The sequence below is a fragment of the Camelus ferus genome, chromosome 27, assembly GCF_009834535.1.
Source record: "Camelus ferus isolate YT-003-E chromosome 27, BCGSAC_Cfer_1.0, whole genome shotgun sequence".
Classification (NCBI taxonomy): domain Eukaryota; kingdom Metazoa; phylum Chordata; class Mammalia; order Artiodactyla; family Camelidae; genus Camelus; species Camelus ferus.
The window spans coordinates 23,520,219-23,592,307 of record NC_045722.1 but is presented as its reverse complement, the minus strand read 5'-3'; the positions used below and the strand labels follow the sequence as shown (position 1 = coordinate 23,592,307).

General features: G+C 47.4%; 1 protein-coding gene across 1 annotated transcript; it reads left to right on the top strand.

The window, feature by feature from the left end:
* Window positions 1-40,246: 40,246 nt before the first annotated feature.
* On the top strand, window positions 40,247-62,662 carry LOC102518693 (eukaryotic translation initiation factor 1-like). Its single transcript, XM_032468864.1, has 2 exons — window positions 40,247-40,314; window positions 61,738-62,662. Exons 1-2 carry the CDS (start codon window positions 40,247-40,249, stop codon window positions 62,159-62,161), a joined length of 492 nt encoding a protein of 163 aa, XP_032324755.1. The 3' UTR covers window positions 62,162-62,662.
* Window positions 62,663-72,089: the final 9,427 nt, after the last annotated feature.

Here is a 72,089-nt window from a genome sequence, read left to right as displayed (position 1 = left end):
GACTTTTTCATCACCCCTAAAAAAACCTGTACCCATTATCAGTGACTCCCCATTCCCCCATACCCCAGTCTGTAGAAACCTCTAATTTCCTTTCTGTGGTCTCGATTTGCATTTCCCTGATGGCTAATGATGTTGAGCATCATTTCTTTTTCTTATTGATCATTTCTTCGTCTTTTGTATATTTGTATATTGGGAGAAATGGCTATTCAAATCTTTTGCCCACACTTTAAGTTTGTAACTTGTTGAGTTGTGTGTGTGTGTGTGTTTGTGTGTGTACAGGACTGGGTATGTGACACATCAAATATATGATGTACAAATTTTTCTCCTATTCTATGGGGCTGTCTTTTTACTTTGTGATCATGTTCTTTGAAACACAAAGGTCTTTAAATTTGATGAAGTCCATTTATCTATTTTTTTCTTTCATTACTTGTGCTTTAGGTACCGTATCTAAGAAACCATTGTCTAATCCAAGATGGTAAAGATTTATGTATATATTTCCTTCCAAGAGTTTTGTAGTTTTAGCTCTGACATCCACATGTCAGATCTACTTTTTGATACATTTTTAGTTAATTTTTTTAAATGGTATGAGATGGGGTACAAATTCATTCTAATGCATGTGAATATCCAGTTGTCTCAGCACAAAAACTATTATCTCCCCATTTAATTGTCTTGGCATCCTTGTTGAAAATGAATTACTCATAAGCTGTGGGTTTGTTTCTGGACTATCAATTCCATTAGCTTGATTTACACACCTACCCCTGTTCCAGCTCCTTACCATGTTGGTCACTATAGATTTAAAGTTTTGAAATTAGGATTTGTGAAGTCCCTCAGATTTGTTCTTCTTTATCAATTGTTTTGCCTATTTTGGGTCTCTTTTATTTTCCTATGAATTTTAGGACAGCCTGTCATTTTTTGCAGAAAATCCCATTGGGATTTTGATGGGGCTTGCGATGAATCTGCAGATCAATTTGGAGAGTATTGCCATCTTAATAATATTGTCTTTCAGTCAATGAAGTATATGTTTCCATATGTTTGTAAATTTGTCATATTTTCTTCCAAATGATTTTTGGAAAATGTGCAAAGGTAATTCAATGAAAAAAGGGTAGATTTTTGAACAAATAATGATGTAACAACTGGACATTCATATACACAAAAATAAACCTCAATCTAACCTTTGCCATCATAAAAAAATGTATTCAAAGTTGATCATAGATCTAAATGCAAAATGCAAAACTTTAAGCTTTATAGAAGCAAACACAGGAGAAAATCTCCATGACCTGTGGTTTAGACAGAGTTCTTAACATGACATCAAAAGCATTATCCATGTTAAAAATGTAAATTGGAGTTCACCAAAATTTAAAACTATCACTCTACAAAAGTTACTATTAAAAGAATGAAAAGACAAACTACAGATTTGAGATAATATTTGCAAATGAGATATCTGACATATATCCAGATTATAGAATGAACCCTCAAACTCAACATTAAGAAACAACTCACTTTTTAAACGGACAATACCAAATGTTGGTAAGGAAGCATTCGTTGCTGGTGGGAGTATGAAGTTGTTCAGCCACCGTGGAAGCAGTCTAGCAGGTTCATATAAATTCAAGTATTTACACTTACAATATGACCCAGCAATCCCACTCCTATTTTCCCTAGAGAAGTAGAAAATTAGGTTTACGATTGTACACAAATGTCTACACCAGCTCCTTTCATAGTCACCAAAAACTGGAAACAACCAAATGTCCTTCAATGGGTGAGTAGATAAGTATTCATACAATGGCATACTTCCCGGCAATAGAAAGACTGAATTACTGATACATGAAACAACATTGATGAACCTCAAAGGTGTTAATCTGGGTGAAAGAAGCCAGTGTCAAAAAGTTACAAACTGTGCGATTTTATTTATATGACATTCTAGAAATCACAAAACTATGGAGAAATAGAACAGACCAGGGGTTCTCTAGGGTTAGGTGTGGGGAGAGATTCTGACTATGAAAGATAGCACACACAAAAAGATAGACTTACCATACGATCCAGCAATCCCACTCCTGGGCATATATCCAGAGAGAACTTTAATTCAAAAAGATACATGCACCTCAGTGTTCATAGCAGCACTATTTACAATAACCAAGACATGGAAACAACCTAAATGTCCATCAACAAGTGATTGGATAAAGAAGCTGTGGTATATTTATACAATAGAATACTATTCAGCCATAACAAATAATAAAATAATGCCATTTGCAGCTACATAGATGGACCTAGAAATTGTTAATCTAAGTGAAGTAAGATGGAAAGAGAAAGAAAAATACCATATGATATCATTTATGTGTAGAATCTTAAAAAAAAAAAAAAGACACAAATGAACTTATTTACAAAACAGAAACAGACTCACAGACACACAGACATAGAAAATGAACTTATGGTTACCAGCAGAGGAAGGGGGTGGGAAGGGATAAATTGAGAGTTTGAGATTTGCAGATACTAACTACTATAAATAAACTAATAAACGACAAGTTTATACTGTATCACACAGGGAACTATATTCAATATCTTGTAGTAACCTACAATGAAAAATAATATGAAAAGGAATATATGTATGTATATGTATGACTGAACTATCATGCTGTACACCCAAAACTGACACAACATTGTAAACTGACTATACTTCAATTAAAAAAAAAAAAAAAAAAGAACAAGGGAATTTGGGAGGAGATAAAACTGTTCTGTATCCCCATCAAAGTGGCAGTTAAGTTAATCTATACAAGTATTAACATTCATAGGATTGTACACCAAAAAAAGAAAAGCCCATCTTACTGTATATTAATGTTTAAAAATACATAAATCTGAAAAACAGAGTCACAAAAACTAAATAAAATCCATGATAACACAAAGGAAAATTACCAAACCACAAAAGGAAGAAGAAAGGAACAAAGAGGAAATACCAAACCAACTGCAAAAATAAGTTCAAAATGGCAATAAACACATATCTATCATTAATTACTGTAAATGTTAATGGACTAAATGCTTCAGTCAAAAGACATAGGGTGGCACACTGGATAATAAAGCAAGCTGCATACAAGAGACCCACTTTAGGGAGAAGGACATGTATAGAATGAGAGTTAAAGATTGGAAAAGGATATTCCATGCAAATGGAAAAGCCAAAAAAGCAGGTGTTGCAGTACTGATTTCAGACAAAATAGACTTTAAAACAAAGGCCATAAAGAAAGATAAAGAAGGACATTTTATAATGATTAAAGGAGTAATACAAGATGAGGATATTATACTTATTAATATATACGCACCCAATATAGGAGCACCTAAGTACATAAAACAATTACTAACAGAGATAAAGGGGGATATTGATGGGAATACAATCATAGTCACAGATTTTAACACTGCATTAACAGCACTAGACAGATCTTCCAGACAGAAAATAAATAAGGCAATAGAGAAATTAAATAATACAATAGGAAAATTAGATTTGGTGGATATTTTCAGAGCACTACACACCCCAAAAATAGGATATACATTCTTTTCAAGTGCACATGGAACATTTTCCAGGATCGATCATGTACTTGAGCACAAAAGAAACCTCAGCAATTTTAAGAAGATAGAAATTATCTCAAGCATCTTTACTGACCACAATGTCATGAAACTAGAAATCAACAACAGAGAAACAAAGGAGAAAAAAAGGAAAGCATGGAGATTAAACAATATGTTATTAAAAAACCAGTGGGTCAATGAGGAAATCAAAGCTGAAATTAAAAAGTACCTTGAGACAAATGAAAATGAAAACACAACCACACAAAATTAATGGGACACAGCAAAGGCAGTGCTAAGAGGGAAGTTTAAAGGATACAGGCCTTCCTCAAAAAAGAAGAACAATCTCAAATAAACAACCCAACCCACCAGCTAGAAGAATTAGAAAAAGAAGAGCAAAAAACCCCAAAAGGCAGCAGAAGGAAGGAAATAATAAAGATCAGGGAGGAAATAAATAAAATAGAGATTTAAAAAACCATAGAAAAAAGTCAACCAAACCAAAAGCTGGTTTTTTGAAAAAGTAAATAAAATTGACAAACTTCTGGCCAAACTTACAAAGAAGATAAAAGAGAAAGAGTACAAATAAGCAAAATAAGAAAGGAAAATGGAGAAATTACAACAAATAAAATAGAAATACAGAATATCATACGAGAATACTATGAAAAACTATATGGAACCAAAATGGATAACCTAGAGGACATGGACAAATTTCTGGAAACATACAGTCCAACAAGACTGAATCAACAAGAAACCGACCACTTGAACAAACCGATCACTAGAAATGAAATAGAATTAGCAAATGAAAGTCCAGGACCAGACAGCTTCACCGGGGAATTCTACCAAACATACAAAGAAGAGCTCATACCAGTCCTTCTCAAACTCTTCCAGAAGACTGAAAAGGAGGGAATGCTCCCAAACTCATTCTATGAAGCCACCATCACCCTGATACCAAAACCAGGCAAAGACACTACCAAAAAAGAGAATTATAGGCCAATATCACTGATGAACATAGGTGCAAAAATCCTCACCAAACCATTAGCAAATAGAATCCAACAGCACATAAAAAAGATTATACATCATGACCAAGTGGGGTTCATCCCAGGGACACAAGGGTGGTTCAGCATATGCAAATCAATCAATGTAATACATCACATCAACAAGAGAAAGGACAAAAACCACATGATCATCTCAATAGATGCAGAAAAAGCATTCAACACCCATTTATGATAAAAACTCTCACCAAAGTGGGTATAGAGGGAACATATCTCAAGATAATAAAAGCTATATATGACAAACCTACAGCCAGCATAGTACTCAACGGTGAAAAACTCAAAAGCTTCCCACTAAAATCTGGGACAAGATAAGGATGCCCACTATCACCACTCCTATTCAACATAGTCTTGGAAATCCTAGCCACAGCAATCAGGCAAGAGAGAAATAAAACGGATCCAAACTGGAAAAGAAGAGGTAAAAGAGTCACCATATACCGATGACATGTTACTATATATAGAAAACCCTAAAAGGTCCACACAAAAACTACTAGAGTTGATCGAAGAATTCAGCAAGGTAGCAGGTTACAAAATTAACGTTCAAAAATCAGTTGCATTTATTTACACTAACGATGAATCAACAGGAAAAGAAAGTAAAGAAACAATCCCTTTTAAAATAGCACCCAAAGTAATAAAATACCTAGGAATAAATCTAACCAAGGAGGTGAAAGAATTATACACAGAAAACTATAAACCACTGATGAAGGAAATTAAAGAAGACTTTAAAAAATGGAAAGATATCCCATGCTCTTGGATTGGAAGAATCAATATTGTTAAAATGGTCACACTGCCCAATGTAATCTACAGATTGAATGCAATCCCTATCAAATTACCCAGGATATATTTCACAGAACTAGAACAAATCATAATAAAATTTATATGGAACCATCAAAGACCTAGAATTGCCAAAGCATTACTGAAGAAGAAGAAAGAGGCTGGAGGAATAAATCTCCCAGACTTCAGACAATATTATAGAGCTTTAGTCATCAAGACAGCATGGTATTGGTACAAAAACAGACATACAGACCAATGGAACAGAATAGAGAGCCCAGAAATGAACCCACAAACTTTAAGTCAACTAATCTTCGACAAAGGAGGCAAGAATATACAATGGAATAAAGACAGTCTCTTCAGCAAATGGTGTTGGGAAAACTGGACAGCAGCATGTAAATCAATGAGGCTAGAACACTCCCTTACACCATACACAAAAATAAACTCAAAATGGATCAAAGACTTAAACATAAGACAAGATGCAATAAACCTCCTAGAAGGAAATATAGGCAAAACATTATCTGACATACATCTCAAAAATGTTCTCCTAGAGCAGTCTACCCAAGCAATAGAAATAAAAGCAAGAATCAACAAATGGGACCTAATGAAACTTACAAGCTTCTGCACAGCAAAGGAAACCGTAAGTAAAACTAAAAGACAACCTATGGAATGGGAGAACATTTTTGCAAATGAAACCAACAAAGGCTTGATCTCCAGAATATATAAGCAGCTCATATGACTTAATAAGAAAAAAACGAACAACCCAATCCAAAAATGGGCAGAAGACCTAAACAAGCGATTCTCCAAGGAAGACATACAAATGAGCAATATGCACATGACAAAATTCTCAATATTACTAATTATCAGAGAAATGCAGATCAAAACTACAATGAGGTATCACTTCACACCAGTCAGAATGGCCATCATTCAAAAGTCCACAAATGACAAATGCTAGAGAGGCTGTGGAGAAAAGGAAACCCTCCTACACTGCTGGTGGGAATGCAGTTTGGTACAGTTACTGTGGAAAACAACATGGAGATTCCTCAAAAGACTAGGAATAGACTCACCATGACCCAGGAATCCCGCTCCTGGGCATATTTCCAGAAGGAACCCTACTTCAAAAAGACACCTGCACCCCAATATTCATAGCAGCACTATTTACAATAGCCAAGACATGGAAACAGCCTAAATGTCCATCAACAGATGACTGGATAAAGAAGAATTGGTATATTTATACAATGGAATACTACTCAGCCATAAAAACCGACAACATAATGCCATTTGCAGCAACATGGATGCTCCTGGAGAATGTCATTCTTAGTGAAGTAAGCCAGAAAGAGAAAGAAAAATACCGTATGAGATCTCTCGTATGTGGAATCTAAAAAACAAACAAACAAACAAAACATAAGTACAAAACATAAGTACAAAACAGAAACAGACTCATAGACATAGAATACAAACTTGTGGTTGCCAAGGGGGTGGGGGGTGGGAAGGGATAGACTGGGATTTCAAAATGTAGAATAAATAAACAAGATTATACTGTATAGCACAGGGAAATATATACAAGTTCTTATGGTAGCTCACAGAGAAAAAATGTGACAATGAATATATGTATATGTTCATGTATAACTGAAAAATTGTGCTCTACACTGGAATTTGACACAACATTGTAAAATGATTATAAATCAATAAAAAATGTTTTAAAAAATCTGAAAAACAAATACTGGATGGTCTTAACAGAAGATGAAACACGCAGAAGGAAAGGCTTGAAGACCAGCGACTAGAGCTATCTAAAGCATGGAGAGAAGAATGGCTGAAGGACATTAACATATTGACCTACGGGCAATATCCAGGGATGAAAGTTATCTCTAATCAGAATCCTCAAAGAGAGGGCATGGGCAGATAAAATATATGAAGAAATAGTGATGGAAAAAGTTCCCAATTTGATTAAAAAAAAAATATATATATATATATATATAAACACACGAATCTAAAGGATACAAGGAAACTTAAGAAGAATCAATACGAAGAAAATCACAGCAGAGATCACTTTACTCAAATCACTAAAAACCTGTGATGAGAAAAATCTTAAAATCAACCAGGAATGAAAGACAAATTACATATGGGGAACAAAGAAAATAATGACCATCAGAAATAACACAGGGCTGACAACAGTCAAATGAATAATTTTAAAGTGCTGGGGACAGTGGGTACTGTCAATGTTTCAACATCCAAAAAATTTCTTCAGAAGGAAGTTGACAGTTTACAACAATAATATCAATATCTTATCAATAGCAGTATCAGTATCTTACAGGATTATCTGATGTAGAAGATAACAAAGGATGGAAGGGGGGAGATGAAAGTCCATTATTTTAAGGTTTACTTCTTATTTGAGCAAGTATACTATTATTTGAAAAGTTAACAATGGATGTTATAAATCTAAAGCAACTAGTAAAAGGGTGAAGATAATAGGTAGACCAATAGAGGAGATTAAGTGGAATATTTAGAAACACAAATCTAAAAGAAGGAAAGAAAAAAAAAAGGAAGAAGGAACAGATGTACAAAAAGAAGACAAATAGCAAGATGGAAAATTTAAAGCCAGCCTTATCCATAATTAACAAAATTAATGAACTAAATTAAAAGACAGAGACCCTTGTACTGAATTTTTAAAAACACCCAAATAATATTATCTATAAGAGGTATACTTTTAATACAAATCCCCAAGATGTAAACAGTAAAAGGATGGAAAAATATGTATTGTGCAAACAATAATCCTAGATCATTTGAATTGCTTCCTTAATATTACATAAAGTAGATTTCAGAAAAATATTACTAGAAATAAGGAAGAGCATTTCATATTAATAAAAATATCCATTTACCAGAAAGACATAATCATCTACTAGGGCTGAACTGTGTCCCCCCTCAAAACATATGTTAAAGCCTTAACCCCCAATGTAACCATATCTGGAGATAGTCTTTAGGAGGCAATTAAGTTTCAATGAAGTTATAAGGGCGGGGTCCTAATCCATAGGACCTTATAAGAAGAGGAAAAGACGTCTGAGATCTCTCTCTCTTGCTCTCTCTTCAGGTGCACAGAGAGAAGACCATGTAAGACACAGTAAGAAGGCAGCCATCTGCAAAGCAAGGAGAGAGGCTTTGCTAGAAACTAAACCCTGCTGTGCCTCGGTCTTGGACTTTCCAGCCTCCAGAACACATTTCTGTTGTTAAAGCCGCCCAGTCTATGGTACTTGTGACGGCAGCCCAAGCTAAGGCACTGTCTTAAATGCATATGCCCATACTAAGATTGCCTCAAAATACACTAGGCAAAAGTAGATAGAACTGAAAAGAGAGAAATTTCTCATTACATGGGAGATTTCAACAGGAGATGCACAGGAAAGCATGGAGGATACAGAAGGCTTGAACAACACTACCGAGTGACTTGACCTGATTGACATTGAATCACATAATGGCAGAAGGCACATTATTTTCATGTGCGTATATCTGGGGCAACCAACCAAACAGGCCAAGTGCTGGATCGTAAAATGAATCTCATCACATTTAAAAGGGCTGGAAATTGTACAATACAATAGTACAGTAATCTGACCACAGTGGGATTAAACTAGAAATTAATAACAGAAACGTGTGTGGCTATTCCCCATATATGTGGAAGTTAAACAAAATAGTGCGGGGGGGCAGGCTATAGCTCAGCACTAGAGCACATGCTTAGCACACACGAGGTCTTCAATTCAATCCCCAGTATCTCTAAAAATAAGTAAGTAAGTAAGTAAGTAAGTAAGTAAATAAATAAATAAATAAATAAATAAATACCTCCGTACAAAAAAAAAAATTTAAAAAAAAGAAAAAAAAGATGCTCCTAAAAATTCCTTGGGTCAAAGAAGAAATAACAGGGAGAATTAGAAATTCTGAAAGTCTTTTGAATGGTGTGATAGTGGAAACACAACTTACCAAAAACCTCAAGATACAGTTATATAGTGTTTCAAGGGAAACTTAGGGCTTTAAATACTTTTGGGGAGCGTTGTGGAGGACGTAATTAGGTTTATTTATTCATTTTCAATGGAGGGACTGGGGATTGAACCTAAGACCTCGTATGCACATGCTCTACCACTGAGCTATACTTTTATTAGAAAGGAGAAAGGTGGATGGTGATGGTGTATTCAAGTGGTCCTTGGGGAGAGGCACAAGGACAGCACGTGTGGGGCAGTGCAGCAGAACAAGGGGTCAGGCCCGGGGTCCTGGGCAGATGGGAGCCAGAGAGATGAGTCAGTGCCTGGTGGGAGGGTGGGGGTTGGGGGCCAGAGAATTCTCTGGACTGTACTTTCTGCCTGAAAATAGAGTAATGCTTTCTGGTGTTCACCACCCCCTAAATGCCCAGAAAAGCCCAACTGACCGGCATTTTTCCGGTGCTGGTTAGAGAGATGGTGGGGGTGCAGCTGAGACCCGGGGGTGCAGCCCCGGTGGGTCTGAATCCCCACAACCTCCGTCCTGGAACTGACTGCCTCCACTCTCCCATCTCATCTCTCAGAGTGGGGGCAGGACGGGGCTGCTGTTCTGACCTCGCGGGGAAATCTGAATAATTGATGCCGCACTCTAATGTTTCGGGCAATTGTCATCAGGCAAGAAACACAAGCCCAGTGTGCAGAGAAAGAGGTCCAGGACAAAGGGCTGTTGTCATCGCCCCCTTCCCCCGGCCTCAGGTCTGTGTGGCTCTCTCCCCAGCACATGATCTGTGACAATCGTCCTGTGTTCTCCCACCTCCCCGGGGGAGCCGAGGGCGGGATGATCAGGGAGGCGGCTCCCCCAGGACTGCGGGGGAGGGCTGTCCCCTGCCCCCACCCCCCGGTCTGGACCATGCTCCCAGCTGTTGCTGGGTACCCGCTTGGCACTGCCTTCTCTGCTGAGAGCTGCTGCCCGACAAATACAGAGTTCTCACCCAAACAAACAGCACAGATGGGTCCCCAGGGGCCTGCGCGCCCAGTGTGCTGGGCGTGGCCTACATAGGGAATCGGGCGGGGGCGTCCTGAGGGCTCCCTGAGCTCCAGCCCAATGGCAGAGAGAGTCCAACCCTGTTTGGATTTCTGGCACTGGGGGCCGCGCCTCATTTGTCACACCCCGAGGGGGAAAAACAACCTATAGCAAATGAACTCCAAACACACAGCCCCCATGAGCAGAGAGCAGGTGACCATCAGACCTCTTCTGACCTAGCACCTACAGCCGTGACGGCATATCTGGGACAAGGTGGGAGTTGCATGAGGGTGTAGATGCCCATCTGGTCACGGTTGGAACTGTAGGGATGGGGCTGGTGTGGGGAGGGGGAGGGATGTGGCAGGCTTCCCTACAATGTTTCCCAAATCAGTCATCTGTGCCATCCTAGAAAAGCACAGAAATTCTCGGTCAGCTCCGGTGAAGTCCCGCCCTCCCCAAGTGAAGAGCGCTGGACCCTGGCATCATTTTTTTTTTTTTTTTTTTTTTTTTTTTTTTTTGTAGGATTGAGGCTCCGAGAAAAAGGTAGTCGTTACGTTTTCCAGATGAAGAAGGGAACACCTTGGGAAGGAGGTCCAGTTCGCTAGCCCGTGGTGGGGACCATCCCAGCTGCATCTGGATTTCAGGTCGGGAGAGAGGGTGTGCGGACCTCCAGACTGTGGAGCAGAGCTGAGAGCAAGGCCTGGGCAGAATCAAAATGCAGGGTCCTTTGTTCAAAAAGCATTTGAAGAGGGGAGGACATAGCTCAGTGGTAGAGCACATGCTTAGTATGAAGGAGGTCCCGGGTACCCCAGTACCTCCATTAAAAAATAAATGGGTAAACAATCCCCATTATCACCATTAAAAAATAAATAAGTAAATAAATAAAATAAACCCTAATTACCACTCCTAAAAGAAAAAAAAAATTGCAGCATTTGAAAACAGTGTTTTTCTTTCTTTCACGGTCTCTCTTTCAACCTGTTGTGGGTTTTTAATGTTTTTTATTTAATATTATACTCCTTTGGGCTCAGGGACACTTGCAAGGTAAATGCAGACCCTCACAGGCACTCAGGTTCTGCCCTGCAAATCTGTGGGGGGGGGGGCATGTGTGCCTGATCCTCCCTGTTTCCTGCCTGTCCCCCAGGAGTGGGAGAACCTTTACTGGGGCAGGAAGCTGGAGGCAGGATTCCTGCACCGGCTCTGTTGTCCTATTGACCTCCCTTACAAAATGTAAATTCAAGGATGAAACCATCAAGAATTTCCAGGTGGGGACTACAGAGCCTTGAACCCCAAGCAAAGCCCCTTCTGGATGGCACCCATCCAGCCAACTCTGGCTGCCAAGGCCTTTCTAAGACTAAGAAAGCTGGGCACCCTGCCTGGTGGCTGTGGCAGAACTGAAGTGTCTGGGGTCAAGCCTTCACCCCAGGCAGCCGCATCAGTGTGGAGAGTCAAGTTCAAGGCAGAGGGAAAGCCATGCTGAACTGGGAACTGGGATTGTGAGCAGACACCAGGGAAATCCGCCCACATCCTTTCTGAAGAGCCCCCATACTTGCCCACTCCCGGGAAAAAGGACCAACCCAAGTGATGCTCCTTGGGGACCAAAGACCTGCTGACACTGTAGGTACGAAGGCCGGTCCCCCTTCCTGTCTAGCGCAGCCCCAGAGGCCCCAGGGCTCTTGCAGGGCATCCTGGGTCCTTCTCCCCCTCCACCAGCCCCGCCCTCTTCCTTTCCTTACACTTTGGTTGTGCATCTCCCAGGAAGAAGGCTCTAAATGGGATCGGTTGCCAGCGCCTATACAGAGGGTCCTGGTATGCACACTACAGCAGAGGGGGCTGGGGCCATAGACCTTTCACCAGGGGTGAGCCCAGGGGCTTTCTAGGGAACAGGATCTCCGGCTGCCCTGGGAGAGGTGTGAGGGACACAGGAGCAGGGGACCAGGCTGCTATGAGACCACTGGCTGTGGAAGAGAGACCTGACAGTTCAGTTCAACCCCAAACTTGAAACCAGTGGGTCTACCTGGAGCACTTCAGGAACCCTGATCTCTGGCCGTCATAGGAGGTTGGGAGATAAAAGAGAGGATGGATGAGGCTCAGAAGTTTCTTCTGGGGAGGTGGAGCTCTGGGCCTGCCTCGGAGGGCGACTTCCACAAGATCAGGGACAAGATGGAGATGGGGTGAGACCCTGAGGCAGGGGGAGGTCTGGGTAGATCAGGTGAGAAGTGGAACTTCAGATCCTGGTGAAAACCCAGATCTGCCTAAGTGACCACCCCCTTGTAGGTGGCAGTGCCCCACCCCCATCCTGCTGGAGGATCACGCCATGACCTCCAGCATGGCAGGTGTCTAACAAGACAAGGGCTCCCTGGGGACCCACCTCCACACTCCATCCCACAGCCAGACCGTAGGATTAAATCCCAGCACAGCCCTACTGGGGACCTGCTGAAGGAGGGGAGATCTTTTAAATTTTGATCTTTTATGGTGGTAAAATACACATAACATCAAGTTACCATCTTAACCATCCGCAAGTGTATAATTCAGTCATGGCAAATACACTCCCACTGTTGTGAAACCATTGTCACCATCACCTCCAGAACCCTTTTCATCTTGCAAAACTGAAACTCTGCACCCCTTAGACACCGTCCCCTCCTCCCCCCACCCCTGGAAACCACCATTCTACTTTCTACTCTAAATTTGACTGTTCCTCAGGGGAACCTCATATGAGTGGAATCTCTGTGCGTCCTTTTGTGTCTGGCTTCTTTCCGCTTAGCATAATGTCTTCAAGCTTCATCCGTGTTGCAGCAGGTGTCAGAACGGTGGGCAGAGAGGGGGCGTCATGTCAAAGTGGCTGCAGGCTGAGGCCAGACCTGGAAGAACTGGTCCTGAGGATGTGGAAGAAAGGAGGGCAGAACAGGGATAAGGGGTGCATCCCTGCAGGCACAGTCTCTGGGGCTCACCCATCACGCCCTGGCAGGGACCCCCGGAGGAGGGGCTCCTTCTGTGCCCTAGGATGGTTCCTGGGAGGAGGGGCGACAGCCACAGGACCAAAGGCTCCAAGGGAGGCCAAAAAATTCAGGAAAGGCTGCCAGATCCCCCATTTACCACTTGACAAAGGGTGCTAATGAGGGGCACGGTGCAGTGTCGTGTGCTTCTTCCTGTGTGTGGGGACTGACAGCGGAGGCTGTTGCTGCAGGGACCCGACAGCAATGGAACAACAGGGTCTCAGTGGAACACAGGACAGATGGTGGTGTCAAAGGCAAGGGGAGTGCAGCGATGTCGATGAGTTCAAGATCGGAGCAGCAGCAGCTGGGGCCCTGCCGAGCAGACAACCAAAGAGGCGCTTCCTACAAGGCAGGCGAGTGGGACGGGCAGTCAAGGAGGGTACCGCTTAGTTGATACAATAAATGATACCAAGGAGGGACTGCCAGGGGGCTGGGAGCAGCCAAACCATGATGCCTGAGCTCAGATTCAGACCCAGAGCCCAGCCTGAAGGAGAGGCCGGCTCCGCGCAAGGGCTCTGCAACCCCATGGCAGGTGTGCACAGTGGTGACTTCCTCCCTGAAGGAGTCCCGGCCTTTAACTGGGTGACCATGCATGGTGGTGGGAGGGGAGCACGGGGAACTTTTCAGGACTGTCAGACACAGGCTCTGAATTGATACCAATGAATGGGGACCAAGGGGTCATCACGGCCCCCTGGGGGAGGAGCGGTCAGGATCAGGTTCAAGTCTAGCTTGGGATGGCCCACTGAGTCCTTTCTCCTCTTCTGAGTGCATCATCAAGATGGCGTTTCTTGGCTACTAGCTGAACCTCCACATGGGCTCCGTAACCTGTCGGGCAAGAGCTGTCAGAGTGGGAAGGGCAGCATGGAAGCCTCGGAAATTGCCCCCTCCCCTCACAGGGCTAGGAGATCAAACTAGTGCCACCTTCCAAGGGGGAAAGCAGAGATTCATCCCCCCCTCAAAAAAACACCTAGTAATTCTGGTATTCGGAGGGGGATGTGGTGGCCCCTGTCATATCCTCATTTCACTCACAGGTCTGAGCCTACAAAAACTAGATCTGTGATGACACATTATAGTGACATGATGGACTAAATTGTCCCCTCCCCTACCTCCACCCTTGCCCAACTTTGTATGTTGAAGCCCTAACTGCCAGACCCCCACCACCATGTGACTATGTTTGGAGATGGGGCCTTCAAGGAGGTTGTTAAGGTCAAAAGAGGACTGATATTTTTATAAGAAGAGGAAGAGACCCCAGAGTTTCCTCTCTGCATATGATCGGAGGATGGCCGCATGAGGACACAGTGAGGAGGCAGCATTTACAAAGAGGCCTCGCCAGAAATCACCCCTGACAGAACCTTGGCCTTGGACTTCCAGCCTCCAGAATGGGAGAAAACAGATTTCTCTTGTTTAAGCCAACATGTCTGTGATCTTCCATTGGGGCAGCCAGCAGCGTGGCCCAAGCAAACTTCTTCAGGGGGAGCCGGATCCCAGCAGCAGCATCAGAGGCCCTGTACAGAGCAGATCAACTGGTTCAAGTGTGTGATCAGCCACCCACCTGGGAATGTCTTCCTTTCCATCCCTGCCAGAATCAGTTTGTTTGGGATTAGCAGATAAAAGTACTGTATATAAAGTAGTTAAATAACAAGGACCTGCTGTATAGCTCAGGGACCTATACTCAACATCTTGTAGTAAACTATAAGATGCAAAAGAATATATCTATGTGTATGTGTAATGGAATCACTATGCTGTACACCAGAGACTAATACAACATTGTAAATCAACTATATTTCAATTTAAACAAAAAGGTTAAAAAAAAATAAAGAAACAGTTTGCATTTGTGTTGGGTGAACAACAGCACACACTGGGCTGGGCCGTCTGCACATTTCATAAATGGACAATTCGTGTACGTTCAGTTCTTCTCACAAACATCTTGTCCTCCAGGCTCACCACCAATGGAGTCAGTCATTTTTGGCTGACCTAAAAAATGGGCTAAAAATCACCCATGCCGCAGGGTTGGTGGGAGTTGGCAGAGTAGCGGGTCACACTGGGACTACATGAAGGGCAAAAGGGTCCAGGCGAGTCTGCACACTGGATGCGGTGACAGGAAGGCAGCCCCACAGTCGGGTGCTGGAAAGGATGCCCCTGCAGGGGTCTGAGGACGGGGCCCCATGGCGGGCGGGGTGGGACCCATGTCTGGCCAGGGAGCAGAGCAGGAACAGTCCCGGGCCTGGGTGGAGATGGGAACCCTTTGCAGATCCACCAGGCAGACCCCAGAGGGTCCCAGGACAGGTTTGGGTGGGGAAGAATCGCACATGCTACCTGGACAGAGCCCCACTGGCCTGTGCAGCAACTTGGTGCTGATAGAGATGGGACTCTGCCTCTGTGGGGCCCAGAGCTTGATCTCCGAGCACAGGTCCCATGGGCAGGGCAGCCAGTGGCACCCAGGACCTATGCCAGACACCCCAGGAGTGCGTGGCCTGGAGCTTGCTCCTGACCCTGAACCATGCGTGAAGTCCTGGGGCCTGTGTTCTGAGGGACCCCTTTGCCATCAGCCTAGGTTTGCATCTGCTGCTGATACATGTTCAGATGTGAGTGGCAGCCCCTCTCCTCCAGACTTTCACGTGATTTCCCCAAACAGAGTGGACGCTATGGATGGGCTGGGGCTGACCCACGCAGGGCTCCCAGCCTCTCAGCCCCACCTGTTTGTGTCCTGGGCCCGTCAGGGGGCGGGGGCGGGGACAACTCCTCCTTAACCCCGCCCCCCAGCTGTGCAGGTGGCTCAGAGCCAGCAGCAGCCTGGCCCCACCCCCTCCTTGCCCTCCGCAGCTCATCCAGCCACTGTGTCTTCCAGTGGGGAATTCCAGAGCCAGATATCAGGAAAATACAAGCGTATCCACCTCGTTCCTTCAGGAAGGAAGCAGGAGGTGGGAGTGAGCGTGTGGTCCAGTGAAGTGGACGGCCCTGTGGGGAGCCCACTGGCCAGGCAGCAACCCCAGGCCTCTTGTCTCTGAGAAGTGATGAGGCTGACCTGGGAGCAGTTCCCCCACCACCCCTCCTCCACCTGCTCTGGGACCTCTCCTTCCCCTTTCCTGGATCGGGCCCCCCACGGACAGGAGGTGACAAGGGAGGAAGGACTGGAGGGCATCACATCACCTGCGCCTGTGGAAGCTCCAGAGTGGACGTATCTGTTGGTCCCCTGCAGCTCTCCTGCTGATGCTCTGGGTGCGTCCCCCACCCCGCTTCCTGCCAGGCCTCTGGCTGGCACCCTACTTCATAGGGCGCGGTGAAGGTTAGGTGCAGAAAGTATCCAGCCCTCTTAACCCTGGCCACTGGGGGCCTTGGAGGGGCCTGGCCTCCCGTCTCAGGGCTGTAGTGGGACCTGTGAGGCCTCGCAGCCCTGGGAGCCAGCTAAGACCCAGTGGGGCAGACGGAGGGTGGTGCTGCCACCATTAGAGGCTCAGCAAGTGGAGGACTCCAGGCCCCAGTGTCCCTTGACCAGGTCCTGCACCCAAGACACCTTTCTGTTGTTTGTTTTAGAAGGAGATCTTTTGCAGTTTGGAGGAAACATTAAGAGGATGACCAGGAGCATCTTTCCTTAGTATCAGTGCTTGTTCTTTCACACGCTGGTGTCAAGTTCATTCGTGCAGAAAATTCAGGAGGCTGTACTGAGCATTTCCTCTGAGTGTCCAGGATGCGGAAGACTCAGAGTGGTCACATCCTGGGAGGGACATCCCAGCTCACTAGGGAAGGTGTGCCCACGTGGCCTGAGCAGCCCAGGGGACGGAGAGATGCCTCACACACCCCAGGTTTGCAGGGGAGCCCCTCTGGCCCAGGTGGCCCTGGGCACAGAATTAGGGTCTCCAGGGGGAGTTGCAGGCCCCTTGCTTCTGCATGAAGGGCTGAGAGCAGAGGGGGGTGACCCATTCGGGCCCTCAGCCCAGCAGTCAGCGTGTTGGGGAGGTCCTCTCCCCACCCATAGAGCACATGCTTTGGAGTTGGGAAGCCACCCCCCTCATTTCCCCTCGAAGGTATCCAGGATGTGATCAGGTCTGGGAAGCAGTTCCACCCCTGGAAACTCAGACAGCAGCCTGGTCTTCTGAGTGGTGTCTGGGGAGGGATGGCTTGGGTCCAAATGCCCATGCCTTGGCTGGCTATCAGCTGCGACGGTGGCGTAACTTCTGGAAACTGAAGCTTCCGGATTTAGAAAATGGGAACAGAATCCTCGTGCACACAGCCCAGGGTTTTGTGAGGAGGAGGCCAGATAGCCAAGACAAGGTGCTCAGCCGCTGTCCCCAGGGAGGGTGCTGTGTGAGTGGGGCTCCTGGACCTCGGGAGCCCAGCTGGAGGCCTGGTCAGAGACCAGCGGGCCCGGGCAGCCTCTGCAGGGCCGCCAGGGTCTGGGCTCTGAGATACCATTCGATGAGGTTCCAGCTGGTGGTGAGAAGGCTGGTCAGGCCTACATGGCTTCCCAGACCCAGTGGAGCTCCAGGGCGACCGGTAGAGACTCCTCCAGCGTGGGGAGCAGCCTTGAGACCACTCTGTGCACACACATGTTCCCAGACAGAGCAGGAGATCTGGCCGCCCCAGGCAGCTCTGAGCTCCTCCACCGGGGAGGGCAGGGCCACAGCAGTGGCCATGGGGTGCCTTGAAACTACCACAGTGAGCTGGGTGTGTCCAGAGCCGAGGAGGGAGGAGGCCCTGCGGGGGCCAGAGGCACAGGACTCCTGAGGCCTGGCCTCAGCCAGGCAGGTAGCCCTCACCGACTGGATCCTGCTTGGACTTCTACCAAAAAAGCCCCACCCTCCCTAGCACCGCTGTTTAATTTTTTCTTTCGACTGCCGGTAGCAGTCCACCCCTCTGGGGAGGCCTCCCAAAGGCTGCCCTTTATGGCTCCAGGTCCAAAGTCCCCAGCCTGGCAGCGAGGTCTCTTACTGCAACCAGGGCCTGCCTGGCTCTGCCAGACCTAGTGGGCTGCAGCTCCCGCGATGCAGAGGAACACCCCCCACCCAAACCCCTTCCCCTTGCCTCCGAGCCGGCCAGTCTCTGCCCCGGGAAGCCCACCTGCTCCCACCTGCTGCAGAGAATGATACCCAAGTCTCTCAAGCCACATCCACCACCACGGCGCCCCCAGCAGGGCCTAGAGGCCATTTCATCCTCCAAACCAGGCTTGGCATGATTATCCTTATTAGCTCCGTTTTGAGGTTTCTGAAGTCTAAGCAGAAAACTAGGAAGACTGGAGCTGGGCTGGAAACCTGGGCCGCCCAGGGCCTTCCTGCTGGGTGGAGCAGGTGAGCGGCCCATCACACCCTCGCTCCTGGGCCAGCCCGGCTGCACCCGGGCCTCCCCACCAAGCTTTATGAACTTGTTTGCTACTCCCGGCCAAGTACTGGGCCAGGGCTCAGGGAGCAGATGTGGGTGTGCCCTTCACCCTCACCAGGAGCTAACGGCCTCAACAGGGCGAAGACCAAGGGAGCCGGGGAAGGGCAGGGCAAGGTATTCCCGGGCAGGTGCCAGGGCCAGGCATGCAGTGGCACTTTAATATCCACAAATCAGATCATTACCAGGAGGAGCAGGTCCAGGCCCCCCGGACCTGTGCAGCCACAGAGGATGAAGCATCCCACCCAGTCTAGAACTTTCTCACCTGCCTCTTTTCCATGACCCCAAGGCTTGCGTCAGCACCAGCTCTGCCCAGGGAAACACCTCAGACACCCATCTGCTGTGTGCACTCTGGAGATAGCTTTGGCCTCCGTGCTGAACCGTCAGCCTGAGTGATGCCTTGGCCTCAGCTGGGTCATAAGTTCGTTTTCTCAGCCACCGGCCCTCCCAAGAATTAAGGACCTGGGAGTTCCTAAATATGGCTATATTCCTGAACATCAACTCTCGAGACTTAAATGGTTTTAATAGCTTCTGGAAGGGATTAATCAGCTTCCAGCCCCCACCAAGTTCGCATCCCAACATAAGACCCCTGTTCAGTGAGAAGTCCATTCATATCCACTGTGGGAGCTTTCCTCCACCGCCATGTGGGAACTCAGACTCACTTGGTGTTAGCAAAGCGCCTCCACCTTATTCGGACCATGCGAAGTCCACCACGCACAGCAGTGCAAGTGCACAGGTAATCCAGAGCACAGGAGGGGAGAACGTCCAGGCAAAACCAAGGGCCCAGGGCGGGGGTGGGGGTGCCCGCTGTGCTGCCTCTGTAGCTCCAGGGGGCTGAGGGGTGGGCATGACCATAGGGAAAGGTGCTAGTTCCCGGCTTCTTGGCTCACACTGCACTCTTGGGGGCCCACTGAACGCACGTGCCTGGGACGGCACTCTCTGAGCTTCCGATGGGCTCCTGTGCAACGTAACACGTCCTGACCAGGCTTCAACCTTGGACCATAAAAACCTCCGACTCTACGGGGGTGGGTGTAGCTCAGTGGTAGAGCACATGCTTAGCATGCATGAGGTCCTGGGTTTAATACCCAGTACCCCCATTAAAAAAAAGGCAGACTCTCAGCACAGAGAGTACAGTCCACTCTCCCCACCATCCACACACACGAAGAGACTTGAACAAACACCAGCATAGTTCCTAACTGCTCGGGGATGCACACCTGGGAGGCCAGCTCAGTCCCCTCAAGTTCCTGCTCAGGAAAACTCAATGCCCCTGGGGCAATCAGTTCCTCCAGGTCAAAAGCTGATGAAAGGTTGGTGGGCCCCTAAACCCACTCTGAGAATAGTCACTTCAGAACAATTGTAAGTCATTTCTCTGCCCTTTGAGATGTCAATCTTCCACCACCCAGAACTGTCCCTTCCAGGACCTGGGCATTGCCTCATTGTTCAGGAGGCCGGGACTGCAGTCTCTCTCCCACTGCGACCTGTATGTGTCCCATGTGTGTTCCCTGGTCCCATCTTTAAGGACTTCCTCAATGATTAGTGACACATAAGATAATGCTGCTTTGTACTTAAGGCGTGGCATTGAGGGGACATGCCTGTGGGATGGGGACTTTTCCGATGCCACCCAGGGAAACGCAGTGAGGCCCAAACTGGAGGACCCTGGTGCTTTTACAAAATGTTTCTGGAATCAAAATGAATTTTTCCTTTGACTTTTTTTTTTTTTTTCCTGAGAGAAAACTTTTTCAGGACCAGACACCATCCCTCCAGGTGCAAATCTGTCATGAAGCAGGCATTTGATAAAAGTCTCCTGACTTGGCCTGGTCCTGGCATAAGTTTAGATGAGGGCGACCTTCAGGCCCGGGAGGCAGCCAGACTCAGGGCTGAACTGCCTGTGGTCCTGGTGGACATGCCCCCTCCACACACTACCTGTCCCCCATCCCTTCCTCTGTCCCCCCAAGCCCTGGTCTTCATCCTGAAGGTGCCCAATGGAGAAGGGGACTGGAGGCAGAGGGCAGGGTGTTAATCTAATCACACCCAGCGGAAACCTCGGGGCCACCACACTCGCGGACACATCACAGGAGTCCATCATCCAACTGAGAAAAGAGACTATGAGCTTAAATAACTGTGGATGTCAGCCCTGCCACGGTGAGCTCATGTGAGGGGGAGGCACAGATAGCTCCAAGGGAGGGAAAGCCCCAGGGCGTGTGTATGTGTGAGTGTGTGTGCCCATGGGCACGTGTGTGCATGAGCATATCTGTTCATGCCGAGGCATGTGCCCAGTGCGCTCCTGCTTGGCAGGTGGTCAGCAGGTCTCAGGGATCAGGGCAGGGCTATGAAAGAAGAGGTCCAGGCAGACAGGCAGCAGCTATGGGAACAGGGACTGCTGGTCTACCGAGGAGGTTGGAGGAGGGTATGAGGAGCCCTTGAGTCTGGGGCCTTCCGGGGGCCTGGCTCCTCCCTGGGAGGCTGGGGTGGACCACCTAACCTGGCCCTCAGCATGCCTGCAGTACCCACCCCACCAGCAGCTGTGATCCCTGAAACGTTGCCTCCCTTGGAGAGCAGAGTGGGTCGGAACCTGGAATGGAGGGTGGTATTGGGCAGGGGGGCGGGCCAGAGTGGCTCCTTCTGGAAGGATGGGAACCAGAGCTGGGCCTGTGATTGACGGTGAAAACCTCGAGGTCCCCAGGATGAAAGGTGATGGGCCCACCACAAATGAGGAACAAGAGACACTGACTTCCAGAGTGCCCTTTGCAAATGCCTCGCAGGCTCAGCAGCAAGGTCTGTTCTGTCTCCCCCGGGGGCCCACTTCTGCTCTCAAGAGCGGTGGCCTCAGGTCCCCAGTGCAACCAGAGCCCTGGGGTGAAACAGCAGCATCCCAGTCTGAGGGGTGCTCTGCCCCCAACCCGGCTCCAGCCTCGGTGCAGATGTCCGGGTCAGGGAAGGAGCCCAGGTCCTGCTGGCTCCGTCGGAGGAGGGTCTCCGGGGACTGGAAACACTGTCCCAGCCCGCAAACCCTCTCTCTCCTGCCTTCCACATAAACAAGCCCGCCGTGCAGGCAGTGAGGTGAAGGCTGAACCTCGGGCCCAGCTGCAGCTAGAGAAGGCAGTGTTTTTCTCTTTTTGTGGTTTCTCCTCGGGGTTAAGCAACGTTTCATTTCTCGGCAATAACGACCGACCCAGGCCTCCCTCCGCAGTGTCGCAGTGTCGTGTCGCAGCCTGACCCGCGGGGGTGGGGGGTGGGGCGGGTCTGCGCCAGCCCTCGGGTCCTTGGGCTCCTCCCAAGCCTCTTTTTTTCCTCTATTTTTTCGTCTTAATTCATTTTTGGGGGTTGGGGTGGTAATTATGTTTATTTATTTTTTAATGGAGGTAGTAGGAGTTGAACCCAGGACTTACCTCTACCACGGAGCTATACCCTCCCCTCCGCCAAGGCTCTTAATAGTGAAGGAATGAAGGTGCTGGGTGGAGGGAGAGGCTGCCCAGGAGTGTTCTAGGAAGATTAGGACACTGTGAATGCCAAACACATTGGGCACCATTCCTGGGATAGACGTTTATCACCAACCATGCGGCACTGGCGTTTCTACTAGAAAAGGCCCCTGGCTCTGGACTGGGCTGCCTGGGGGCCCCCATCCCTATTTCCTGGAAGTCAGCCCTGCCCCTGCTCCTCTTCGCTCCTCTCACCACACCCCTCCCCCCAGAGCCACCAAGGAGTCCCTTCAGGGGCCAAGTGTTCCCCACCTGTTGACTCATTTTCGAGACCCTGCAGCACGGAGAGGGACCAGAGCCCAGGACTGAGGACCTTCCTGGCACCAGCTGCGGGCTGCCCTGCACTCCTGGGCTCCCACACCTAGAGAAGTGTTCCCTCAGCCCAGGAGGTGGCTCCTGATCTCGGCCCAGGTCTTCACACGGGTTCCCTGGGGCTGCCACCCTCACAGGCCCTTCAGGCTTCTCTAGATCCCCCAGCTCCACGACTGGACCCCACCCTGACTGGCTGTGCACCCCAGGGCCACACCAAGTCTGCCCCCAGCATCCCGGCCCACTGCCAGGCATTGTTGGGGTGGCCGTGCTCTGAGTGAGTCCAACAGCCCTGGTCTCCACTTTCCCAGCCTCCCTTCCAGTGTGGGTGGACCTGGGACCCCCAACCACAGTCTTGGGTGAGTCTTTTGCTCTCCAGATGGATGCAGCTAGCCAGCCCCTTCCCCTTCCTGATGGTCATGGGCCCTATTTGGAGCCATTGCAGGTTGGGAGAGGAAGGCCACTGCTGCCTGCTTCAACCTCCTGCTATGAAAAAAAGACAGCTTCTCTAAGCCTCTGACGGGTCACTGTCACCTGCAGGGGCTGCATCCCTGACTGCTGACCTTGGAGCCCCTGGAGTGCAGAGGAGGGAGGGTGGTGTCTTCTGACCTGCTTCCCTGCTCCCATTGCCTCAAGTGCAATTCCCCTCCTCCAGGGAGTGTGCACAGTCCACTGGCTGTGATCTGAGTGTGTCTTCCCAGAGCTCGTGCGGGCTCCCAAAAGCCCCTCCTCCGCCCTCTCCCTGTCATCCCCTCTGGCCCAAAGTCTGCAAAGGGGGAGAGGAAGGCCAGGCCTGGGCTCTCCAAGTGAGTCGGCAGCAGCTGTCAGCACTGCCTGAGTCTTCAAGACCAGTTTTTTGTAAGCGGCCAGGGTGCACAGCACTTCCTGAAATGTGCCTTCTCTCCCTGCACCTCCTGCCGTCCCCTCCCCCAGTGTCACATGAGGTCACCCACAGGCTTCTCTTCCCTGTGGGCTCAGAGGCCCCACCCCAGTGCTCAGGCCAGGATGGGCGCCCCTGCTGGAGGCCTGGGGACCAAGCTCTGGGCTCCCCTGAAGCTGCCACCACTCCTTCCCTAGATGGCCTCAAGCTCGGGACCTAACAGCCACCGTCTCCCTCCTCCTCAAAGCCAAAAGCTTCTGAATCCTACTCCTCACAGTTCTTCCTCTAGATCCTAAACCCATAACTAAATTTAAGCCTCAGGCTGTCAAGTGCACATTTTGGATAGATTCCCTGGGTGTTGGACAGGGCTGCCCGGGAAGACCCCACTGGCCACCACCCAGGGAGTCCAGACACCGATGGATCACCACCCAGCCCCCGCTCGTGGTGACTGGGAGTTGGAATGAGAAGAGAGACCAGCTCAGGAACCCACAACCACAGTTGGTTTCGGTTTAGCCGGCGTCTAGGGAACCCGGGCTCCGTGCCAGGGAGGCGCCAAGAGCCCCGGGAGACAGATGCAATGGGATGGATGCCCAGGCCCCCAGCCTGCCTGCTGGGTGGTGAGGGCAGAGGGAGGTTCTCAAGCCAGGGAATGCTGCTCCCACGGAGGGAGCTGTGCAGAGAGCATGGCAGGCCGTGGCTGCAGCCAGAAGGCCAGCAGGGTAGGCATCTGAGATTTTGTCTTATGTACAAAGGAACCTTTCAGGTCCCAAGGAGAGAGTGACAAGCTCAGGCAGGGGGTCCAGGAAGATGGTACCCAAGGTGGTGGCAGCATCTGAAGGCAGGATGGACGACCTTCTGGGGGGTTCTTATGGGCCTTTCTGGGTTGTGGAGTCAGCATGGAGTCAAGAGTTCTAAGATGGGTCTGGAAAGGACGTTCCCCTTAAAGGTAGAAATACAATCCCCAACTTTCGCGCTCATCAGATGACCAATACTTCTATACTGTGGGACACGTCACAGGCTAAAACATTTCTACCGTCCCCAGGGTCTCTGTGCTTAGATTTTTTTAGAGTAAGAGAAACTGCAAAAAAAAAAAAAAGGCTATGGCTGATCTAGGTCTTTTGCAAATAACCAGTTCTAGCTGGTTACACAGAAAAGAGGAGCGCAGGGCAAGAAAACCACACTGGAGTTTCTAAGAGCCCATGCGCAGGGTGTGGCAGCCTCTGGAACCAGGGCCTGGAAACTTGGCCACTGCTTTGCGGGACACCGGGTCCCCTAGCCTGCCTTCCAGTTCTCTCTGCGTTGGCGTGGCCTGCCCAGAGCCCACTGTGGACAATGACACCCCCAGATCTCCCTTAAGCTTCCACCTCTGCAAAATGAGCTGGGATCTCTTGGGGTCAGTTCCATCCTCCTGAGGAGGGGGCTCTGGTTGTCCTGGGTTGGGTCTGGCATTCATCCCCCAGGATCGACCAGTGTGGCTGGTGTTGAGGCAAAGTCACCCTGGAGATGGGACTTTCTTTACAGCAGAACTATTTTTACCCCCCAAACAAAATCCTACCTGAAACTAAATATGCCAGAGGCATCCCTGGAGCCAGCAGACAGATGGCACGGGGGAACTCAGCGTCCCCCGTGCGCACCTCCCTTCGTCGGTGAATCCGGAACCAGTTCCTGCTTCAAAGCCAGTTGGAGAAATAAACAGGTCTTCCCAACACAGAGCTCTTCCTCCTCCCCCAGGCTGCCGCCACCTCCTCCTTAACAGCACACACCTCCTGAGTCCTTGGGGCACCCCAGCCTCCCCAGGGTCTGTGAAGACCTTGGGTGCCAGGAGCAGGAGGGGGAAGTCACAGCTCTGGGCAATGCACGAATGGCACTGGCTCATGGTTCCTCCATCCCTGCCCCTTCCAGAAGCCTGGACCTTGCAGGCCAAGAGGCCTGGACCTTGCCCCCTCCCTGAGCTCGCTGCACAGACCACAATCAGGGGTCCCTCGGTTTCCCACGATCACTGGCCCAAGCAGGTCACACTTTACAGAGGGAACAACTCGCAGAGAAGCAAAAAGAAAATAAGGCAAACTCTTCTGGTGCTTCTGTTACATGTCAGGTCACTTACATGATCTTATGAATCCCTACGATAAACCACATCTTCAGGAACAAGTAGACCAGAGCCTGGAGCAGCTCAAGGCACCAAGGTCATACAGCTGGGAGATCGCTGAGCAGGAAGCTTAACCCAGTTGCCCAAGGCTCTGAAGGCCTCAATTTCTGCAGCACAACATCCAGAGCAGCATGAAGCATAAGTGACAGGCGTAGGACGGGACCATGGGTCACCAGGCTCACACACTGAGCATGGTCTATGGGGTGGCTGATTTTCAGCATGTCTCTCTCTGTTTAGAATCCCCAATAAGGTGCCAACATGCCACCTGCCCAGGCAAGGAGGCTGGGCCCCTGTCTGCCCTGTCTGGGCAGCCAGTCAAGAACTTTCCTCCAGCTTCACAGACAACTTAGATCTGAAGGGCCGCGCCCTTCTTTGCTCAGTGGCTTGAACTGTGCTGTTCCCTCCACGCCCCCTGACCCTGATGGATGAACCCCCCCACCCCAGGACTGTATTTCCTGGCATCTCCAAGTACCTGAAGCACCTTCTTCCCCAAGGACCCTCCCTCCTCTGCAACCCCAGCCGTGCCCACACCCCCTGGTAGTGGGACTTCTTAGAGGCCAAATGAGCTATTAGGGGCTAAATTGTGTCCACCCCCAGATTCATATGTTGAAGTCAAATCTCCAGTACCCCAGAATGTGATCATATTTAGAGATGGGGCCTTGAAAGAGGAAATTAAGGTTAAATGAGATGACTGCAGTGGGCCTTATCCAATCTGCAGGGTGTCCGTATGCAAAGGGGAGATTAGGACACAGACACATGGAGGACAAGGGGATAAGGCAGCATCTTCTCCCTAAGCCAAGGAGAGGCCTCAGGGGAAATCAACCCTGCTGACACCTCAGTCTTGGACTTCTGGCCTCCAAACTGGTGAGTAAATAAATTTCAGTTGTTAAAGCCACTCACCCTGGAGTGCTTTGTCATAGCAGCCTAGCAGACGGATATGCAGAAAGGTGTTGAGAAGGTCTGTGTCCTGGGCCCTGGGCTCACCGGGTGGGGAGGGGCTCTGGAGTGAGGCCCTGGTGAATGGGGTGGAGCCTGTTCCAGCACCAGGAACTCAGAATTCTTGGGGAAATTGTGCCATTGCTCTTGGCCTCCATACTGCTCATCTCACAGAGTCAGGTGACATCCAACAAGACAACGCCAGGGGAAGGCCCTAAAGAGACTGCAAATCACCCTTCAAATGTCCATTCCTCCCTCCTCTGTTAGGGAAGCCACCCAAGTTAGCAAAATGCACAGAATATGATAGTGAAGCCCAAGGTATGGATGGTCCTCTGCTTGGTGAGTCCTGCAAAAGACACATGGCGTGGCTGCCAGTCCCCAGGGTCAAGCCAGTCGGAGGAGGGGGCTCTCCTGACCTTTCAAATCCAGCAGCAGAGCTGACCTGTTCCACCTGCCTGCACTGGGCCAGGGCCAGAGCACACAGAGGGCACCATGATCTGGTCCTACCCCCAGAGGGACTCTGGTTTGGAAGGCATCTGCTGGGACTGTCCATCTGGTTTGCTGGGACCAAGAGGGTTCCTGGGCTCAGAGCTTCAGAAGGAAAGTGCCAGGCAGATGCATGGAAACTCCCAGAAGCAGCAGACCTGGAAAGAGAGGGAAAGGCTGGCTGAAGATGTGGTTTTGGCATCAGCAGGAGTACATGTCTCCATGGCTGTTGGTGTCTGAGTATGGCCAAAACATGGCCTCTATACCCCACTTACTAAATTGAGACTCGAGGACAGAGTTTTGGATGAAGTAGAAAAGGCAGCTTTGTTTCTTTGCAGGCAAAGGAGGTCACAGTGGGCTAATGACTCTAAGATTGTGAGTTTGCTGGGGAGAGAAGACAGGGGGATTTATAGTAAAATTTCAAGGGTTCAAGGGGCAGAGATAGTTTCCATCGAGATCAAATACAAGGTAACAAATTGTTGCAAAGTTGTCCTTGATTTTGCAGATGCAGTGGTCCCCTTCCCTTTGCTGGGTAAGAAGTTCACCTCTGGCTTTGGGACTCTTAATATTCTTGTACCTAGAACAAATGGATGCATAGGAAGGGGGTCCATGGAAAAGAGCTCTAAAGAAAAACTTGTGCAGTTTTAAGTCAGGTTGATAAATGCTTTTAGCATTTTAAGCAGGCTGAGACCTGTAGCTCAAACAACAAGATCCAAGGAAACCACGAGGGGTCAAGAGCTGGGCACTGGGATCAAGAACAGGGCACTGGGGGCAAGAGGAGGGCACTGAGCATCCTGAGGGGGTCAGACAGACCACCCAAGCCTCCCTCCTCTCCAGTCTCACCAAGAGCCAGCAAGAGCATGAGTAAAGCCCTTTAAACCATAATACAGTTAAGCAGTTACAAACAGCATTACAGATATCAGATGGTCACCAATGATGACCATAGGGTCCTGCTTGGTTACATGAGGGTGCGCTATAGGCTCTGAACCTATAGCCGATCTATGTTGCTGCTTCTCCCAGGAGTCCAGGGATCAAGGAGCAGATGTGGGAGGGGCTCCTCAAAGTAACACTAGACAGCCCCCTTGCCAAGTGTTTGCTTCCCACACCTGCAACTTACAGCACCTTTGGTTTGACAGTCTTAGTCCCCAGGGATCACTCCCATGGTGTGCAGGACCTGCTGAGTCAGAAGTTGAGATTGGTAACCGACCATGTTGGAATCCTCAGGCTCCTCAGCCAATGGGTGAGGAAAGGGGACCCTCTACTGTCTGGGGTTATCCATCTCAATGACCAAGGGGAGCTGCTACACACAGAGGCAGGGAGGAATGGTCTGGGAGCCACAGAGGCTCTGGGTCACCTCTAAGGTCCTTCTGTCCAACCAGAGTCAGCAAGAAGACCCAACAACAATCACAGCAGGAGACAACCCTTCCCAGATGAGGCTGAGAGAGACACCAGGCGAAGAGCCCCACCTGCTGCAGGACAGACCTGGTGTGGTCATGGAGCCCAGGGAGCTCCAATTACCAACAGAGCTTAGGACTAGTTATGGAAACAAAAACCCACCACCATGATACATACCTGCCCTTTATTTTAATTGCACATTTTAAAAATTGAAGTATATCAGTTTACAATGTTGTGTCAATTTCTGGTGTACAGCATAATGCCTCAGTCATACATATACTTACCTATATTCTTTTCATATTCTTTTTCACTATAGGCTACTACGAGATATGGAATATAGTTCCCCTGTGCTATACAGAAGAAAGTTGTTGTTAATCTATTTTATATACAATAATTAGTATCTGCAAATCTCAAACTCCCAATTTACCCTTTTCCATCCCCAGTTCCTCCTGGTAACCATAAGTTTGTTCTCTATGTCTGTGAGTCTGTTTCTATTTTGTAAATAAGTTCATTTGTGCCTTTTTTTTTTAGATTCCACATATAAATGATATCATATGGTATTTTTCTTTCCCTTTCTGGCTTACTTCACTTAGAATGACAATCTCCAGGTCCACCCATGTTGCTGCAAATGGCATTATTTTATTCTTTTTTATGGCTGAGTAGTATTCCATTTTATATACATACCAATCTTCTTTATCCATTTATCAATCGATGGACATTTAGGTTGCTTCCATGTCTTGGCTATTGTAAATAGTGCTGCTATGAACAGGGTACATGCATCTTTTTGAATTAGAGTTCCCTCTGGATATATGCCCAAGAGTGAGATTGCTGGAGCATATGGTAAGTCTACTTTTAGTTTTTTGAGGAATCTCCATTCTGTTTTCCATAATGGCTGCACCAAACTAAATTCCTACCAACTGTGTAGGAGGGTTCCCTTTCCTCCACACCCGCTCCAGCATTTAACGTTTGTTTGTTTGTTTGTTTGTTTGCTGTGTATAGATAATTTTTCCTCCTCCTTTTCCAATTTTTTAAAATTTTGGTAAACTTTTTGTTGAAGTAGAACAGAAATGCAGAAAAGGACACAAAATGCTAAGTGGACAACCAGGTGCACATGGGGAACACGTCTGTGCTACTGCACCCAGATCAAGACAGAACATGACCAGCACCCCAGACGCTTCCCCTAATGCCTACTCCCCCAAGAAGCCACTGCCGCTATCAAGGAGTTCTGCCGATTTTGAACTTCGTACACGTGGTCTTACACAGGCCATAATCTAATGTTGGAGCTGATGTCTTTCCCTCAACTCTCCATGTATGATGTTCATCTATGTCATGTGCAGTAAGTAGATGGCTCATGCTCATTGCTGTGAAGGTTCTTTTTGTGGAGATACAAACATTTTCTTGTCACTCTATCATTGATAGGAATTTGGGTAGTTCCCCAAGTTTGGTTATTACCAAGTGCTGCTTACACACCTTTTGGTGAAATACATACACGTCTCTGTTGGGTGTGTTCCCGGGAGTGGGACTGCTGTGTCGTCGCTATGCCTGTGCTCACCTTCGGTAACACGTTTCCAAAGGGATGATGCCAATGTCCACTCCCTGCCCCAGCAGTGTGTGACTTCTGCTTTCTGCACACCTTCAGCAATACTCAGGAATCTTTTTCATTTTAGCCTTTTTGGTGTGTGGATGGTGGTATTGCATTACAGTTTTCCTTTTTAAAAAAATTTATCTCTTCATAGCTTTATTAAGATGTAATGTATCCATTTAAAGTGTAAAATTCAGGGCAGGGGGAGGGTAGAGCTCAGTGGTAGAGCAGATGTTTAGCATACACGAGGTCCTGGGTTCAATCCCTAGTCCCTTAAAATAAATAAATTTATTAAATAAATAAATAAATAAATAAATAAATAAATAAATAAATAAATAAATAAACGAACATATTTACCACCCCTGCAAACAAACAAAACCAAAATAAAGTGTACAACTGATTTTAGAATATTTTCATCACCCACAAAAGGAAACCCCAGACCCTTTAGCTATCACCCCTTACACTCTATGCCTCCCAGCCCCTGGCAACCGCTAATCTATTTTGTCTCTACAGACTTGCCTATTCTGGACATTTCATATAAAAGGGATAACATAATATGTGGTCTTTTGTGACTAGCTTCTTTCAATTAGCTTGCTGTTTTCAAGGTTCATCCATGCCATATCATGAATTAGTATTTCATTCTTTTTTATGGCCAAGTAATATTCCATTGTATAAATATACCACATTTGGTTTATTCATTCATCAGTTGAAGAACATTTAATTTGTGCTCACTTTTTGCCTCTTACAGGTGCTGCTGCTGTGAACATTCAAATACAAATGGTTGTGCAGACATACACCTTCATTTCTTTTGGGTCTATACCTTGGAGCAGAATTGCTGGCTCAAATGGTAACTCTCTGTTTAACTTTTGAGGAACTTCCAGACTGTTTCCCAAAGTGTCTGCACCATTTGACATTCCCACCAGCAATGTCTAGGAGTTCTGATTTCTCTGCATTCTCACCATCATTGGTTATCATTTCTTTTTCTGATTACAGACATTCTCCTGTATGTGGTGGCATCTCATTTGGTTTTAATGCTCTGCAGTTTTAATTGGTGTTTCCTTGGTGACTAAGGAGGTTGAGCACTTTCTCGTATGTTTATTGGACACCAGGGCATACCCTCGTGAAGTGCCCACCCAGACCTTCAGCCACGGTTTTCCTGTTGGGCTCTCTGCCATCTTCTTGTTGACTTCTAGGGCTCCTTTATGTCTTCTGGATAGGAGTCCTTTGTCAATTATGTGTGTTGCCAACATCTTCTCCCAGTGTGGCTTGCTTTTTCACTCTGTAATGGAATCTTTTGAACATACGTTCTTTATTTTAATATAGTCAGTTCACTTTATCCATTTTCTTCTTCCTCTCTTTTCCTCCTTGTCGTCTTCATCTTCCTTTTTTTTTTTTTAATGGAGATATTGGGGATTGTACCCAGGACCTTGTGCATGCTAAGCATGCTTTCTACCACTTAGATTAAGTTATTACCTACATCCACCCCATCTTCTTCTTTTTTTCATCTCTTTAGGGAAGACAGAAGGCATCCCCACCATCTTGTAGAGGTCAGTTTGACCATGATGGCCAAGTTCAGTGGCAACTTCCTGTTCCAAGTTTATAACCTTCAATGTTGCTCCCTCACAGGCAAGCCTGGGTGAAAACTGAGTGATTGTGAGGCCAAGGCTACCACCAATATGGTACCAGTGAGTGTCCCATTGTCCACTGGCAGTGAGTTTGTCCCTTCATTCATGCTCAAACAGCTGAACAACCCCATCAGAGACCCTCCTTGGAGGGCTTGACTGAATCAGCCTGGGTCCAGTCCAAAAACCAGAAATCACTCTAGGTATTTGGCATACAGGGAAGTGAGACAGAGAACAGGTTACAAAGATGTGGACAGATGGAAGAGTGAAAGAGAGAAAGAGAGGGCCAGTAAACAGAAAGGAAGAGGGATGGGATCTGATGTAAGCAGCACTAATACCGCAGCCACAGCATTGTTTTTGGAACTGGACTTGACTCCTACAACTGACTCTCTCTAGTTCCTAGGTACCTGAAAATTTACTGAAAACTCCTGTGAATTCTTCCCACATTATGAGCATTCTTAATACGTGAACAAACTTGCAGCAGACATGCAGACAACTTTCCCTCTGAAGTTTCCCCGTATGCCAACGGGCTGATCATCCCCCAGCTCTGGCATCCTCCAGGTGACAACAAGAAGCAAAAATCATGCCTCACGATGGGACAGCTGGCATACATCACCTTCAAAAAGAGTTAAAGGTGACTGTCTAATTACAAAGGAGTGGATTTATGGGTAGTAAAAGGAGCCAACTTTGTTCAGCCTGAGCGGTGATGCTGAGTGTAAGGTTTGCTAGCTGTGTGCTACCATTTCCCAGTTTCAGAGTCATGTGCCAGGCACTTAGGTGTCTCAGGGTGACTCTGTGAACTCTTCTGTTTTGTTTTGTTTTGTTTTGTTTTGTTTTGTTTTGTTTTGTTTTGGGGTGGGGTGGGGGCAGGTAATTAGAGTTATTTTTTTAATAGAGGTACTGGGGATTGAACCCAAGACCTCATGAAAGCTAGGCATGCGCTCTGCCACTGAGCTCTACCCACCCCACCCCCACTTTTGAACAGCTCTTGACAAAGTGAATAGATTCAATGTTATCTCCAGCTCAGTTCACGAGTGTATAAGAGGGTAAAAGAGTGAGAGGAATGCACAATATGTCTAAAAGACATGTGTTAGGAAGCCATTTTCTTAACATGATCTATGGTTTCAGATCACTAAATATTATAAGCAGTGCATATGAGCCCTAGAGCAGGGCTCTGGGTCCTCAGAGCACAAGCACTTATGCCTGCAGGTTACACTCATGTTGCCCCGTGAAAGGAAGCTGTAAGGACTCAGTGTGTTAGAGACACTGTGATCTTGGGTCTGGAGCCAGAAATATGGCAAGCATACATGCTTGGAGAAATTCAAATTTTAAAACACATACTTGTCCTTGTTTGCTGAAAAAAAAAATTAAGATTAAAATAATTTTAAAGAAGCACTAATACTATAATAGGGAAGAGCAAACCTGACTCCATCTTAGATCTGTTGCTTTGGCTCTAACCCTGTGCTCTCTTTCCTGGGCTGAGTCAGGCTGGTTCTGCACCTTTTGTAAAAGAATGTTGCCTAGAGCCTGAAATAGACAGGAAAGCCCAGTCTCAAGGCTCTGACCTTTAAGGGTGTAACACTCTTCCATTCACAGAGATAAAAAGTTGCAGAACAGAGAATAACATTTGTCTTGTTGGAGGTTCACAGGAACATTGTGACCTGACCCACATGGTCAGCTGCAAGGACAAAGGATTCCAGCACCAAGAAGTCTGCAATGACCAACCACACCTCCTCCCCTTCTGACTTGGGTAGGGTGGTTCTCCAAGATGTTATTCCCCCATCTTCTCAGTCTGTTGGCTCTCCAAATAAAGTTGTTATTCTTCACAACACCTCATCTCCCAATTTCTTGGCCTGTTGTGCAGTGAACAGAACGAGTTTGGACTCAGTAACAATACCTTTGGGCTACAGCCCAGAGCTTGCACCCTCTGCTGCCCTATTGGAGAAGCCAGGGCTGTGGAAGAAAATGATGCTGTTGGCCCTGGATCTGGGAAGGGGCACCTTCTTGCCCAGGGCTGCGATTGCTGATGAAGGACTGTGATTGCCTCTGCTAGGGGTGCTGGGGTCTGGAATCACCCAGTCACTGCTGCTACCACTGTCATCCTGTCTGAGCAGATGCTGCTTCCTCCCGCCCACCCTCTGAGCTCCTCCAGGCCTCCCAGCAGGACCTGACAAGATGCAGCAGGCATGGAGCCTGGGACACGCTGTTCCCCTGGGACCCCAGAGCGGACCTCAGGGGGAAGGGGCCAGCACAGCTCACCTGGGTGGGGCACCATCCACATTCTTCCACCTGGAGCTGGGCTCTCCCCTCACGTGGGGTTCGCAGACCACTTTCTGTGTGAGGCTCTGCTGAGCCCATGACATGGCTCTGCCCTGGGGCTGCTGGTTTCTGCATATCTTCTTCACTCAGAGAGAGTTTCCTGAGGGCAGACACTGTGCCTGATTTGGGCCCACACCATAGCCCTGGTGTTTGTTGAATGAATAATTGAATCAGAAATGAAGGCACGAGAAGTCTGCCCTTGCAAAAATTGGGGAGTAGGTTGGGGGGCTTTTCTCTCTGGATATCTCTGTCCATGCTCCCAAGATCCTAGACTCGTGATCACCAGCAGGGCCCTCTCAGCCCCAGCATTCATGTCTGGACTCTGAGCCTGGTGTTTAGGATCGTGAGATTGGTACCATGTTGTCAAGGGCTTGCTCCCAAGCCTTGTGGCAGAGAACACAGCTGGCTATTTATAGCCAGGACTATTTATAGAGAGTTTATGGGAAAATAGTTATGGGTTTGAACAAATTTCGGAAATTTGGGTTTAAGCAGATTAAACATGTTTTTTTACTATCTGAGATAGTCAGTTTCTCAGATTTTTAATATGACAATATGATGCTCCAAGAAGGGCACACATTGAGCTGAATTCCCCAACCTATGTAATCAAAAAGGTCTTCTTTTCAGGAACACCTAGGCAGAATTTGGTAGTTGGTAAAATCTGACTTTAAATATATTTACTTTTTTTTTTATCTTTGAATACAGGGGCAACACGTGCACATAGTATGAAATTCAACAGACACAGACACAATAGTACTCAGCCATGAAAAAGAAGGAAATCTTGCCATTTTCAACAACATGCATGGAACTCAAGGGCATTATGCTAGTGAAATACATCAGACAGAGAGAGATAAATACTGTATGATCTCACTTATGTGTAGAATCTAAAAAAAAAATCCCAAACAAACCAAATCCTCCCCTACTTACTCTCTCTGAGCCTGAGTTTCCCCATCTGTATCATGACCTGCCACTCAGGCTGGTGGAGTGAACTGAAGCATGTACATGCAGAGCTGGGCTCTGAGCCTCCACTAAGCAAGTCTGGAGGCTTCTATCTGCTGGGGAAGCCAAGATGTGTCATCCAACCAATGAAAATCAGGCTGCAGGAGGCGGCTCCTCTCTCGCTCACCTTCAGGTGAGGGTCTGTGACCCACAGGAAGAGAGCTCTGTCTCCCCAGTTGCACTGCATTCTGGGGACGTGACCAAGATCTTGCACCTGGAGGAAGCATTCAGCTACTCCTGTGATTAAAACCATCACCCCTGCCCAGAGCACCCATCATTCACCATGGCCCCCAGTGCTTGGTGGGATATGTTATGTGGAAACATGGCCTGGCTCAAGCCCTGGTAGCTTGGGAACATCTCGGAAGTCACATCTCAGAGAGCACATGGAGACCTGCATCCCCCCTTGGGGAGATGCTCAGCTCAGGACCAGACGCTCCAGCCTAGAACGAACTCTCTGCAGCATTATGTGGAGTCTGAAAAACTTGCTAATAAAATACCAACTGGAATCAATTTTTAGCCTAGACTTTCCAGGCACCCAATTTTAGAAAGCCTTGTAATTCTTTCTGGAAGAGAAGCAAGAAGGTCTTGCCAGGGACTGGTTGGTCCTCTTGCTTTGACAGCCCACTCTGGGTCAGGGAGGCTTGCTGCAAAGCAGATTTTGGAAACCAAGGTGGGGTTCATTGCTGCTGGAGACTAGAAGTATGTGCAAGAATCTTCCTGCAATGATGGGCAATTGTGCTCACAGCATCTTGGGAGAATCCTTATCAGAGAGGCGGGTCCCTCTTTGAACCTGCCAGACCCTGATTGTGCCCCCTCATGGGGAGGAGTTGTCTGCTGCATGAAGCTGGGTACTCCACACTCTGTGTGCCCCTTCCCAGATCAGGCTGCACCCCTCTTGTGAGGGAAAAGGACATGAAACAGCCTGAGAATTCCTGAAACTTAAGGTTGTCTGTTGCCCTGGGGTCCAACCTCCACCCAAGGGAGCAGTGGGAGACAGGTCACTCCTCTCTCTCAGGATCCTGAGATGGGGCAGATGCAGATGGCCCCCCTGCCATCCAGCCCCAGGCTGCATGAGTGGCCTTGGTCCTGGGAAAGGGATGGATCTGAGGACTGGAGAATCCCACCTTCACCAGAAGGCAGGACAGTGAAGCTGGGATCTCAGAAGTACTGGGCATGCCAGTCATTACTGGAAAAGAAGGAAATGAAGGCCATTGGCTAATGCTGCCTTCTTGGCATCCTCTAAGCTCTGTCTCACTGGATGAATGCGCATGGAAGGAGCCCACTCTGATGTGTCAGACCCATGAGTCCCCGACCCCTGCTGGTTCAGGTTTGGCCAGAATCATGAGCAAAGACCACCAGCATCAAAATGAAGCCCATTGGGTCCAGCCTCCAGACCACAGAACCCCTACATGGGGCCGGAGAGGGTGATGAAAGCTGGGCTTTGCTGGATTTCACAACCACGTGCTGGTGGGCTGGGGGTGCCGGCCACACACAAGACCTTCCAGCAAGGAGCAGTAGAACAAAGCTGGAAGATGGGTGCACCTTGGGACCAAGTCCTTGTGGGACCAATTTAGGGCCAGGAAACTGCAAACATATTGGGTTGCAGGGCCTGATGGTGCTGTTGGAGAACAAATCACAGCTGGGAGGGAGAGAAAGGAGAGCCTGCCTGCCTGCCAGACCCTGGGACAAGACCGAATACAAGGGCTTGACAGATGACTAGATAAAGAAGATGTAGTGTATATACACACAATGGAATACTACTCAGCCATAAAAAAGAATAAAATAATGCCATTTGCAGCAACATGGATGGACCTGGAGATAGTGATTCTAAGCAAAGTAACCAGAAAGAGAAAAAGAATATGATATCACTTATATGTGGAATCTAAAAGAAAAAGGACACAAATGAATTTATCTACAAAACAGAAAGACTCACAGACATAGAGAACAAACTTATGGTTACCAGGGGGTAAAGGGGGTGGGAAGGGATAAATCAGGAGTTCAAAAATTGCACCACTTGGGGAGTGATGGAAATGTTAACTATCTTGATTATGGTGGTGGTTTCATGGGTGTATACATCTATCAAACTTCATCAAATTATACATCTGAAATATGTGTAGTTTACTATACAGTAATCATACCACAATAAAGGTGTTTAAAAAAAAAGAATTCAGGGGCCCAGCTCAGAGCTGGCAATGCCAGTTCGAGGTGGGAAGAAAGAGGATGTGGGTGTTCCTTGGTTACTTAACATCAGACCCCTCACACGGGAGGACAGGGGCCACACCCAGCCCAGGACTCCCGCCCTAATCTCCTTTCATCCTGGCCGGTGGATCACGGGGCGGAGAGCTGTAATTGCTTTACTTTCTGAGGAGTTTGGCAGATCCCAACACGAATGGGGAAATTTAAGGGATCGCCCTTGACCTGCCAAGATTTGAGGGAGGTGGTTTAGACAGCTGTGGCCATTGTATCATTTATTTCTTGCCACATAATAAACCACCCCAAAACAGCGGCATAAAATAAAAAATGTGAGTTCTCTGGCTGCTGGGTCTGGGAGTGAACCAGGCTCAGCCAGGCAGTTCCCGGGCTTCTGCCAATGGTTGCCTGTGGGAACGCCGAATCTTCCAGTTTTTCTAGATGTTGTAGAAAACCAATTTTCTTAAATATGGAAACATCTCATTTTTAGCTAACTTAAAACCTACAGGGGTAACACAAGAGCAGCCCAGGGGCAGCCAGCCTATCCCTCTGCCTGGCCTCGTGAGGTCAGTTTGGAAGGGCTCAGGGCCAGTAAGGGATTCCAGAAGCTTCTCTATTCAGCACACTGTTTGGTGTTCAGGCCAGTCACAGACGAAGGGTGGAGTGATAAAGGAGTGAGGAGTGTGGCGAGGCACCTGGGCCGCAGCTCAGGGGTTCCCACAGGGCAGAGAATCTTCCTGAACTCTGCTATTTCTCCTCTGAAGACCACTTTTTGCCAACTTCCCCAGCAAAGCACACCTTCCTGAAAGACCATGAGCCCAGCCACACTGGAGGGTAAGTGGCTACTGAACCATAACAGAATTCTGCCTCCCAGGGACAGTTGTCCTTTACCAGAAGCGGAAGACTGTGGAGTCAGAGTCCAAAGCTTTCATGGTAACATCTCGAACTAACAGGTGGGAGTCAAAAAAGGTGTCAGATGATTGTCTTCACCAAGCCTATGAATTTGTGTGTCATCACCATCATCATCATCACTGTTGTCATCATCACCACAACCATCATCACCATCGTTACCCCCACCAGCACCATCATCACCATCATCACAATCACTATTGTCATGATCACCACAACCATCATTGCTTTCATCACCATCGTCATCACTACCATTATCACCACCATTATCGTCACTACAGTCATCACCATCATCACCATTAGCATCCCACCACCATCATCACCACCACCGTCAGTATCATGATAATCACTATTGTCATCATCACCACAAACATCATCACTATCATCACCATCAACATCACTACCATTATCACTACTGTCATCATCACTACAATCATCACCATCACCACCACCATCATCACCATTACCATCCCACCATCATCATCACCACCACCGTTTGTATTACAATCGTAATCACTACCATCTCATCAGCAGCAGCAGCTTCATCCTCATCACATCATCGCTACCACCACCATCATCATCACTACCATCACCATCATCATCACTACCATCATTATCACTACCATCCCACCATCATCATCACCACTACCACCACCATCCCTACCATCATCACCATCATTATCAGCCCACAATAACAACATCCCATCTTAGCTTCAGGTAGAAGGACATTTCTTGCTTCTTCCATACCTATCATCCTCTCTGGCCCTGGACATTCATGTCCCACAGTGGCCTCTGTGGGGCCCACATCAGCCACATGCTAAAAGGCTCCAGAGAGAGACACCAGAGAGCAAGCCAAGCCTGTCCATGCTGGCCCCAAGTCACCGAGAATCTGCTGTGTGCCAGGTTGGGGCTGGGATCTGCACCTTCCTCCTTTAGCCCCTGGCTGAGTCCCCAAAGCCAACCTTCCTTCCTCCCCTTGTTGGCCTCCATCTGGAGGACTTGGCCCTCTGTATCCACCTTTCTCTGCCTGCTCCACCTGCCTGTCAGCTACTGCATGAGTAGGTGCCCAAAACACTTCTGTTAAACAAGCAAATGTCCATCCATGGATGTAGCTCCCACAAAGCAGGCATCAGGTGGCCATTTGGCCACCAGTCTTCCTTCTGACAGCCCAGTGATGCACCATTCAGTTCCCTTAGTTATGGAATTGGGTTGAGGGGACACCTGACATGGGCAAGGCAAATTTCATGGAAGTGTCTTACCATGACGCTCTTCAGAGGAGGCTCTGTCTTGAGGTCGTGTCACATGACACAGACTGTCAAGTTCAACAGGACTCAGACAGGCCTAGTGTGCTCAAGGCAGAACGGGTTGTTTGGATTATTAAATGCAGTTGTAAGTTTGAAATATATATATATATATTTACTTATACTTTACAAAGCGCTAGGCAGAGCGAAAGTCATGTTTTCTTTCTCAGCAGGGTGGAGAGGGACCCTGAGGCTCTGGAGGGAGTCAGGATGTATGCTCTTGTCCTATTTTCTCAGTGACTCACCCAGTGAGACCCTGGAGCAGCCCTGAGCCTCTGCAGAACATTGATCTGTCAGTTGTGCAATGAGGAGATTGCACGGAAAGCATCCAGTGTTCCTCCAAGATCCAGGGCTGCACCACCATCCTGTTGACATTTCCCAGCAAAGCCTGTAAGGCTGTGGGTTGGTGGCATCTTGAAGACTCAGCAATACAGACATTTCTGTACAGAATTGCCATGATGGCCACTCCCAAACTGAGCAGGCACCTGCAGGGGCCACCCTGGTACTCCCATAGGTGCCATGACAGTTTCAAGGCTGACCATAAAAGGTCAAAAAGTGGGTGATGACCCAATTCCTGGGAATCCCAGCCCCTTCCCCAAAGTAGTTGAAATAACCCTCCCACTTGTTAGAATATGAAGTTACCAAGCCCATAAAAACTAACAACCCCACACCTCGTGGCCACTCTCCCTTCTGAGTGAGATGGCCTGCACCCTGTCTATGGAGTGTGCATCTCTCTGAGTAAATCTACTTTTACTCAACTATGGCTCACTCTTGAATTCTTTCCTGCACGTAGCCAAGGAACCTCACTTGATGGGGCGTATCCCAAGGACTCGCCTGAGACCTGGGACATGGCCATCCTCTCATGCCCCATTTTTTCTGTATCAGTTTCACCTGGATGCCCTACATGGATGTATTCTTGGACCCCCTGCCACAGGAGCTCCCAGGGATGGTGTGTGTCCGTCCATATTCCAACCCAACAGCATGGCGTCCGGCAGGATCACCCTCAAGCTCAAAGACAGTGAGAAGTCCCCCACGCTGCCAACCACAGGGTGATTCTAGGGTGCTGAAAAGGGTTTGGTATCTTTCCCCATCCCTCTGCACCCACCGACTAGATTCCCACATCGTACTCCTCTGGAGGAAGTCTGGGTTGCTCTCATTGTGTAAAAAAACATCTCCCAAGGAAGGACCATATTCTAAAACAATGGGGTTGCCAACATGCATGTGCCCTGACGGCAGATCTGAGGGAAGAGTCCATCATCCCCGACCTGCATTCCCTCTCCCCTAACCACAGGTGAGGGGCATTTGTCTTTACATGGCCATCACCCAAATCTCCTCCTGCGTCGGCAGGGAATTTCCCCATGGTGGGAGTTGGGTGGGAGGTGACTTCTGAAGCCAAAGCAGCAAGACCATCCTTCCTTACCTGCCCATCCACCCAGCCGGGCTTGTGACCTGAGCTCTGGCACCGGGACGCCCCTGCATGGGGCTTGGGCTCACAGTGAGAAGTGATGTCGCACAGGGACGGCTAGAATCCAGACACGGGCAGGCAATGGGCTGCCCGAGCAGTTCAAGCACTAACAGCATCCTCTCTGGCCAGCTCCAGAGGTGCAGCCACACTCATGTGCCTGCTCCCATGCTCCCTTGGTTCCTGGGTGTTTTCCAAGCTTGGTTCTGCAGCCTTGCTTCCTGGGGTCCTTCTAGTAAAGGCCCTTTCTGCTGAGTCATCCCTTTGGTTCATGTTGCCTGCCACCAGGCTCTGGTTATTGGTCTGGTGCCCAGGAGGTGGGGTAGGGCTAGTCCCGGAGAAGAGCCAGCATGATCTTAAAAGGCATTTGCCTCCTGTGAGGCCTGTGCAGTCTTCAAGCAATGGATGAGCGCTCCTTCTTCAACAAGTGGGAGTGAAACCCACGGGAGCCCAGGAGGGGTACAGGGTAATCTGGGACTCAAGGGTCTCAAGTCCCAATATCTCCATCCCAGGTGTCGATCCCCAGCCCTTCCCTATTTGGGCCCTGACTTTTGCTGGCCTGCTCAGGAAAGAGAAGAATTACATACCAAAGTCGCCACTGAAACTGCCTGATGCAGACCTAAGGGTTGGTCCAAGGTGGGCAGAAGAGTAAGCAGGATAAGACAGATTTGTTGATATGAGGGCATTCGGCCATTACACAGAACCCAACATCTTGATTTATATGCATGACTGGGACATTGTGCTGTACACCAGAACTTGACATATTATAAATGATTATACTTCAATTAAAAAAAGAAAAAAAAAAAGAAAAAGAACTCAACATTCTGGAATGTGTCCTAGGATGATTCCTTCTGGGATGGCTCTTGGAAGCTTGAAAAAAGCAGCAAATGGCCTAGTTTTTAAAGAAATCGGCAGTGGAAAAGCAATGCCAGAACTTGCAGGGCAGACGGTGGAGGAAAGATCAAAGGCTCAGAGAGGTAGCCTGCAAGGCTCAGAGACATAGAAAACAAATTCATGGTCACCAAAGGGGATAGGGGAGGGATAAATAAGGAGCTTGGGATTAGGAGATACAAACTACTGTATATAAAGCAGATAAACAACAAAGACCTACTGCATAGCAGGGAGCTATATTCAGTATCTTATAATAATCTGTGATGAAAAAGAATCTGAAAAGAACTTATAAATATATATACATATATATACACATACACAAACATATATAACTAAATCACTTTGCTGTACACCTGAAATTAACACGTCAAATCAACTATACTTCAATAAAAAACAAAAACAAAAACAAAAGAATTGGTCTACTCTAAGAGATTGGAAAACCCAGCATCTGACTATGCTCCTTGGAAGGGCTGGAGGACACTTACCAAGATGATAAGGAATTCACTGGTGAGGGGAGTACTGGCATCGTTAAGAAGCTCAGTGGTGGCGTCCTCAGCAGGGCAGCCAGGCCTGGTGGTAGGAGATGTTATCACAGAATAGGGCTCCCAAGAGCAGTGGGGGTGAAGTTTTGCCCCCAAGGCTGTGTTGATTCTCCTGCTCTTTGTTCGAATACAATCTGCAGGACCGGGATCTGATTGTATGAACCTTCTGCAGAACAGCCAGCTGGTCTACTATCTTATGATGTCATGTCAACCAGACCCTAGGGGCAGGAAGGGACAGTACCCTTGATGCCATGGCAGGACACATGTTCTCTGGAGGGTGGGAGACCAGCCCTACAAAGACTTTGAGGCCTGGCCCACTTGCGGTGTTTTTAGGGACCCAGTAGTCCAGGGCATGATGGGTCACTCCTCCAAATAAAGGGAGAGTTATTGTACCTTAAACTTCCTACCTCTAAGGAAAAAGCACAATGCTTAGTAGGCCTTCTGGGGCCTTCACACTTTGGAACTGCTCTGACCCATTTATCAGCTAGTGCAGAAAGTTTCTGGTTTGGAGGAGTTTTAAGTGGCTCCCCAATATGGAGGGGCTGTACAGGAGCCAGACAGGGCAGCTTTGATCCTTGGGCTAGACGCACCACAAGCAGTGGTCCAGGTCCTATGTCATCTGCCTTTGCGCACTGACCCCTGTCCCTCACCTCCCACCATGATCTCATGGGGGTTTCCATGAGGAGTCAACTAAGGACAAAAAAGCCCAAGCTTGGTTCATGAACAGATCTGCTCCGTATGTCAAGGGGGACAAGGATGGACAGCATCTGCTCACAGCTCCGAGCCGGGGTGTGAGAATCCTCGTCAGGGACAGAGCATCACGCAGTGCACCTGGCCATCCACTTTGCGCATCCAGAAAAGCGCCCCAAGGTGAGGAGATACACGGATTCGTGCGCTGCAGGGACTTGCTTAGCTGGTCAGTCAGGAGCCTGGAAGGAGTGAACTGGAAGTTCAGGGATGAGGAGACCTGGGGAAGAGGCATGTGACTGGACTGGCCAGGAGTGAGCGGAGTGCGAGGGTCTTTGTATTCGCCCCAGTGAGGCATGAACAACCGAGTGGACAGGATGACTTGGCCAGCAGATGTCAGACCTCCTCAGCCCGCACTGCCTGGGTGCCTGAGCAACAGAGGATGGAGATGGGAAGGATGAGCCATTTGGGGGATCGTGCACTGCTGACCCTCAACTTTTTTTATTATTACTTGACTCTCTGCCACTAATAATGCTTCCACCAAAATATTCTCATATGATATTAATATAAGGACACCCCTCTCTTTGTAGCTACAGATATATGTATCTTTTTCAACCTTTCATTCTCTGCTGTTCCGTAATCTTATGTTTTAGAAGTCTCTCATTAAAAAGCAAATAGCTGTACTTTTAAAAACTAGACTGAGAATCTTTGCCTTTTAGCTAGAATATTTAAAATGTCTGTACATATATAGATTAAAAAGCATTTAAAAGTAAAGTATATATATTTTGATATATGTTTAATTAATATATATATAATTGATATATAAAATGTTGATATATTTGGGTGTGAATTTAGCATAAAAAATGGTTTCTTTTCCTCCCCTTTTTTAAGAATACTTTTTTTTTCATTCATACCCTTGCTCTAATCTTTTAGTGAATACCCTAGAAATTATGCCATGAATTCCTTTTTAAAAACTGAGATATAATTGAAGTATAACATATTAGTTTCAGGGTTGGAACATAATGATTCAATCTACGTATATATTATCAGATAATCACCACGGTAAGTCTAGTGAACATCCATCATCATCCATAGTTACCAGTTTTTTTCTTGTGATGAGAACTTTTAAGATCTTAGTCTTAGCGATTTTCAAACAGACCACACAGCATTATTAGCTATAGTCACCATGACATCCCCAGGACATCCCCAGTTATTTTATAACTGGAAGTTGGTACCTTTTCACCCCCTATTTCACCCTTCACCTGTGAATTCTTTTTTTTTTTTAATGGAGGTACTGGGGCTTGAACCCAGGACCTTGTGCATGCTAAGCACATGCTCTACCACTGAGCTACACCCTCCCCCCTCTCCCACCCATGAATTCTTAATCTATAAAAATCTGAATGCAATACCTTTACCTCTCACCCAGAAAGAACAAGGACCTTGGACATTTGAACTCCACGTAACTCCTCTTGACTTGGGTGTTATCCTGCCTAGAACTTTAATTCTGTTCTGATTTTCTCAACCCCACCAGACATTATTCATGCTGATTTGTACAATCCACGGTTGCATTTATTTGTACTTTTGTTGCTCTTCATTCCTTCTCCCACCTGGAGCCTTCAACTGTGATCACTTTCCAACTCCCTTCAATAAGAGCCATCTGGTCATAAAGTCCCTTGGTCCATATTTCACTGTCACTCTCAAAAGGCCTTTCCCCTGAGTAGAAAATATTAGTTTAGGCAGTTGTCCTGTGAAATTCTTTTTCCAAAATAAATTTTCCATAGTAGTCCAACAAGTAGGAAGAGAGAGAGAGCTCTCCTGATTGAAGCAGGGATGGAAGATCCAGAACCCTCATTACTCAACCTGCTCCCCAACTCAGTCAGCCTAGAGCACCCCCTGGAAATGCTAGAGAACCCCAAGATACAGTTTGCAAATGATACTTAAAAACTTACAAATCAACATAAACTCACCGTTGCCTAGACCCTAAGGAAGTCCAGTGGGCAGCACTGGTGATGTCCATCCTGCCCTGTTCAGGGAAAAGCCTCCCTGAGTCTGAGGCAGGGGCTCTTCTGGCCTGAAGAGGCCATTGGTACTATGGGGCATAAATGAATTCTTACACCCATGGCAACCACAGAGGACCATGGACAGCTGTGCAGGTCGTACACTATTCAAAGTTTCCTGGCCCAGGAGGCAAGTTGGATCTGAAGTCCGTCCGGTGCACGTTCTACTCTTCTGACTGGTCCCTGGGTTAGATCAGGTCCACCTTTTTTCTAATTCACATGCAGGTTCTACAGTACAGGCCAAGTGTGGGGCGATGACTAGGATGAAGTGCCACAATCAAGCCACCTGCCTTTCTGAGCTCAGTCTCCATGCTCACTGGGCTTCTTGGTGACCCTGTAGACTTACTGTAATTGTGAATCCAGGAAGGGGTGCCCTGGGGGACATGACCTAGAAGGGAACCTCTCCTTGGACAAGTGAATTGGTGTCTGACTTACAGCCCTTATGCGCATGTGGGGTCCACCTCCCTGGACCCAGCAGGATTCCAGGAACTGCGAATTGGCCTTAAGCCCTGAAACCCTTGGAAGGCCCTTGGGAGAGGCACTTAGCTCCCACCCACCCTGGTGTCTATGGGGCCTTCCACTGCTGGCTGGGATCCAGTCTTAACTTTCCATCCCCCCTCCCCCTATATTCCACTGCTCCAGTGACAAAAGCCTGGAACAACAATGACACCCAGCCAACCCAAGAACAGGGCTGTGAGCAGCGTCTAACGCCCTCCTCAGTTCCCGGGGGCCCGTGGGGAGCGGGCAGGCTGCAGTGATGGGAAAACACACATTGTCTGGGGGCGTTGCGGATACAGTACAGATTATTTTTAGCAAATTGTTCCGACTGAGTGAAAAACCTGAAAGATAGTGTTGATAATCATCCTTCTTTTAGCGCCGCAGATGGCGCTGCTATAATTAGACGCTTGTTTCTGGGTGATTCTGCTGTTCCGATGAGAAGACACCTTGCTGGTTGCAGAAACACATCACTGAAGGTTTATTGTTCAGTTTGGGTCTCGATCTTTTCCTCTTTACCCTTCAGGATTAACCACATTTGTGATAAAAAGTAAATTATTCACATGCCTCTCGAGCTAATATTAGCCTGAATGTAAATAAGAGGTTTGGGCTCTCTTTTGTCCTCCAATCCCGGTGACAACCAGGAATTATCCCCTGCTGCCTGCCCTCCTCCTCAGAGGTTCTTCCTGGGCCCCCAGCCAAGCCAGACTCTGGTATCTCATTCCATCCTGCACTTCCTTTCATATCCATGTTTGTCATTTGCAACTGTGAATTTATCTGTGACACACTCAGACTCATGTCTGTCCTGTTTGCTGGACCATAAACTCCACAGCTCCCAGATTCCTTACCTTCAGAAACTTGTGCAGTGATGCATGTTTGTTCTTTTAAGCTGTTCAGGTGGGTGGACATTTGTTACGCAGCAATGAGTAACTAGCTCATATCCCAACTGCATCTTGATCTCCTGGCTCTCTGAGTCAGAGAGGAGCTCCGTTCCCTCACAGCTTCCAGCAGTGTGCCCTCTGTTCTTCTCCCCACTTCTCTGTCCTCACCAGCCCCCCCCCATCCCCCTCCAGCCCTCTGGCCCTGGCTCAGGAAGAGACACCAACAGGGGCCAGCATAGACCATGATAGAGGGGAGGGCAAAGCCCCATTGACCAGGGTGCCAGGTAACCTGGAGAACCAGGGAATCTCATAGTCCATCAGGGACTGGGCTGAGAAGGAGACTTGACCTTGCTCCCCTCCCCCATGCTAGCTCAGCCTCATTTTCTAACTCTTCTCGATTCCTGAGCTCTTCTTCCATGCACCCTTCCGATCCCACCACAGGGGAGCCATGCTGCCACCTTCTCCAGTCTGCCTGAGGACCATCATTCTCTGAGTCCAGTCGTGAGCTCTTCCCTCCGTCCCAGTGCCACTGACTGGTAGTGTTTGGGAGGCTGTATCTTATCAACAAATCCAGTGGTTTTATCCTTGGACAAGACTTCCCGCAAAGAGAAGGGCTCCCACCCATTGCTCAGGCCCAGGACTTCTGCCCCCAGGGCCCCTACCAGACACAGATCACTTCCATTTGATAAATGCCTCTATCCCCCAGAGTCTCCTGCACCCTCCTGCTGCTTACCACCCCGACTCCGGTCCCTGCGTCTTGCTCTGTAACACACCAGCTGAGACAGTGGACAAACATGGGCACTTCCTTCTCCTTTTCTGATTAAGTTTTAATTTTTGCAAAAGTGATCCCCATGTGTAGGGTGCAATTCAAATATTTGAGGCTCATGGTGAAATGAGGCCATCCTCTGCCTCTCCCTCTCTTTTTTCCAAATGACTTTTTTTTTTTTAATTTTGGAGGGAGGTGATTAGATTGATTGATTGATTGGTTGGTTGATTGATTGATTTTTTAGTGGAGGCACTGGGGATTGAACCCAGGACCTTCTGCATGCTAAGCACACACTCTGCCACTGAACTATACCCTCCCTCCCTTCCCCCCTTCCCCACCACTTGTCTCTCTTATTCTGTTGTCCCACTCTGTAGGGGTTACATAGTTCATTTTTTATATTTTCTTCTGAAAAAATAAGGATATGTGCTTCTTAAATTTTTATTATCTTTTGATATTAGTTTTGACTTTATATTATAATTGTGGAGGATTTGACACTTGTAGTCCACTGTGCTCCCACCTTCCTCCCTCATCCATCATCCTAATGTATCTTTACATCACAACTTTGGGTTCAATTAATAGTCGGTGTTTATCATCAGAAACTGACACAACATTGTAAACTGACTATGCTTCCATAAAAAAGAATGCAAATGTAAAAAATATAGCATTTACATTACCAGGAATATTGAAGAACCGAACAGAATATATCCTTTCTCATAATCCACCCTTCTATGTAATAGGGAAAAACAAATCTGACTCCATATTGGATCTACTTCTTTAACTTTGTATTCTTTTGCTTTTGCTACAAGCTAATCACTAAAGGGATGTTGCCTATAAGCTTAAAATATACATAATGGCCCATCTCTGGGAACCCTGCCTCCCAGGTAATGAGTGTTAAGATAAAATACCTTTGTTTAGCTCACAGGGAACATCCTGACCAGACCCACCTGTGAATGGCTGCAGGAAGGAAGAAATAAACACAGCCCCTCTGAGGCTGATCGGAATGGGAAAGGTTTGACTTTACCCTGTCGCTCTCTGTAGAAACAGTTTTGTTATGTTTTTTTTAATGACTGGCTGATAATTTCATACTAGAGAACATGCCCTAATTGAGTTAATATTATCATGGTTAGTATTTCAGTTGTTCCCACCCTTTTGCAATCACAGGCGATGCTTCCATGAGCCTTGTGATAAAGGCCCTTGCACATGTGTGCAAGAACACTTCCAGGACAAAGTCTGACAGTGGGATCCCTAGATCGGAGGACACGTGTGTGTAGTTCTGATTCACGTGCCCTAACTGTCCCTCAAGGACAGTGGTTATCAAAGGTTGGGGCTTGGCCCATCTTGGTTTTTTCTCACTGATTTATAGCAGCCAGTGCCTGCAACATCAGATGAACAGATGATTATCCATAGGCTACTGTCTTCATATTATAGACACAAACACACCTTATTCTTTTAATGACTGTACGACAATTCCATTTTAGGGATATACCTTAATTTTATTCTCAGCTTATCGTTTGCCTTTTTCATTTATAAGGGAGGGGTAATTAGGTTTGTTTGTTTGTTTTAATGGGGGTACTGGGGATTGAACCCAGGACCTCATGCATGCTGAGCATGCACTCTACCACTGAGCTATTACCTCCCCCACCCACCCCCATCCCCTACCCCCGCTTTTTTACTTGAATCAGATGTTTTCTTCCAGGCGGAAATATTTGGCTCTTATCTGGTAGAATCAATCGATTATGTTATTCATGGCCTCCAGTTTTGTAATATCAAGCCTCCAATCCTGAGAGCCCCCTTTAAGGCATGGTGTCCAGTGCATCTCCAAGAAGCGATGTCCCACAGATGGGAAAGTTGCCACATAAAAAGGTGTCTGACAGCATCTCTGCACACCACGGTCAGCCATGGAGCTCTGCAAGGAACTGCCCCTATACACAGCCCCAACCGCTGGCATCGCAAGCGGACAGTCTCAGACCAGGGGCCTAAGCCAGCTTCAAGCACTCCAGCAGCTGGAGTGGAAGGTGGGAGGCCAGACAAGTAGGTGTCTCATACTCTCCTGCAAGGCTGGACGTGCTGGAGGCCACTCCAGCTCCCTGTCCCCCAGCCTCCTGCTCACCCCCCATTTCTGCTCAGCTTTCTCCATCCGGCCCCACGGTATACCACAAACTAGTGAGCAGCTACTTTGTGCCAGGACCTGCACTGGGGGCTGGGATGATGGTGAGCAGACATCCTCTGCGATGTGGAGGTCGGTGGTCCACGGAGGGCAGGCTCCCGGCTTAGTCCAGAGAAGGAACGCTTGCACTGAGCACTGATCCCAGTGGGAGCTGCCCAGACCCCACGGACAGGGAGACTGAGCCGCACATGCAAGGAGCTGGAGGTAGGAGGGAGCAGGTGAGGCGGGAACCAAGGGCCAGAGCCAGGGCTACTGCCCACCCGGGAGGCACTGCTGAGATCCTACGCCCAGGACAGCCCCAACCATGCATAACCCAGCGGGGAGAAGCACCCGGCCCTGCGCACACCCGGCGAGGCCAGCAGGGGGCGCCCCGCACACCGAGGGGCAGTGCTGGCTCAGGCCCAGAGTCACAGGACCTCCAGGGATGGCCAGGCTCTGGCAGCTGGCGGGCTGAGGCTCCTGTTTTGACTTAACTCAGATGCTCAGTTTTCTCATCTATAGAATGGGGGTCATGTCAGGGCACCCCCTGGCATTGGTGAGGAGTGACCCACCGCGAATCCTCGGGTCAGTGAGCCCTACTCAGTGAGTGTAGATGGAGGGCGGTGAGCCGAGTCCACCCATTAGCCAAGCCATGCATCGCAAGCACACACACTCATCCGGAATCGTATTTTCTAGGCATCTTACTAATTTCATCCTCACTGCAGTGCTTTGCAGACTTGTTCGTCTCCATCACAGATTTCAGCATGCCCTGCACCTCTGGGATTTCCCTGGACCACAGGGTCCCCATGCGCCCCTATCCTGGGGGATGCTCTAGGATTTGGGGTCAAAGGTCGAATGCACCTATTAGCCCCCTGAAAAGTGTGTCCCTCACCCCTCTCCCAGAGGTGGTGACAGGCATATACATCAGGTCCTGGACAAATGCTGCTCCCTTGGGATAGTCATAGCTTTCCCTGCGGGAGCGCCCACCTGCATAGTCCTCCTACAGAGGGACCACCCTGTGCACTGGGAGGCGGGCTGGTGCTTACCCTCAGGTGTCCACCACTCCCTCTGCGGCCCCAGCAAAGGGTTTGCATTTAGAAGGTCAGGAAGTGGTCCTTCTTACAGGGCGGCCTTAAATTATTTCAGCTGCACCGAGGTATTTCAAAGTCAGGCCAAATAAACATGTGCATCTAAAAAAGGCAAAACAGGGCCATTTGAAATAGAGAAGAAAGCCTTTCCCATATCCTGAGGGTGTGGCCAGACTCCCCCTACCCCCCCCCCAACCCCCCCCCCCCCCCAGGGTTTGCTTTGGTTTTGTGTGTTTGCCAAGACACAGAGCTGCTCTTGCTTCGGGATGAAAGCATTTTCTTTTCAATAAAACGTGAGGCAACCTAAGTTTCCTTCCCTGATTTGCTCTGGGGCCACCCCGGCCCCCTGCAGCTGTCGGGGCCACACCTTTAAAGGGTTTGCTTTTCTTGAGAAGGCAACCATGACCTACGCGATGTTATCAACCAATCAGGCTCAGGGTAGAGAGGAAGGGCGATGTTCCCCAGGCTCCCCCACACAGCATCCCCCACCCATGGTCAGATACCAGACACGCCCCTCTACTTCCCCAGATGCTTTCTTGCTCGCCCCCTCTTCACATCGGCCCAGTGCCCAGGAGATACAACCCCTTTTCCTGAAGAGTCTGGATTGAAACCAGTGTGGGAATCACCTTCTTTTCTTTTCTTCTTGCAATTATGCCTCCAGGCTTAAATCCATCATCTAAATGAAGCCCAAAGGGAGGGGACCATCTGCTACAATTTTCTGTGTGTTGTCCCCGCATTTCCACTCATCCTCAGCTCCTGGATCACGACAGGGACAGCCCATACCTGGCCCCACCTGAACCACATACAGATGCTCTGACACAAGTGGGTCTTCGTGTCTAAGCAGTCCGCCCTGGGACCCTCACTGCAACCCCATCTCAGTGGAGCATTGACACAAACAGAGGCCCCTCTCTTCCTGCTCCTCCATAAGCTCCTGCTCATTCATTCATTCATTCAACAACGTTGACACTGGGCTCAAGATGGCTCATTCAACACATCCTCGGAGCCTCTGAAATAGCAGAATATGTATAACAACAAATACTTAGGAGCCCTGCAAAACTAGAAAAAGTGCCACCAGCAGACCGGAACATGGGGGATTTCCAGAAGAGAGAGAAAGAGCAGATGAGGTCAGATTAGTGGTGAAACCCAATATCACAGAGGAGCCCAAGAGGCGGGACCCCCCCCCCCCGCCCCTGTCCAGAGGGGAGGCACATTGGCTGTGGGGGAAGGTGCAGGCCATCGGACATGGATGCAGAGAGTGGCTTGAAGGGCCATCCAAGCAGTTGAGCCAGTGCCCCATTTGCTCCCAGGGGACAGCCAGAGTGCTGCTTTAAAACTAGACAGAGAGCTGCAAGGTTCATCCCCAGGAGAGAAGCAGACGCCCCATCCCGCAACTGCATCCAAAATGAAAGGCCAGGTGTCCCCAGATCAGAGCTCCAAGAAGGCACTCTCCCTTTGCTCCTCCCTGCCTGTCTCCACGTGCCCGGGCGCAGAGGTGCAGCGTGGCTGTGACTGGAGTGGACAGTCCCTGACAGAAGGGAGGTTTACTTGTGCCACAGAGCAAGAGTGATCAGTCAAGACTACAGACAGTTCCCAAGCAGGCTTGGCTCAGGACACCCTGAACATGTTCAGATTGCTCCAGGGCCCCAGAGAACTTTTATTTCTACGGAGAAAACCTATCATAACAGAAGTTAAAACTCAGGAGCATTTTAAATATTTACTAATTTCTTTAAAAATGATCACAGAGCCATCACACATTGACACAAATAACAGAACATTTATGAAAATAGCTATCTTCTAAAAACAGTTTATTCAGTGAGAAGAGTGACATTGTTTTATATTTTTCCAAATCTTGACAACATCTGGCTTAATGGACAGCTGGATTGTCATATCTGCTTCTGATTTCAATCTGTCAGGATGTCACACATCACGTAGACTCTGGGAAACTCTGCTGAACACTCAGGAGAGAAAAATGTCTTTGTATTCCTATTAAATAACTTTGAGTTTGTGGCCTCCAGAAAAAGTCTCAGGAACCCCCCAGGGGTCCACGGACCTCACATCGAGAACCACTGTCCTGACACTCATTTACACATGGGACCAGACAACCAAGAATCCCCATTCATTTGAAGGAAATCAACAGTTTGCTAAAGAAGAACCAGACAGATCCTGAAGAAAACAGGATAACATAGGAATCAGCAGAGGACATTAAAGTAAGTATAATTAATATCCTTTAAGAGGTTCAACAGGATATTAGAACCAGTCAGATGGTGAGTAGACAAAAAGAAAACACAGAAAAATCAGTACTTTTCCTATATATCATGAAGAACTAGATACCATTTGGAGCTGGCAACAAAAATCACAGATAATCAAGGCATAAACTTAATCAAATTCTGGAAGATTTACCTAAAGATTTTTAATTGTATTAAAGAACATACATTGAAAGATGTATTACACTTCCTGCCAAGCCTCAGTGTTATAAAAATACTGGGCACATCCCAGGGACTCGTTCAAGACCTGGGACACGACCATGCTTTCGTGCCCAATTTCCCTGTATCACTGGGATTCTCTGCTCAGATGTCACCATGCCCACTTCCAGATCCACTTCCTGTGTGGGCTTCTTCCCCAGCCCTGGCAGGGGTGGGGAGAAGCAAGGGCATGTGTCCGGGGAAGGGGGACAGGAGGTCAAAGGTGGAGCTTGGACCCGCCAGCTGCATGTAAGACCTGCACTGTTTTAGAGGGTTTAGCTAACATCTAGCAAAACCTCGAATGCACAGTTCCCCTTCTAGGAATCTTCCATTAGTTGCAGAAAAGAGCCCGTTCTTAGTGGAAAAGCCATTCGTGGAACTACAAGCAGAGAAAAGTAGGAAAGTCTACTGGATAACTTGCAGGCTCTCGAGCCAGGCTCCAAACTGGACTTTATCATTAGGTTGCTGTGTGAGCCTGGGCAGGTGGCTTAACCTCTCTGTGCCTCAGAGAAGCTCCTCACATGAAAAATGGGAATAGTAGTAACAAAACTCAGCGTTTTGTGAGGCTCCAAAGAGTTAATAAATGCAAAATACTCAGCCCAGTGTTTGGCATTTGGTGAACACTCACTACCCACTGGGTCCTATAATGCCCTGACCTCATTCCTATACAGAGCACATTTATATGCATCCCTGCGTGTTGATACGTGCCCCAAACTGTACAAACTGGCCCGTTCACAGTGGTCGCCTGGAAGCCGGGGTGAGTATGGAGGAAGGGGGTCAGTGTCAGTGTGGATGTCCATCCTCTTACAATGGGTCTACTGATAAATTCTTCCCGCTTTCTCTAAAAGGTACTAACTCATGTAGGTAGGTACTTAATAGGTGCAGTACGTAGGCGGATGGACAAGAGCTGAGCAGGCAGAGCCCTGGGACACAAGGCCTTTCTCCCGTCCCACGGGCCATCCAAGAGTAGGGGAGGGGGTGGGTGCATGGAGGGGGGCGCCTCCCAGTGCCGGGCCCTGACGTCTAGCATCGCTAGTCTCCTTCCTTCCCTGCGCTTTGCTCCACCTCCTGGGGCCCAAGTCCCCCAAGTAGACACAGTCACTCGGTGAACAGTGATCTCATCTAAAAATACACAGCCTTCAGGAGGATCCAGGGTCCATTAACCTGGCTTAGTGCGAACAGCGGGCCAGGTGCTGTTTGAGGGAAGGGGGCTGGCAGACAGAACGCAGGGGATGGGGATCAGGCACCAGTCTGAACCCTGGACCCCTTAGGCGCTAGAAGGCAGGTGCACCCGTCACCCATTTCATTTCCTCCAGGGCTGGCCTGGGGCCCGGGAAAGAAGCAGGGGTGTGGTCTCCGGAGTCCATCTTCCTCCCACTCACCCCTCCTCCCCCTCCCCCTTGCCTCTCTCCTCCTCCTGCCCTCCCCCTCCCTCCTCCAGCCTCCTTCTCCTCCTCTACCCCCTCCCCCTCCCGCCCTTTCCGATCCTCCTCCTCCTTCCCCCACGCCTCCTCCCGCCTCCTCCCCTTCTTCTCTCCCTTCCTCTTCCTTTCTTTCTCCTCCTCTTTCCTTCCCTCCAGGCCCCCTTGCTCTTTCTCCCCATCCTGCCCCTCCTCTTCCCTCTTCCCATCCCCGGCCCCTCCTCCTCCCCCTTACCCCTCCTCCTGCTTCTCCCTCCTCCTGCCTCTCCCGCCTCCCCTTCCTCCCCCACCCGCCTCCGGACCTCACCCCCTTTATCTTCATCTCTCCATCCCCTTTCTCTCTACCCCTCTTTTCCTCTCTCCTGTCTCCTTCTTCTCCCCCTTGCCCTCTCCCTCCCTCCGTCCGGGGTGGCAGAGGTGGGCGGAGCTGCCCGGGGCGCCGGCACCTGCTCGGCGGCCGCGTGTGTTCTCTGCCTAGGGCTCCGCGGGCGGGAGGGAAAGTGGGTCAAGCGTGGGGCTCAAAAAGGAGCCCGGAGACACGAGGCCCCTGCCAGGCGCGGGACCGGGAGGCGGCCTCCGCGTAGGACGCCGAGGATGCGGGACAGCTGCGCCCCTTCCCCCCCCCACCCCCGCCCACAGCCAGCCGGCGGGGCCCGAGACCTGCCCGCAGCGGAGCCGGACTCCCGGGGCGCGACCGCCTTTCTCCGTGTGGGACCATCCTGATGGGTCCACGGCGCCCTGCACGCCCGCACTTCTTCAGATCCCACCCAGTCTGAGGTCTTCCCCTCCGGGATGTGGTCCCCGCCACCCCTCCCTGCCCTCTAGTGTCAGCCGCGGGCCTCCGCAGCCTGGAGTCCCAGCCATTGAGCTCGCCTCTGCGAGCACTTCTTCGACATCCCCAGATCTGCACAGTTGTGGGGGGCCCTGGGTCTGCTCCAGGGAAGCCTCCGAGGGTCTGATGCCTGAACGGCCTGCTTGCCTGTTTACTACTGTGCCCTGCTCCTGCCAGTGGCCCTGCCGAGAGCTGCCCAAACATTGTCCCCCACCCCAGCAGTCCTGGCAGGGCTGCCCCTGTGGGCTGTGCCCCAGGGCCAGCTGAAGGTACTGTCCTGGGGCAAGGACTGGTCACTGGGACCATGGAGGTGACAGAGCCTTCCAGGCATCAGTCCCTGGGTGTCCCTCTGAGCAGTCTCCCACTCAGCAGACCTGCCCTGTCAGGGGCCCCTCGCTTCATCCTTGTACATCTGGCAAACTTCCCCATTGGTCAGGGCCTTGAGGCTCTACCATCTCCCAACACACTGAGCTCTCCAGCTTTGGAGCACCTCCTGGAAAGCCTGGTCCTGGAAAAGCCCTACCCCATGGTCACCTGACCCACATTTCACCTTAGCCCAGAGACTTTCCAAAGCCTCTCATGAGAATACTTCTCCCTCCCCGGCACCCCTGACACGGTCTGCATCCTTCAGTGACCCTGGCAAGAGCTGGCCGGTCCGCTGCCTTTGGGAGGCTGGCCTCTATGAAGGCTGGGCCTGAGCTGAGCTTCTCACCTGGGAAGCAGGAGGCCTGGAGGGTCTCAGGGACTGCCACGGTCATCCCGAAGGCTCCAGGCTTGAGAGGACTTTGCTGTGGGAACCCTGCAGTGACCACATCACCGTTCATGCATGTCCAGCGTGTAGTCAGCAGCAGTGCCCCACCACGGTCAAGTCTGGGGGACTCCTCATTAATCTGAACCCAGGCCCATGGAGCTCACCTAACTGGCCAGCATTTGGGACCCCCCACCACCACCTCTGGGCTCTCAGAAGGGCTGACATTGGCTCACAAGCCCTCCTCTAGTCCACTTAAGAGGACAGTTGAAAGGGGGGAGGGTAGAACTCAGTGGAAGAGCGGACACTTAGCATGCATGAGGTCCTGGGTTCCATCTGCAGTACCAACGTTAGAAACAAACAAACAAAAAAACACCAAAAAACAAAAAACAACTAATTGCCTCCCCGCAAAAAAAATTTTTAAACTTTTAAAAAAAGGATAGTTGGACATGAAAGACTCCCACGATGAGAGGGAGAGGGGGCATGGGAAGAAAGGAAAGTTGAGACAGGCAATTGGTAAAAGGTGACATTTTCAGCACCTGGAGAGGACACCCGGGAGAGCGGTCAGGGGCTGCTCTCCTGGGCATCCAGGCGCCAAGTCGGCCAGAGCTGCAGACCCCAGGCCTACCCTTTCTCCTCATAGTTCTCCCTGTGGGGAAGTGGGGATGGAGGGGTCCCCCAGACCACTCCAGGCAGGCCCTCAGCCAGTCAGCACCAAAGTCAACCAGGCATGGGTGTTTTGGAGTGAAAAAAACCGCAAATGAATTGCAGCCAGGGCTCCCAAACACACCACCATCCCACCCACTGACCCTTTGTTTCGAAAACTTTATGTGTTCAATAAATGGCACTTACATAGGAAAAAATCTGTGCAACTTCTGAATGTGTCCCTTAGGGAGTTGGACAGGGATCCGAGAGGACCCGCAGGGGAGGAAGAACCAGCCCCCGCCCCAACCCCCTACGACACTTCCCCTGGTTACACCCGGCAGGGCTGGATTTGAACACCTTTTTTGCCACTAGAGCAAGGGCTGCCAGTCCCTGCCACTTCCTCTCCTTGGTGACAACGTGGCCTCCCAGAGCTCGAGCCCTGCCAGCTGGCTCCTATCCTCTAGGACCTCAGACAAATCATCGAACACAAACGCAGAGGCCTGCGGATCTCTCAGTAAACACCGCTCAGGAAAAGCAAAGCGGAGTTACGAGAAAGATTTCAATTGAGTCGACCTTTGTTTTTATTTGACTTTTTGGTCACAGGCCCGGTTATCACCTTTTAGAATCTTCCTTCCTCCCCGTAAACTCCAGCGGAGTTCTGAGGTTCAGAAGTTCTCAGGGAGACCGACACTGGTTAACAGGACTTGGAAGGGTCTTTTTCTTGAAGTAACCCTCCTTTAATGTCTGTTTACGGCCAGGAGCAGTCTGTGGTTTCATGTAGTAACATCTGATAAAAAGATGCCCAATGTATCCCGGGGCAAGAGACATCTAATTGCAGTGCTTAATTTTCCCATGTGATGATTAATGAAAGCTTTGCTCATTTTGTGTGTGTGGGAAGGAGGCGACGTTAATATGTGGACTTGAAAACTCCTTGGTGTCGCCATCTGGACACAGTGTGAGGCCATGTTGGTTATCCCTGCAAGGGTTATTACGCATCTTTGAAAACAGACCAAGCTTTTGGGGCCAAACAGCCTGGTGGGGCGTGGAGGGAGATATTCCCAGCCTGACTGTTACGTAACATCACACACATACATGACCAAACGTGTATTTCTTCCCCAAACACTAGATAAACAATACACTCCAAAAATCAAGATCATTTGTCGTTAAAGGTCTCAGCATTACTCATGTCTTAGACCTGCCACAAGGCTTTTCTCAAGAAAGAGAAGAAACCATTCCTACCTGTACCACTTTTCCTACAGAACTTTCCTGCCTCCGAACACATCGAGGGGATGGAAAGGCCCTGACCCAACAGTTGGAAGTCTGCTCAGAAATGAATCTGGCTATAACTTGGCTGTGTTACGTCACAGAAATCGATGTCCTTCTCTGGGTCTTAATGGTCTTATCTATTAATGGACAGAAGGGTCATTTCCTTCCTCCTTTCTTTCCTTCCTCCCCGCTTTTCTCCTTCCCTCCATCCCTTCCCTTTCTTCTTTTCTGTGAATTTTTTATTGTGGAAACTTTCCATCTCAAACATAACCAAATGTAGAAAGAATACCCCACTCCCAGCTTATTTTGAAGCAAATCCCTAAGCTTCCATCGTTCATCTGTAAATATTTCAAAATTCTACTCCTTATCTATTCTTGTCTCATTGCTTGAAACAGCAATAATCTATTAGATCAAGATCCTAAGGGTTGACAGATTGGGCTGAGACCAGCTGATGGTTCTTCGGTTGGTCCTGTCTGGCACTCTTCGTGTGACTTGATTGTGGTTGGACAGTCTTTGACGGCCTCACGGGTCTGGCAGTGGGCCAGGGTGCCCCAGTTGGCTACGTGGATCCTCCAGTAGGCTAGCTCAGGCTTGCTGTCATGGTCAGTGGCAGCATTCCATGAGTTTCCAGTGGCAAGAGAGGGCAAGCCCCAATATGCAACCACTCCCCAAGCCTCTGCTTGTATTGAGTTTGCTAACGTCCCATTTGCCAAAACGAGTCAAGTGCCGAGCCCAGAATCAATGTGGGACAGGGAGAGAAATGTACAAGGACATAGAAATGGGGGCAGGAATCCATTGGGAGCTATTACTGCAGAAATCTACCAGAGGAATATATTCCTAAAACACAAGGCTCCCCCCTAGTTTTAACATAACAACAATTCCATTACTAAAGCCTACCAAATTGACTACAAATCTTTAATATGGACAGTGTCCACTCAGTATCTAGATTTCCCCAATTGTCACGGAAAGCTGGAGAGATGGGAACGTTTGGGCAGTGTTGATGGGAATATGGAAAAGCCACTGTGGAAAAAAGAACCAAAGGGTCAGTATGGTTTGTGTGTAACCATTGTTACCTTTTTTGATGTTTTTTTTTTTTAATTTTGTTGGTTACTTTTTTACATTCTTTTTTTTTTTTTTGAAGTCTTTTAAAAATTTAATTAATTTGTTTATTTGGGAGGGGTTAATTAGGTTTATTAATTTACAATGAAGGTACTGGGGATTGAACCCAGGACCTCCTGCATGCTCGACATGCACTCTACCACTGACCTATACTCTTCCCACCCCCATTGTTAAGTTTTATATGAGTGTATGCACTCTTCTACAGCATAAAATATATTTCTTTATCATCAAAAAAAAGTTTTGCAAACCCTGAACTGGTTAATCCCAAAGGTTTCTTTGGGCACTAAGATTCTGTGTGTCATTCTGTGTGCTGTTTACAGAAACATGCCCTTGGCTTTGGAAACAAGCCCACCTCTCCCACTGGTTCTCAGGCAGCTCCCCATCCCTGGTGTTCACCGTCTCTAAGGCAGGGGACAGTGGAAGTGACAAGATCTGAAGCGTGCTGCTTTCTGCTACAGTGACCTTTTCTGGCCAGTGGTTTTATCTTAGCACCTGGGTCCATCTGCTTCCAGGATCTCCCTCACCTTCTGCTGACCCATCAATGCTGCTGAAGCCACCATCAGAGCATCCCCAGAGAACCCTGAGGGGCCAGCAGTGCCCACCCTCAGACACTCTTCCCGGAGCTCTGTACTGTCCTACTGACTCATCGGAGGTCTTTCCAAGATTCTGCAGGGTTACGCCAGTAGGGCCAAATCGTTTATGGAGGCTGAGTCACTTCTGTGGGAATATTTGCACGTGAGGCCTGCAAAACTCTTAAAGCATGAAGGCCTCCTGACCTCACACCATTGCTTCTTGTACCAGATGTATTGGGAGACCAGGATCCCGGGAGAGGAATTGGAAGGGGGGGGGGGGTGCTCAGCTTTCATGCTTTCCTGTGATTGGTTCAGAGTGGGCACGTGACCCCGAGACCCGGAAGAGGAGGGTTTCCGGGAAAAGTTTCCCTTTACAGTGAGAAAAGCACACCACTTCCTTCCTGCTGGGGCCCCGCGGAGTGTGATGTGCTGTGGGTGCAGCCCCCTGGGGCCCACGGAGGAGAATTTGGAACGTACTAGGTGGGCCAGGCAAACGCACTGGCAGGGCTGGGCCTCAGGAATCACCTGCAGCCACTCTCTCGAGCTTCTAGGGAAGGGGCGCCCCCTCACTGACACCACCATCCTGGTAGCCAGTGGCGTCTGGCTGAGTGGGTCCTGCTCTCTGTCAAGGGACATAGGCAGGAGGTCCTCTGATAGGTCCCATGCTGTTCGCAGCTCGGGAGCTCCAAGGCTTTGTGGGCTTTGGTGCCTGCCTGGCATAGGTGGGGAGGAAGGATGCCCCTTCCACTGAAGTTCCCATCACAGTGGGGGTGAACGAGGGCAGTGCCGGCTGCTCATTTTGTAATTAGCAAAGGAGAAGGGGCTCTCTAGAAACGAGGGCAGTTGTAACAGTTCCAAGGACCTCTGACTTTGGTCTGAGCAGCTGCACCCTGTTGTGGTTTTATTGTCATCCATTGCCACACGATCAGCGCCTTTAAGGTTTCACAGGTGCTGTCATTTGTGCAGTAATAAGACTTTAAAGTCCTTGCAAGCAAGTTCAGCTGGAATACACAATTTTCCCGTATGCAATATAGGAATTATTTTCTAAAGTATAACTGCACTGCCTTAGGTCTTTTAGCCAGGTGGATCCTGGTTCTGTGTGGTTTGAAGATTATATGGTTATGAGACTCCTCAAAGACTTAAATGTTGCAAATACAAAATTAGGTATAAAAGTGAATCTTTAGAGTGAGAAAATAAATCATAACCAATGAGAAACTTTAAAGAGCTGAAGGGGGTTGGATATAGCTCAGTGGTAGAGCATGTGCTTAGCGTGTGTGAAGTCCTGGGTTCAATCCCCAGTACCTCCATTACAAAAAAAGAGCTGAAAATGCCACAAACATTGTAAATCCAGAAATAGAATATTTTTAAAAAAGAACTGCCTGACATGATTATATGATACTTGTTTCTCTACATTTTTGGCTAGACTCTGATTACCTTCTTATACAGCTGTTTTTTGGTCATATTTTTTACAAAGTGTATGAGTGACAATCTTTTACATGCCTCAGGAGTGAGCCAGCATTTCCTGTAAAGGACCTAGCAGTAAATGTATCAGGCTTCAGGGCCATGGGATCTGTGTCACAACTGCTCAAGTCTGTCACCGCCTTGTGAAATCAGCCCTTGATCATATGCGAACAAATGAGCATGGCTACGTTCCAATAAAACTTTATTTACAAAACAGGTGCCGAGCTGGGAAATGACATTCGCAAGGTTTGGACACACACAGATTAGGAAGCTGCAAACACAATGAATTAACAACACTCTATAGTCCAAAAAGTCTTTATGAGAACTCCAGGAACCAGTTAGGAAGCCACAACACCCCAGGAAGCTGAAAGCTAAGAAGCACTGCACTGAAACAGGTAAGAAAAGTCATTTCACTTAAACTCCACCAACCCTTCCCCCAACTGGGCACAGCTTACCACAGGAGAACTTGCCCAACTCCCAACTTCTCCTTTGGGAGGGCAAGAGTAGGACATACATCCAACATCCCAGCTTTTCAGGGGGCTGCCCAAGAGGCTGGTTTCTGTCTCCCCTGTCCCAGAGGCTAACAGAGAATCAGTATATCTTGGGTGCCTGGGGGACACTGAGGACAACAGAGAGCTTATTGGCTTCTGGTGACACCAGAGTGCCTCCCCTACCACACACAGACAGGGACACAGCTTGTTATGATCAGGAGACAGTGCCTCACTCATGGTGTCTCCCTTGGGAGGGAAAGAAAAGAGTGAAATAAGTTGTCCCACATTCCAGCTTTTGGGGGATTGCCCAGGGAACTGGTTTCTGTCTTGCCTGACTCAGAGCCCTGATGGAACTAGTACAGCATAGATGTCTGGGGCCACAGAGAACAAAAGAAAGGTCAGGGGGACCAGTCACCGAGCCACCACTGAGGACTCGGCAGCTGCCCCTCGAGCCCCCTGCCTGCCTTCTCCTGCCACCACCTTCTGCTGGCCCTTCCCACAGAACAAAAGGAATCACATTGTAGTTCCACTATCCAGAACCTCCAGTCTCTCCACCCGTTTACTGATGCAAGTAAGAGTGATGCTCTGCTTCCTACTGGCACTGAAGATTATAACTATATAAGAATTCGACAGAGTAACAGCAGGAAGACCCTTACTACTGTCCAAGGGTTCGCTGATGATTACAATAAAAAGAAACTAGTGAAGATGTTCAAGGAGAAATTTGCCTGCAATGGTACTGTAATGGAGCATCCAGAATGTGGAGAGTTAATTCAGCCACGGGGCGACCAGCAAAAAAACATGTCCCAATTCCTCACAGAGACTGGACTGACTGAGGATGACCAGTGGAAGGCTCATGGGTTTTAAGTGCTTCTGGCTCATTGAAGCTTAAGTGAGGATTTCCTTGCAGTGAGTAGAATTTCCATTCTGTCCCCTGTCATAAGTTTAAAAACTTCACAGCTTGTATAATGGAACCATTAGGGGGTCAGTTTTGAACTTGGGCTAGTGTATCTTCTTCATGCAATAAACTGAAAATCCGAGCTCTGCAGGAAAAAAAAAAAAAAAAAAGTCACGGGTTTGATGCTGCTCCAGAGAACTTGCAATACTACAACCAGACACCAGAGGGAGCAAAACACTACATGCTCCTGAGAAAGAGATCAGGAAACCCATTAGGGAATTGCACAAACCCAGAGAGTTCACATCCCCACAAAACGTTTGAGAGGCCCTCAGAAGCGTTAGCCAGGCTGGCTGGTGAAGGTCTTCCCAGTACAAAGCCAGTCCACAAAGACCACAAGAGGTGATTGTTCTTTCAACTACACAAATCATAACAACAAAAACAAAAACAAAAATAGCAAGGTATGTGAAGAAATCAGAAAACATGACCTAACCAAAGGAACAAAATTAATCTCCAAAAACTTACCCTAAAGAAACAGAGATCTATGAATTACCTCAAAAAATTCAAAATAATGATCTTAAAGAAGCTCAGTGCAATACAAGAGAACACAAGTAGACAGCTAAACAAAACCAGAAAAACAACATGCAAACAAAATGAGAATATCAACAAAGGAAAACCAAACAGGAGTTCTGGAACTGAAGAGTGCAATAACTGAACTGAAAACTTCACTGGAGTGGATCAACAGCAGACTTGATCAAGCCGAAGAAAGAATCAGCATACTCTAAGACAGGTCATTTGGAATTATTGAGTCAGGGGAACAAAAAGAAAAAAAAAGAATGAAGAAAAGTGAACAAGCCTAAAGGACATGTGGGACACCATCAAGTGGACCAATATTCACATTATGGAAGTCCCAGAAGGAAAAGGGAAAGGGGCAAAAAAAAGCTTATTTAAAGAAACAATGGCTGAAAACTTCCCACATCTGAGGAAGTAAATTGAATTTGAACATCCAAATTCAAGCATCTCTCAAGACTCCAGCTAAGTAAGATAAAATCCAGAGATGTACACATGAAGACACATTATAATCAAACTGTTAAAAGTCAAAGACAAAGAGAGAATCTTGAAAGCAGCAAGAGAAAAAGGACTCATCACACACAAGGGACCTCCTAAAAATGTATCAACAGATTTTCTCAGCAGAAATATTACAGCCAGCCAGATGGCAGTGGGATGACGTATTCAAAGTGCTGAAAGAAAACACTGCCAACCAAGAATACTGCATCAGGCAAAACCGCCCTTCACAAATGGGGAAATAAAGACTTTCCTGAGTAAACAAAAGTAGAGGGAGTTCATCGTCACTAGACCTGCCTTATAAGAATTGTTAAAGGGAGTCCTTCAAAATGAAACAAAAGAATAACTACAGAGCAACACAAAAGCATACAAAATTATAAAGCCCTCTGGTAAAGGAAAATATATAGATGCATGCAGAATCGTGTCATACTATAATGGTGGTGTGTAAATCACTTTTAATTCAGATGTAGATTTTAAAAGATAAAGGCATAAAAAACTGTAACTATAAAACTTGTTAATTGATTCAAAATATAAAGAGATGTGATCTGTGACATCAACATAAAGGGAGAGGGAGAAATGTAAAGAAGAGTTTTTGTGTGTGATTGAAGTTAAGCTGTTATCAGTTTGAAACAGCTTGTTGTAACCATAAGATGTTTTATATAATCCCCACCATAAACACAAGGAAAACACCTATAGAAGATGCACAAAAGAAGATGAGAAAGGAATCAAAGCCTGCCACTGTAGAAAATCAACAAAACACAAAGATGTATCAAGAGAGGGACAAAATAGTTAAAAGACATACAGAAAACCATTAACTAAATGGCATTAGTAAATCCTTCCATATCACTGATTAATTTAAATGTAAATGGATTAAGCTCTCCTTTCAAAAGATAAGGAGTGGCTGAAGGGATTAAAAAACAAGAGCCAATTATATTATCTACAAGAGACTCACTTTAGATATGAGGACATATAGAGGCTAAAAGTGAAAGGATGGAAAAAGATAGTCCATGCAAATAGTAACCAAAAGAGAGCAGGAGTGGCCATACTTATATCAGACTAAATAGAATTTAAGTCAAAACTGTCATCAGAGACCAAAAAGGAACATTATATAATGGTAAAAGAGTCAACTTGTCAAGAAGATGTAATTATAAATATATATGTACCTAACAGCAGAGCACTCAAATACACAAACATTGACAGAATTAAAGACAGAAATAGACAATAACACCATATTAGTAGGAGATTTCAATACCCCACTTTCAATAATGAATAGATCAACCAAACAGAAGTTCAATAAGAAAAATCATCTATTAAAAGTACTTCAGATCATTTAGACCTAGCAGACATACACAGAACACTTCCACCCAACAACAGCAGAATATACATTCCTCTCAAGTGCAAATGGAACATTCTCCAAGAAAGATCCCAAGTTAGGCCACAAAACAAGACTTAACACGTTTAGGAAGATTGAAATCATGCCAAGTATCTTTTCCATCCACAACAGAATGAAACTAGAATTCCATAGCAGAAAGATAACTGGAAAATTCAGACATGTGGAAATTTAAAAGCACACTTTTGAACAGTTAGTGTGTCATAGAATAATTCACAGGAGGATCTAGAAAATTAGAAATGCCTTGAGACAAATGAAAATGAAAACACAACATACCAAAACTTTTGTGATGCAGCAAAAGCAGTACTAAGAGGGAAGTTTATCGTGGTGAATGTCTAAATTAAAGGAGAAGAGAAATTTTACATCAACAACCTAACAGTAAGCCACAAGGAACTAAAAAAAGAAGAAGAACAAACTAGATCCAAGTTAGCAGAAGAAAAGAAATTAATAAATATTAGGGCAGAAATAAATAAAATAAAGAATTAAAAAAATAGAAAAATAAAACTAAGAGTTGATTTTTGAAAAGATCAAGAAAATTGATAAACCCTTAGCTAGAAAAAAGAAAAAAAAATAGAGAAGACTCAACTAACAAATTTCAGGAATGAAAGAGGAGATAGTACAACTGAAGCCACAGAAATAAACAGGATCATAAGAAACTACTATGAACAATTATACACCAAATAGTTGGATAACCCAGAGGAAATGGATCAATTTGCAGACACATATAATCTGCTAATACAGAAACAGGAAGAAATAAAATCTGAATAGACCTATAACTAGTAAAGAGATTTAATGAGTAACAAAAAGGCTCCCAACAAAGAAATGTCCTGGATCAGATGGCTTCACTGGTAAAACAGTAAAGAATAATTTGCACCAATCTCTCTCAAACTCTACCAAAACCTGATGAGAACAAAACACTTTCAAAATCATCTTATGAAGACAGTCTTATTCTGATACCAAAGCCAAAGACACTATAAGAGAACAACAAATCAATATTCCTGACTCAAAAATCTCAACAATATACTAGTAAAATGAATTCAATAGCATATTAAAAGGAATATACACCATGAGCAAGTGGGATTTGTCCCTGGGATGCAATATGGTCCAGCATATGAAAATCAATCAAAGGAGTTCTGTTAATCACATTAACAGAACAAAGGATGGGAATCACCTGATCATCTTGATTGATGCAGAAAAGGCATTTGACAAAATTCAGCAGCCTTTCATGATATAAATATTGAACAAAACCAGGAATAAAAGAAAATTACTTTAACCTACTAAAGGCCATATATGGAAAGCCAACAACTAACATATTCAATGGTGAAACACTGAAAGTTTTCCTCTAAGATTGCTACTGAGTCAAACTTGTACTGTTTGCTGCACAAGATAACAATACATTGAGAGACAAGTTGTTGGGGCAAGTAATAGTGATTTTATTCAGAAAGCCAGCAGACTGAGAAGATGGTGGACTCATGTCCCAAAGAACCATCTTCTCCAAGTTTGAATTGAAGGCTTCTTTTATAATAAAAGTGGCAGGAGTAAAGTCCTGGTTCTGGGCAGAGTATGGAGGGGATGTGTTAATTTCTTCCTTCTTGCAGCCATTCACAGGTGGGCCTGGTCAGGATGTTTCCTGTGAGCTAAACAAAGATACTTTAGCTTAACACTCATTACTTTGGGAGCCAGGGTTCCCAGAGATGGGCCATTATGTATAATTTAAGCTTATAGGCAACATCCCTTTAGTGATTAACAAGAAATAACATACAAAGTTTAATCTCATAAATAAAAGAAACTGATCTAATATAGAGTCAGATTTGTTCTTCCCTATTACAAGATCAGGATCAAGACAAGGATACTCAATCTCACCACTCTAGTCAATGAAATACTAGAAGTTCTGGCCAGACCAGTTTCACAAGAAAAAGAAATAAGTATCTAAACTGAAAGGGAAGATATAAAATTATCTTTGTTTGCAGATGACTTGATCTTATATATAGAAAATACTAAAGACTCCACCAAAAAAAACAAAAAACCCCAAACCAAAAACTATTGGGACTAATAAATGATATGATAGCATGTAAAATAAGAAAATACTTAGGAATAAACTTAGCCAAGGAGGCAAAGAACTTGGATACTGAAAACTACAAAACATTGCTGTAAGAAATTAAAGAAGACAAAATAAATGGAAAGATATCCTGTGTTCCATGGATTGGAAGACTTAATATTGTTAACATGTCCATATTTCCCAAAGTGATTTATAGTCAGTGCAATCCCTATCAGAAGCCCAATGATACTTTGGCAGAAATAGAAAAAAACACCCTAAAATTCATATGGAATCTCAAAGGACCCTGGATAGCTGAAACAATCCTGAGAAAAAAGAGTAATGCTAGAGGCCTCACACTTTCTGTTTTCACAACATATTACAAAGCTACACTAAATTGTGCTCTACACTAGAATTTGACACAACATTATAAAATGACTATTACACAATAAAAAATGTAAAAAAAAAAAACTACAGTATTCAAAACAATATGGTACTGGCATAAAAACAGACACATTGATCAATGGAACAGAATAGAGAATCCTCACATATATGGTAGAAAAGTCTTTGACAATGGCATCAAGGCTACACATTGGATATCCACTTTCCCAGGTTTCTTTGCTGGATATCCAATGCTGAAGCATGAAGTTGGGTCCCTACCTTACATTGTATACAAAAATCAAATCAAAATGAACTAGGGACCTATATGTAAGACCTGAAACTATAAAACTACTAGAATAAAACATAGGGGAGAATCTTCATCATGTTGGATTTGGCAGTGATTTCTTGGGTATGACCCAAAGCACAGACAGCAAAATAGACAAATGAGACTACATCAAACTTAAGAACTTCTGCATAGCTAAGGAAACAGTCAACAAAGCAGAAAGGCAACCTTTGTAACGGGAGAAAATATTTGCAAACCATTATCTGATAAAGGTTAATATCCATAATATATAAGGAACTCCTACAACTCAACAACAACAAAACCCAATAACCAAATTTAAAAATGGGTAAAAGACTTGAGTAGGTATTTCCTTAAATAAGATATACAAATGACCAAGAGGGATACGAAAAGATACCCAACATCAGTAATCATGCAAAGAAATGCAAATCAAAACCACAGTGAGATACCACCTCACACCCATTAGGATGACCACAGGAAAAAAACAAACAAACAGAAAATAAAAGTGTTGATGAGATGAAGGGAAATGAGAACTTCTGTGTTGGTATATAAAATATAATAAAATAGAAAATAGTGCAGCTGCTACAGAAAACGGTGTGGAGTTTCCTGAAAACATTAAAAATAAACTATCGTGGTTCTGTAATCCAAATAGCTGGAAGTATTGAAAACAGGTTCTTGAAGAGATATTTGCACACTCATGTTTACTGCAGCATTATTCACAATAGCCAAGAGGTAGAAGCAACCTAGATATTCATGGATGGATAAATGGATAAAGAAATTGTGGTATATCCATACAGTGGAATACTATTCAGCCTTTAAAAAGGAGGAATCCTGTTATATGCTCCAACAAGCGGGAACTTTGAGGATTTTCTGCTAAGTGAAATAAGCCAGTACTGCATGAGTTCACTCATATGAGGGATCTAAAGTAGTCAAATTTATAGAAACAGAAAGTGGAATGTGGTTTCTCAGGGCTGGGGGAGGAGGAAATGAGGAGTTGTTCGGTGGGTATAGAGTTTCAGTTTTGCAAGATGTAAAAGTTCTAGAAATCAGTTGCACAAGAATATGACACAGTAATCACAACCGTACTGTATACTTAGAAATGGTCGAGATGGTAAATTTTGTCATATATTTTTAACACAATAAGGAAAAAAAAAAGTGGATAACCTGCAGGCCATCGTTTGCTAGATAGCCTAGTATCAAAAAAATACATATATATATATATATGTATTTTTTTTAATGCAAAACAGGTTTATTTGCATGCCAACAGTGAGGATTAGGATTCTAGATGAAAAGGAAAGCAGTCTTCTGTTAAATGGAGAAGATCAAGATTCTGGGCTTGGGACCTGCTAGGTGGGAAGACGTGCTGTGTTGTCTTCAGGTGTCTCTTTACCTGATGCTTCAGATGCCACAGCAGCCTTTTCAACCTGTCCTTTATTCTTTGCCATCTTCTCTAATTACTCCTGATAGCCAAGCTGGTATTCCAGATAGCTTATGTTCCTGATCTGTTCATCCTGGAACTTTTTCATGAAGCGTGTGAGATTGGCTTGTTTCTTCTGAGAAGCCAAGGCCTTCAGGTCTTGCAGGAGGCTGCTAAATGTGTTCTCCAACTGCAGGGCAGACTCGATAGCTTTTTTGCCAGTTCCCCAGTTTTCTATATCCAGCCTCTTAATCACCGGAAGGCAGACTTTACACTTACATTTTTTTAGATATCTTATGAACTGCTTCGCATGTTCCCTCTTCACCTCAGCTTGGTCTTCAAAGAATGTGAGAAAAGCAGGTGTTTCTTTGTCTTCAGTGTAATAATATATATATATATGTATATATATGTTTTTTTTTTTAGGGGATAGGGATAGCTCTGTGGTAGAGCACATGCTTAGCATGCATCAGGTCCTGGGTTCAATCCCCAGTACCTCCATTAAAATAACTAAATAAATAAAAACCCAATTACTTCCCCCCCCCCCAATTTTTTCTTAAAGACTACCAAAAATCTTAATTGCAAGTTTAGCAAATTTTCAGTTTCACCATCCATTATTCGGAGTATCATTTTTACACTCATGTTTGGAACTCCTACAACAGGTTTCTCCCCTCTATGAACTGTAAGGTTTCTGGGAGTTTCACGTTTTCTTGTGCAGAGATTCATCTTCGACACTCTTTTAAGTGTGAACTCCTACTAATCTCTCTGTCACTGTTATCGGCCTTTCACTATTTTGGTGGCGACTTTGCCTACTGTTTTCAACTGGAGTCATCAGACCTTGTCAGCAGGGGAGTCTTCTGAGACATTTAAACCTAATCTGATACTATGTGATGTATAAAGAATGTAACTTCACATAGATGTCCCTGCACTTTGTAACAGCGCTACAAGCATGCCTGATGTATGCAGAAATTCCCATGTATCCAACTTCTTGCAGCTCCCAGCAATGGTCCTGGCTTGCAGAGAGGGATGGCTGAGGTGGGGGGCAGTCTCCATGGATACCACCCAGTGTGACTGCCTGCTCTGTCTGGCTTGGGGGCTCAGGCAGGAAGGCTCCAAAGCCTCAATCTGCTGCACCCAGTGCTCCAGCCACAAGCTTCCTGCTTGCCTGAGCTGGCCTTTCCCAGAAGCCAAGCCAGGCAGCCCTTCCCCTCTGCTTACCTGGAAGGAGCCAGCTCCTTGTCCCCCTTCTTGTCCACTCAGAGGTGGGGAGGGAGATGCCTAAGCCAGGGAACGGCCTCCTGGGGTTTCAGTTCCTCTCTTGTGTATTTCAGGAGGCAGAGAGTCCCAGGGAACCTCTGCGTGGCGTCTAAAGGTTGGAGGAGCCCAGGCGGCAGCAGTGGCAGAGACGCAGGCAGCCCAGCACCCCAGCGCAGAGAGCTCAGCTTCCATGGCCACCCCAGCTTCAAGCAAAATCCCTCAGTGAGCTCAGCAGCCCTTTCAACAAGTCTGGTTCTCCCAGGAAACCTTTCCTTATTGTGGAATGATTTATCCTCCTTGGTGGCCTCACAGAGAGGAGACAGAATCGATTATGAGCAAACAGCCAGGGCACTGAGCACAGATGGGCCACAGAAGCTCACAGAGGCGTGGCTTTCTAGAGACAGTGTTGGCCCTTCTGTGGTGTTAGGGTGAAGTCAAGGCAAGAGAGGGACGGGGAGGCCCCTGCCCCTCCTGGGTCTCTGGCTTGGGTTTGTGTAGTATTTTTGGGGTGGGCTTCATGCCCCCTGCTCCCTGGACCCAAGCCTCCTGCATCTGGCTTCCTGTGGAAACTCACCAAGGCAGAGAAACTAAACTCATCGCCCTTGGCCTGCAGGGATCCATCCCTTTGGTGGGCTGGAGAGCTGGAGGTGGCAGGGGGAGCCCTCTTCCTCCCACCCACGCTCACTTTTGGGGGTCCAGAGCAGCAGGAAGGTGGGCCATGTCTTCCTAAGCCCTGAGATGGTCTGTGCAACTGAGGCCCCACAGAGCTGGGCAGGAGAAGGGCCAGGCAGGCTGCTTTCTCACCCTCCCTGCTGTTGGCCCCGCTCCCCCTGGGGGTGAGGGGGTGGTGCCCCAAGCAATGGGAGCAGGGGTTTCCATCCCCCAGACTGCTGTTATTGAAAAGGAGGCTTGACAGCAGTTAACACTTTCAATTAATCATCAGCAAAGCCATTGATGGGTAATGGGCCCTCACACGGCTCCCTGGGCAGACTCCAAGTGCCCAAGGGCAGGGTTTTATGTTTTGTTTTGTTTTGAAATTTCTGGGGTTTTTTAATTCTTTTTTTTTATTTTTGGTGGTTTGGGGAGGGGAGCGAAGGGAGGTAATTAGGTTTGTTTGTTCGTTTGTTTGTTTTAATGGAGGGACTGGGGATTGAACCCAGGACCTCATGCATGCTAAGCACACACTCTACCACTGAGCTCTACCTTCCCCCAGGATTTTATATTCTCATTTGATAAAAAACAATGGACAATATATCAACAATCAGATTTTTTTAAGTGTTCATTCAAATTAGGCTGCCTTTAAAATGAGCTTTTCTGCTCTCTTCTTAATGGCGAAAACACAATGATTAGGATCTAGCAAAGTTAGGCAAACGTGATAACCACCACACTATGGAAACCTCGCCATAGCAAAGTTAAAAAGGGGTGTTTTCATGGATTTTTGCATACAGAAAATGCGTCTGTGTGTTTTTTAACTATGCCAACCTCAGGGGGGAGCCGGTGCAGGAGAGATCACTAAATCACTCAATCACTGCTGGTGTCACCAGGCAGGGTGGTGACCCTGTGCTTCCTGACTTGGTGGGACCCTCAGCTCCTTCCTGTCAGCCAAGAGACACCCCCTTCCCCTGGAGAAAGGGACCAGCTTTCAGACCCTCTGTCCACTTCCCAGCACCCACTGTGGTGGCAAGACAGCAGGGACTCGATGGCTGAGATGAACAGAGAGGCTGGTTTCTATTCGTCAAGAACAAATTCAGGGGCAGGGCAAGTACTGCGTCAGCTTCACCCTGCCCCCGGGGGCCGTGCACGCAGAGGTGGGTTTTCCCTGGTGCAAATGAAGCTCAAACTTGGGCTCCCCACTGGTACAGCCCCTGCCAACGTCCTGCACCTAATGATGCACATGTAAGTTTGTAATAGTTTTCTTCAAGAGGTTGCTCCAAATTGTTCGTGCTTTGGGCCTTGCTAAACTCAGACGTGCCCTTATAGATGCACCTCAAAACACAGGGAACTCTAATCCTACCAGGATCTAATCAGCTGCAGACCCCGATTCCACTGAGAGTGGC

Coding starts and splice junctions, on each gene's coding strand:
- LOC102518693 (XM_032468864.1), top strand. CDS start 40,247: ATGGCGTCCGGCAGGATCACCCTCAAGCTCAAAGACAGTGAGAAGTCC. Junction 40,315..61,737: donor CCCACGCTGCCAACCACAGG/GTGATTCTAGGG, acceptor AGGACTCGGCAG/CTGCCCCTCGAGCCCCCTGC.